A 71,631-nucleotide genomic window follows, 5' to 3' on the forward strand; every position below is an offset into this window, starting at 1 on the left:
CATTATCCTGACCCACATAAGACATGTTACTTTCTCCTGAGTTCTGAAGTGGAGTGAGAGTGGCTGGGTGGGCATCTGGGCCAACCTCAACCCACCTTACTATTCAAAAGTCTTCCACACAAACCAATGATTTGCTACTTAAACAGGCTCCTCTGGAAGATGAAAGCTTGGAGGCACTCAGCTCCTGGCTTCCCCTCCCCAGCTTCCAAAACCAGGAGCTTTTTAAAATAACTAGAAAAGGGGAAAATTACTTTTTCCTTCACATCAATTCCTCTGGATAAAAATCCAGAACTAACTACAACAATCTGAATACACAGAACACAAAAATACCTGTGTATCTGGAGAAACTCTGAGTGACAGGTGACAGTCAAGGCAATCCTAGCACAGCTAATAAAAGAATTTATTGTAAACATACGTATATTACACAATTATACAGTATAATACAGATAACATGAAGGATTTAAACACTCAGCATTACAAATAGGGGCAATATTCGTAAAGAGAACTTTTAACTCTTCAGAAAGCCAGAGAAATATACTGTAACATTCAAATACATCTCAGCTGTAGCATTCCACAAATACCTGAAGGGATGTGTGAAATTCCACAACCTCTATCTTATCTCCAAGCAATTCCCACAGGAACTTCTCACCAACAAATTTTTCTCCCACCACTATTCAAAAATGCAAAGAACTTGTTGCAAACATTTCCTACATCTGAAGAACTAAACAAATGTGTTGTTTTCTATCTGCTTTTAACAGTTTATTTTTCTTCAGCAAACTTTATATACTAATAATATAGCATCTCCTAGGAGAATAACCTGTGGTTGCTCAGAAATGTAGCAAGAGATCTCCACTACAGGAACCCCATTAAGAACAAGGGGTTCTGTACCTGCCTGCTTGAGGGCCAGGTTCAGGACTTTTTCTGAAACTCCATTCCTCACAGAAAAGCAGGACACAGGCAAAGAAGCCACAATTTGCAAACAGACGCCCGAAGATGAGCTCCTGCATCCTCAAAAGCTGCTCTGGGTGTTATCAGAATCCCAGAAACAAAGCCTGCAAGAGACAGGGGCTGGAAATGCATGTGTACAGAATCACAGAACAGGCTGAGTTGGAAGGGATCACTGCAAGGATCACTGAGTCCAACTCCTGGCCCTGCACAGGTCACCCCACGTGTCTGAGAGCGTTGTCCAAACGCTTCTTGAACTCAGACAGGTTTGGTGCTGTGCCCATTGCCCTGGGGAACCTGTTACAGTACCTAACCACCCTCTGGGTGAAGAATCTTTTCCTGATATTCAACCTAAACCTCCTCTAACTCAGCTTCATGCCATTTCCTTGGGTCCTGTCCCTGGTGACAAGTGAGGAGACTGCTACCTGCCCCTTGGGAGGATGCTGAAGACTACAATGAGGTCTCTGCTCAGTCTCCTCCAGGCTGAACAGACCAAGTGATGTTCCTCCCAGAGCTTCTCCCCAGGCCCTTCCCCATCCTTGTAGCCCTCCTTTGGATGCTCTCCAGTAGCTTAATGTCTTTTTTTATACTGTGGCACCCAAAACTGCACAGTACTTGAGGTCATTGCAGATCATAGCATGACTGAGTTTGCCCACAAGGCTGTTCTCACAGAACCTGCAGGCTGTCGTGATAGTGACAGGGATCCTGAAAATGCCCTTCTCTTTCATGAAGTGTACAGGGTTGCCTGAAAGCAGTACAGACCCCAAGTTCACTACAGCCTACAAAGCAGGGGGCCTGCAGTTCCCCAGCTACCTGGATTCCTCCCAACTCAACACTGAGCTGAAACATAATCACTGCTGCTCAACTCCATCACACTGACCTCCGCTGATAAAGTAATGTCAGGGCTAAGCTTGTGCCCTTTCCTTTCACAGGCAATCCTGTACTCACCCGAGCTCACCCGAGCAAGCCAGGATTAGCTTTTGAATCCAGAGCATCTGTAATGTCCTTCCTAGGGGGCATTTAAGTCCTTCTCTAAATGCTGTTTGGATTTCATCCATTGGTCCCATTTTCTAGATTCAGGGGTCAGATTCTGCCACTCTTAGTTCAATAGAACTACAGCTCCCTGTTAGCTGTGATGAACTGAGAGGGGCTTTCCTGCAGACTCCGCTTTTATTTAAGGTGGAGAAGACAGGTGGCATCCCATCTGACGTACACAGTGCTTTCTTCAGTTTAACCACTGCATCAAACTTCTGCTACTCTCCTTCCAAGTCTGAAACCTGTAACTGAAGCATTTTTCAGTGTGCAGTTCCTGCACGCTACTGTAGTTACCATTGTCTGTGTTCTAGCCCCAAAAAAGCACCAAAAGATAACATTCTGCTCCTACCCCAGGCCAAGTAAGATAACTGTAGTTTTTAATGTTTATAAAAGGCTTTGTATCGTCAAAGCACGGCACCAACAAGAGCGAGGCCTCAGTACACCCCTGTGAGGTAGGTATCCTGCTCCCCATGCTCAGAGATGGGGAAACTGAGGCACAGAGTGATTGAATCAAAGGCCATGCAGCAGATCAGAGACCCAGCTGAGATCAGCGCACTGGAGGTTCTGGCTGTTTGGCCCATGCTCCACCCATGACAGCACTGCCAGACAAAACAAGCATGCTGAAAGCACGACAGTTCCACAGGAGTCCCACCAACTTCACAATGGCTTGTTCGTACTACAAGCAAGCACCCATGGGGCAGGACAAAGGGGTGGTGGATATGGGGTGGTCAGGATGTTGTCAGCGAAGCTTTCTTCAGCAAGGTGTTGACAGTCAGGCTGCAGACATGTCTCCCTCACCAGTGGTGTTCCTGAGACAGGTATGTGCTGGGGTTAGTAGAAGAACTTCTCCCTCCAGTCAAGACATCAGAAGATCTCCCCACAAGCAGCAAATGTTTGATTTTTAGATCCCACCAGGCCTCTGTGTTGAACAGAACTGAGGCCAAAGCAGTGCCGTTCACAGTTCAGGCTGATACTTGGTGAATGGCTGCTACAACAATAAGACTTGTACAACACCGCTGGTCATCTGCCCTCCGGCACTCTTCAAACCTTCTGGCAGCCTGGGGAGGCACTCGCTGGGCAAGCGATGCGTTTCAGCCACCCCAAGCTCACAAACCCTGAACATCACCTTTGTTCCTCTCCTTTCTCACGCAGGACAACTGGTCAGTCAAATCTTTCCAAGCCTGATCGTGGTTTGTTCATCTTGCTTGAGGATCTGCCAGTCTACCCTTTCCAAGGTGACTAAGAAAGGTGGCATCTGACACCTCCTCTAGAGGCAAGGAATTTGGTTAGGTGACACTTAGCTGAGTAAGCTGCTGACAAACCTACCCAGCTGTTCTCAGTCACATACATCATGCTCAGGCAAGAAGGGCCAAATTTGCTGCTGCCCTCAGCCTTCTGCTCCCCCAAATCCACGCCTAATCTGCCCATCTACTCAGATGGCCCACCTTACACAGCTGCCTTTGACTTTTCCCATATTCAGAGTGCCAGAGCAAGTGCCCTGCTCGCTGCACGGGGACACCAACTCGTATGTAGACTGCATTAAAAATCATCATATCTCATCTTAAAAACCAGTTCAGTCTCACCAGCAGAGCTGTCTCAGAGGGACCAGGCCTGCAGAGACTCTCACAACTAGCAATTCGATGCAAACTGACAATGTTTGTTCAGCCACTGAACGTACACTTACCAAGTAAACACTGACATTTAACAACTTGATTTGGAACAGAGCATCATTTTGTTGCATTAAGGTGCATCTTTAATTGGAGGTAACAATCTAGTAGCCCAATGTTATAAGTGTAATAGTGTCCTACAGAAATACTGGATTTGTCAGCTCAACTTCAGTCATAAATCCACCTTTCCTGTAGCACCTTCTCTGCTCTATTTCATTGCTCCTCATTTAGTATCTTCATATGTTTGTTTGTGAGGAAGTCAAGAAAGGGAATATTACAGATGGCTTTGTGAATATTCATCACTGTGATCTCTCTTGGAGTCCTGCAGGGAATGCATCAGAGATGCTATTATAATACACAAAAAACCACATGTCCATAAAACAGCAAGTCAAAAATAACAATCAAAGCAAAAAAAAAAAAAAGGATATAAGAGCAGGTGTTAGAGCAATGCAGGGAAAGCATTAAAATATCATAGCACAAAAAAAAAGCCACTCAAATGACTGGGGGGGGGAACCTCTTGGGCACTGGGACAGGAAAATTAGGTACTAAAGTATGAATTCTTGAACTTGTATAGCATAATTTTTGTGTGAGTACTTCTACATATAGCATGTATACATACTTTTTAATATATTAGGTAAATATTTATATATTGCATACAAGAGAATATTTAAACTGAGTATTTTCTCATAGTGTTTGGGGTTTTTAAAATCAATTTAAGCTATCCCAAATAATGCTGCTGAACAGAAATCAAAATGTGGCTTAATCAATAGATACTAAAAAAAATTACTGTTGAGGGTGGTGAGGCACTGGACAGGTTGCACAGAGAAGCTGTGACTGCCCCATCCCTGCAAGTGTTCAAGGCCAGGTTGAACAGGGCCTGGAGCAACCTGAGATAGTGGAAGGTGTCCCTGCACATGGCAGGGGGTGGAACACAATGATCTTTAAAGTCCCTTCCAATACAAATAATTTTATGATTCTATAAAAATCACTCAGTATCTGAGGCACAAAAGTGTGCATCAGTAAAATAAAGAGATTATTTAGGTTAAGTTCTGGCAGGCCATGAGGACATTGCTGTCCACACAGCAATCTGAGATGGACAAGAGTGAGCGGGTCCTTCCAGTGCGGCCCTGCAGAAACAGCTCATCTGCCTCTGAGGCATGGCAACACCAAAGAACCCTGCCTCGGTTTTTAATGTTTATGTTCCCACTAGGGAGCCACGAAATGACAAACCCCTCTTAAGGCTTGGTTCTTCTCAGAGCAGAGTCCATAAATTCCCTCAGTCTCGTGGTCTCAGCCACACAAAGCCTGACTAAATTCCTGAAGCCATTCCACCCTCAGTGCTGGTGTGAGCGGTGGCAAAGCAGCCCCGTGCTGTACCTGTTGTGAGGAGCTGTCTGGTACGCCACAGCGAGCGCCTGCCGTAAGATATCACTCATCAGCTGTTCAGTAGCCTGAGACAAGAGACAGCATTAGGACAAAAAGAGCAAAGGAACTTGGTATTTGCTCAAGTATCAGTGTAGAAGCAGCTGAAATTTTGGCTGGCTTCAATCCTCAAATGATCAGCACAGGGCACTCCAAGACACCCGAGTGAGTTTTATTATTAAGACATGAGTTTATTTAACAGAAAGAGACCCAGAGGTGCACAGAGCTCAGGCTGCAACTGCCCAGCCTGCTTTCCCTCCAGACCTGCAGAGCTGTACGTGCCTGGCAGGGTGGATCAAGCATTCCAGAGCCTGAGCTTCCAAGAGCATTTCAGGACCCTTCCTCTCACACACCAGAGCTGGTTTTGTACATGGCAGACTGCAGATATTCTCCTGGGACCCAGTACTTCTCCCTGTGGTCAGCAGGCTTCTGTCAAAACACCCTCACAGGAACCTCCTAGCCTGGGCAGCCATATGCCCAACACTTGGCTTAACCAAGGTTCAGTCAAAAGCTAATTAAGGCTCTTGGCTTTCTGTGCTGTATTCAAGACCAGAGGAGGGATTTCTGCAACATTCAGTGAGGAAAGCTGGCATAACTCTTCAATTATAATGGAGCAACCTGATGGCTACAGTCTGTGTCTATAAATGGATGTACTGTGGCAAGTAACAGGGAACACAGCACCGGCACGCACATTAGTGCCTGTGCCACCTGGAATCAAATAGATTTTGTAAAACTCATCTTCTGATAAGCTGCAGTTTGTATAAACAACCCCAAAAATCACCTTTGGCATGAAATACACCAGAGTGCTGCTAGAAATAATCTCTATTAGCCTTCAGTCCAAACCCAAGAACTCCAGATCCCCGCTGTTCAAATCTTGGTACAAAATAATTTCTCTGTTTTTCCAGAAGTGATTATGATGGAGAAATAGTTTCTCACACATGGCACAACTGTTACTCTCCACAAGAATTCAGCAGTCTCCCAGCAGAGACGACCTGGGCAAAGTAACTGAGGAGTATTTAGGAAAATAGAGCTAACTTTGTATAAAACAACCAAATCTTACACAATCTGAAAGATCCTCCCCCACGTTCTGAAGGGAAGGACAAAGTAAGGGGTACTTTCAAAATCACAGAATGAGTCAGTATCTTCGTCGTGGGGAGAATTTGCAAATCACTATTCTGTGTCCAAGCCAACAGATCAGTTAGAAAACTGAAAACCCCCACACAAGTGTATAACCCTCTCTGGGCAGCTGTGTATCTATCTATTAATGCAGAAAGGCAGACTTTGATTTGATAAATGCACATTAATAAAGATATTTCATCTTCCTTTCTAATTGCTGAATTAATACAATTACAGACAAGCCCTTCCTGTGAAGTAATTTCTTACCTTTAAAATCATATCTTCTATTACAGATGCATAAACATTCTTTTGTACCTCAGCAGGTTGAAAAGAAATCCCTATCTGTAAAATACAAGAGAGAAAAAAGAATGAGTATATCAAAAAACACAATGCACATGTTACTAGAATTAGGTGAGATTAACAGAAAAAAACCCTATTACAAAGGGTGATTAAAAGAGAAGTAGACATACAGAGCTGTCAAGAAGCGTAATCTTAGGCTTTAAAAAAATCTGGGTAAAATTAATACAGCCTGTAGAAATGCCTCTAAAAGTCAGAAGAAACAAAAGCAGGTTTTAGTTTTTATTTCAGAAAGTCCACACAAAACCCAGGCTGCACTGGGTATCTTTGGGTTGAGAATGGAAGCTCCATTTTAAAACTGTACATATCTTCAATCCATCTACTCATCTTTCCTGCACCCAACTATGGCCACTGAAACCACTTTAAACAGTACTCCTGGCAGGAGAGTTCCACATCAAAAGAGTGTTTTATCCCTCAGTTCCACTCTCATCGTGCCCGTGCCTTTGTCACCTATATAGCAAGAGACCAGACACTGCAGAACCAAGGTTTTGTGCCTTGGTGTCAGCAGCTGAGGTCGGGACAGGGATTCTTTCTTTCTCCAACAACTGCTCCATGCAAATCCCTCCTGCTGCTCTGGTACAACAAAAAGCACTCTTTCCTACAAGCCAGGTCAGTCTCCTCTCTCCTGCTGCCGTGACAGAAAACCTCCCTCTTTCCTGCCCTAAACTGAACACGAGGAAGAAATCCGAGCAGCAGAGAAGTTGTGGAGTTTTACCACAACCCCTTTTCAGGAACTGCTATTACACAGCATTGGTCCAAGCAACAAGTCCACATCTTTTGCATGATGGATCAGGATGAATTCAATGCTAATGCTCCTCATCCCTTATTTATCCTTGCTTTTAGCGTTTCAAGATGATTTTTCTATACTAAGCCCTGCAAAACAGCTACTCTGAAGTGAGCTCCCAGCTGGCATTCTTCCTTTTCCCTGCCAGAACTGGCAGCTGTGTGCCTTGAGTCAGAAGGTCCAATTTTTCCAGGGCATGAATAAAAAATTTCATTTAAAAGTCCTGAAGCCTATACAGATGAAAGAAATGCAACTAAATAAATGTAAGAGCACAACTAGCTTAACAACAGTCCTGATCAGCTTTATGATTCACTTATTACCTTCTCAGCAGTGTCCCTCACAAACTCTGATGCAGGCAAGGAAGCCATGTAGAACTTCATCTCTTCTTGTTTCTCCTCCTGTTCTTTCTTAATGTTTATTTTTAATGGCTCACTGAAGTTGAGAATATCTACTTCCTCTTCATGTTCTGGCTCTTGTTTCAGAAACTGCTGTAGTTCCTCCAGTTTTCGGCACAGCTCCTCACCACTGCTGTAAGATGAAGGGCACTCTGAAATAGAAGCAATCAATTAAACACATGATAGGTTATGGAAAGCTGTTTATAAACAGATGCACACTCAAAATATGGTATGAAATTGAGGTAATTGCAAGTTATTTTTGTAGTGCCTACCAAATATAAGGATGAACAGAAATGCAAACAATCATTGAGAGCCTTCTAATTATATCCTCATGACACTCATGGTTCTCTCCCACATCTGCTCCTACACCAATCAAGAAGGCTGCATTTCATACAAAAGCAGGCTCATGTCAGTCTGCTGAACATTCTCACAGAAGCTTTTAAAGCTTTTTGGCAACTGGCAAATCAGTCTGATGCTCTTCAACTTGCTTAGAGAAGTGGAGCCTTTACATGTAGGCACCATGTAGTGCTAAATCATCTTTTACATTGTGACAAGCATTATCATGCTTCTTAAGAAAAAAATCAGAAGACAGGTTCACAGTGGAATGGCAAAAGGGAACCTCTTCTCTGCACGACTGACACAAGTCAGTAAAACTTCAGCGCAAAGCTATGCAGTAAATAGGTTCTACTCTTCAAAGACAAACACAAATACAGTGATTTAGACATAAATTATAAGGTGGATGTAGGCTTCCTTTCCACCTTCAACAACTGCAATGCAGGGCCAGACTTTACAACATACAATCAATTCCATACACTTCTGTGAAATACCTTAAATCCCTGTATGATCAGAACAGAAAAACATTCAGCTTTTGGAAAGGCATTATCTAAAGGTGAAACAAGAGAGCTCAACTGTAAAGAATGGATGAAATTAAAGATGTGATTTTAAAACATACTGAAATGAACTGAGGGGATCCTAGAGCTATGCTAATGGAATAATGTAGCAGCTGTAATACAAAGCCACCAGCCAATTCACCTCACTTTTGGCAGTAAATTAACCCCCACTGAGCTCTACACTGCCACTGCCAGGTTTGGGCTTTTTTGTTCTGTACCTGAACTCATTCATAGTATTTGCATGATAAGTCTTAACAGAGGCTAAGCATACCCAAGGGCAGAAATGTCGTTACTCCCTATGCCGACTTTGTGTCTCCACTTGTAAAGGATTTCATTGTGGAACAAGGATCATCTTTCATGAGATTCATCTACACTGAGCTTTCAAGGGCCCCAAAGCACAATAAAAACCAAGAGAAGCACCAGAAAAACATCAGGACTGATGGGGACAAGGGACAGCTCCACTTGTAGGCCTGCCCTTACCAGCTCCGAGTTCTGTTATTCCAGAGTGAAATAAGTGAAAACAAAGAAAGTAAGACTCTCTTTCTAAAGATGTGCTTGTACACAGGCATTTAATGAACAGTGTCTTTGGCAGAAAGGAGCTCCCTGTGCCTCCACACTCACCTGGCTCACTGTCTATCTGTGTCAGCACATCCTCAATGGAGTCCTCCTCGTTGCGCAGGGTCTCGGGGTCAGGGGGAGTGTAGCCATGGCACCGACACCAGTGCACCACGTGCTTGGTTTTCAGGGGGGTGATATTGTGAAACCTGGGATGCTTCTCTACAATTTCTTGGAGGATCTTTCTCATTGTCATTGCTCGTTGCCACTGTGACCAACCAAAGAGAAAGCTCATCACACTGGCTAGAACATTTATGGTTATCTTACAGCCCAGAACCATAATCCAAGTTGCAAGGAAAACAGAAAAGGAACATGATTTTGTCAGGTGTCAGAGTGACTTCTGACAGGTCACTTAAACTTTACTTTATCATCCAAAAAATCCCAAGATAAGGGACACACATTTACAGAGGCCTAGTCACATTCCCCAAGTAACACCAAAGATGGCACGGTGCAAGAATCCACTAGAGCAAAACATGTTCTTAAAATTTGGTTAAACTCTTTGAGCATTTAAGCTGGCAGCAGCAGAGGATCTAATTCAGTGTTAACATCTTCCCTGTAAAACTCCACAGCAGGACAGCAAAGTTATGAAGAAATAGAGGGAAACCACAATACAAAAGGTCCAGGTTAACTGAAGTATTTATCTTTGGTGAACTGACAATCTATTTCAGCAGTAGTACTGCTTATGTCAGATCCCTCAATTCTCATCCTACAGAAAGCAGACACAATCCCACAACAAGACAGATAAAGTAGTTGGGGAAAATTCCCTTGACTGTAACATGCCACAGAGGAGAGATGAGGATAAAGTACTACCAGTCTGAAAAAATTTATAGCTTTAAAATGCTTCAAAAACCATCTTACTACAAATTAACTGAAAAATGACCTTCAGCATCCTTTCTGCTTGAGAAAGCCTGTGAACAATAAACTGGATCACTGTCTGAACACAAGTCAGTGCACCTTGCAGTAAGGAATGCTGCCATTTAAAATAACAGATTTATTCAGAAAACAAATCAGAAAACAACAAGGAAAGTTCCACAATTCAGAAATCCTTGTTGTGTTCCTAGTGACTGCTTATGAAACATTGGACGAGAGAATTACCTCGGCTGCCCTCCTCTTCCCAATGTTCCAGCTGTAATACTGTTCCACTGAACCGGCACAAAAAGAGCTTACATCCTCACCTACAAAAACACAAAATCAAAAACTCCATTAAATTTTCAGTAAGTGAAGTAAGATGCATTCTGGGTTTGATGTTATTTATCAAAGAGGAAGAGGGAAATGCATTTCATGCTCACAGGCTCAATGACTGCAACCAACTCTTACAAATGCTGTGCTCTCCCCAAGAGAGACTGACGCTGGTTTTTGAATGCAAAACCAGCCTCTCTTTTGGTCATATACACAGAACCTGTAGCTATGGGCTGTTTTAAGCCTCTTGTCCCCCCCCCAAACTCTATTATGTAGAACTGTAATTCTGCCTTATTACTCCAAGTCTTTTCCTTTGGAAAACTGGATTTTTTTTTTCCAAACAAATTACAACATGAAAATGAAACAACAGTGAGAAGGTTTCCTGGCAAAAGCACGAGAGCTGTATGTGATGAAAGCTTCCCTGTGGCTCTCACTCCTTCTTTGCTGCCCCTGCTAGAGAGGGTCTGCTCTACCCAGACTCCAGGACCACTCCTTCAAAGTGCATTAGTTACCAGGGAAAGCTGATACATTTTCAGTTATATACATGAGTAAGAGGAATGAAGTAATAAAGTACCACACAAGATTAAAATATTTCTCTGCAAATTATCCCCTCACGTCCAAAAAATAAGGCAAAAACCCCAATAACAAACATGTTTCAGGGTTGAGCTATACTACTGTATTTGCCAGCTTAATGAAACCCTAGTTTTAATAAAAAAAAGAAAAAAAAAAGAAAAGAAAAAAAAAAAGAAAAAAGCAAATCCATTAAGGACAAATCAGGAAAAAGAAGACCTACTTGCAACCATTATGTGAAGAAATACAATCTATTTCTAATGAAAAAGAAAAAACCCAGATGGAAGATTTTAACTGTTAACAACATATTTGACTTTACTGGAAGAACCTAATTCTAAGCATCTTTAGAATAACCCCTGGGGTAACCTCTCTAGGAGAAGGGCTTCATTTCATTCCACTCTTCAGTAACTTCTGTGGCTACAGAGTATGCAAGGCATTCTGTTGATACACTGACAATACAGAGCAAAGCCTTTTCATTTACTGCTTACTTTTTTCAGCAATTAATGGAACCTTCTTCACTATTGCTGTTAAAAGCTGCTGGATGTTCTCCAAATATTCTATGCTGCAAGGGATAAAAAAAAATCACAGTGAAGACTGCTGTTGGAAGCAATGAATCAGATGCAAAAGGTTTCAAAATCAGAGCATGTTTTAAAGTCTTTAGCCCCAGGGCATTAAAAATAGCAATGTGAGGATAAACTGTTACACCCCAAACCAGAGAAGGTATTTCAAACAGCCTTTCCTCTTGCTGAAGTGTCCACATCTGAAGCTGCATTTGTCAGGCTGAAGAAACTGAAACCAGACTTGGAGAAAATCCCTGCATTGTTACTTTGAGGGATAACTAGTAGGCTGTCCCCCTAGAAAACATGGGAAACTTTGTATTTATGGGACTTGACCTAACCAGCCATAGGCTATTAAACTGGCAGGAACTGTATTTTCCAATAGTTATCTTGTAATTAAGATAATTTTCAGAGCGTAAGGACTGAAGATTTATTCCTGTCTCTTACACACACTCTCCCCATCAAGGTAGTGTCTGCAGGCATACACTGAGATAACAAAACTTTACAAAACACAGAGACAGGGAAGTTGGAGGAATCAAGAGCAGAAGAGACATCCTACAGACTGCAAGAAATATGCAGAGAAAATTCTGCAGTCTGAGTTCTGGTGAAAAAACACTAACAAGGTACTTGCAAAAGCATCACAAACAAGGCACTGGATTTCACAGCATCCAGTGACTGAACACTCATTATTATTTAATTCTAATTCTAAACCAAAGCAGCCCTCATACTAAGCAATTACACAAGTATATGAGCTTAACAAGACTTGAGGATCCAGAAGGTGGACAGTTCTACTTATTACAGATGCCCCTTTTCAGAGCTGCATTTCACTGGGCAGTGTGACCTGACTAAGGACACGCAATGGCAACGGGACTTACACAAGCAGAGGATGATAAACAGATTTTAGCAGCTTGTGATTTTAACAAAGCCCAAAACAACTGCAAATCTTCAAATAATTTTTTCCCTTTCATGAACTGTGCATACAAATCCATTCACAAATAAAACGTTGCAACACTGTCTGAACCACCCAACAGGATTAGTACAGATACAGCAGTGTATGGGACAGATTTTATAATGTATTTCTAGGTCAAAGTAACACTACTGCACGCATCCCTAGAATCATCTCCATTCCCCCAGCACTTCAAAGAAATCCATGTATCAGAAAACCTTATAGAGAAATGAACAATTACTTGATAACATAATTCCCAAGTTCAGAGCTCTCTTCTGCTTTAACTGCTGCTTGGCCTTCTTGGGTACCCACAGAACTGCAGTTTTGTCCTGTTGAATCAGGCTCCATCTTAACTTCAAAGAAACAGAACACATTTTAAGACAAAAAGTACAGCCAGCTTGATAAAAGTACCAGACAGTCTTGTGAGACTAGAGGTCTTACATAACATCTCTTCATTTATTGTTTGCAGTCTCATTGCTAAGCATGAACAAATCTGACTTTCAATTTTGCTGAAAGAGACCTACCAGAACATGCTCCCCATGCTCACATCTCATCCTTGTCAGAAACCTGCATAACCAATTGCTGCTCTTTTGCATATGATTGCCTGATCTAAACTGAACTGCCTGGCGAACCTGCAAGCAAAGAGCTGGATAGAAAGCTACCAAGTTTTAACATGAAGTGACATTTCAAAGTGACAACTTTTTTTAAGACATCACTGATTCTGACATGTGAACTTTCTCATGTCTAGGACAAACTCTGCTGAGACAGAAGCAGTGAGAGATGTGCCAAACCCAAATAACCAGGCAGCCTGGTCAGGCAGCTGGGATGGAGAAAGACATGACAGTTTTGCCAGAACTGGACTTCAAGTGTGTCAACTCTGCCCCATGCTTTATTCTGGGAAGGATTGTGTGTATCTCATTCCCTACACCAGGACACGAGCTGTCTGCATCTAGTGCTGCTGGAAAGCAACCTCAGTGCATCTGGCTGAGAACAGCAGGATCTGGGCCTGAATACTTGCTGCTCTATGCAGCTCTGCAAATATGGACTGAAACAATGAATGTTTAAGGTACTACTTGTAGCTTTCTAGAACATTCTCATTTTTCTCCATACTCCTTGTAGCTTTCTAGAACATTCTCATTTTTCTCCATACTCATCTACGCTGTGGGATCTGTTGAGGGGGAAGTCACTGTTAAATTTCTAGTCCCCAGGTGTCATTTTAACTTGATTCAAACTCTGTTAATAATGAAAATAAAAGAACCCACAGTCATGGAGTCTACTTTAATAGTCAGGGCACTTGCATAAAGCAGCACCAGTTTTTTTTTACTACTTGTCTTACTAAGAAATCCCTTTTTACCTTTGGCAATGGATGCCGTGGAGGGACTTGGGATAACTGTACTTGCTGCTGTGACTGCTGAAACTGCTGAAACTTTGCTGGCAGAAAGTGACTGTAGCACTGGAGATGAACAGAACAAAAAAAAAAAAAAAAAAAAAAAAAAGGGAGGGGGTAACAAAGAAAAAAAATCAAATTTCATACACTTTGACAAATTACCATTTTCAGAAGCAACACACTCCTTTTGCAGCACAAAGTTTAGGGATGAATTCCTTGCTACAATTTCTTCTAACTCTACTTCCATGGACCATGTATGCCAACAGTGACCAAGTGCTACCCTGTGTCAAAGGAGATTTTCAAACACCATCTGTCATCCTCCTCTGCCCTTTACCTTTGTTCATAGGCATGAGTATTGTCTGAACACCTCCAGAAGCTGTGTTTACACCGAGCTGTTTAAGCTGGCTGGGAACTGTCAGAACAGCCTGCTGTGGACTAGACTGATTTGAGTGGATTTTTAGCAACCCTGCAAGAAGAACGGAAGACAAAATGTTAAATAAAACACACCAGTTAGTTTATCTCCAGCTACTTCTCTCCCTTTCTGCTTGAAGCAGGATGGCATGTAAGCTAGCACTGCCACCCTCCTAACAAGCCACAGCTGGGTGAGCTGTCAGGACGAGTTTCCACTGACACAAGCGATGGCTCAAACGCCGTAGTGCTGCACCGCAGTGTGCACAAGCTTACATGCTGCACAGCACACTGAGAGTTGTAAAGCAAATCTCCTCATTACCTAAGGAAGCTTGAGCAAAAGTTGATGTAAGAAACCTTTCAAGTGAAGCAGGCTCAGGAGAGTATAACACTCTTGTGAGGACTGGACCTTGTGCTCAAGGCTGCAGTAAGCCAGTGAACTACAGCTCTGTTGTACTCACACAGCTGCTCTCAGGGAGGTGACCCAGTGCCACTCACACCTCTGCAGTTCAGCTTAGCAGCATCCACTGCAGTCAGCAGGGCACAATCAACCCTCTTCCAACTATGGGACAAGCCCAAGGCTGCTGTGCAGCAGGTCTGACAAAGGACACACCTGAACTGAGTGTTGTGATTCTATGTGCAACATGCATGGAAAACACCCGTAAGGACGGCTATTCAGGCTGGGAAGTACATTAAACTGAGACTGAACTAAATCCCTGATTTTAGTTGAGGCCAAAAGAACAAGCAGAACATTCAGACATTAACAGCATTATCAATGGCAGCACTCAGTAACTTCAGGAGAAATCAGCAGAACTCCAAGCTGTGCCACAGTCCCACAGGTGAGGAGTGCCCATCACCTGTCTGCCAGCTCTCTCCTCCACAAGACGTCATCTCCTTGTGATAATACCCCAAGGCACCACAGCCAGCACTCTAACGCTGTGGTTTGGGCCTATGTCCATCCTTTCTACTGGTAAACTGGCTATTTTCCATGTAATTGTATTCAATCTGTAGCTAAGTTTTCTTCAGATTGTAGAAATTTAGCAGGCTTCTATTTTAAAACATTGACAACAATAAACTTCTTAGTTTCACCATGACAATTTTATAACTATGATTTGTTTTGACATTATTATTATTAGTAGTAGTAGTAGTAGTGAAACACAGCTACCTTCCAAGTACTAAACATGCATGTTCTGGTGAAGATGTCTTGGTTTTTCTTGATTTTTAAGGATGCTCAGCACTGGTCAGTTAGGCTTTCACCTCCAGGCAAGAATGCTCACCTAGTGCTACCCACTCCTTTGTGTGGGACACTCTGATGTGTCAGGGTAGGACAGCAAGGGACCCAACAGCAAGGCTGTTAAAAAAGGGACCTTTTCAACAAACCCTATCAGCCTGGTGGGTGGGAGACACTGCTTGATACAAATCAAGGGGAAGTTTGAAATCCTTTTCAAGAAGTCACCTTTAAAAACACAAATGTTCAGAATTTTAACAGTTCTGAGTTTTTCTTTGTTATTACATTGAAATAACTGTTTTATAGCCACTGTTCCCTCTGAGATTCTTGAAGAAAGAGTTTTCCATCATGAAGTCAATGCCTTGGGTTATAGAAAAACCCCAAAACAAAATCTAGACAGCATTCTCACATGTAAATGGGAGTCTTAATCTGAAAACTATTTAGTATGGCTCATTTCCTCCAAAAAACCCACCTGGCTGCTTTCCTTGCAAAGAGAAAAATACTGAATTGCTTCCTGCAGGATTCTGTCAGTCTTAGCAGTCTATGCTGTTTATTTTCAAGCTCTGGGTGAAATATACCCATGAGAAAAGAGAAGTTTAAGTCTGAGTAGAGAGGAAACAAGAAGAGCTGCTTCAAAAAGACACTGTCAGATGAGCTCAGTGTCACTTATTTTCTCTTTTCTGTATTTTCACTCTGCCTTCACTTCATAAGAAACCACTTCAAGTGAACAGAACATGCCAGCAGGTAAATTAATGCAAACAAAAATTTCCAAATTTAACTCATAACCCTCAGACCTGCTGTGTTTGCCTTCCCTGACACGAAATATGATAGAAATACAAAAAAAACTAAATAAGGAGAACTCCCCTCCACACAAGGGCATCCCATTTTTATTAACTTGAATGATCCAGATCCAGCCTAGCTCACTGTACTTAATGAATTTTGACTTCAAAGGTTCTAGTTCTCTCTAATCAACATCTCTCCCATTTTCAATCCCAACAGAGCAGATGCAAAGCCTCAGAGACAAATTCTGCTCATTCTCTGCGTACAGTAGAGTTTCACTGTCACAAACTAATCAAGTCTGTAGTACTGCTGGTATCATGATAGTGACACACTCTGCTCCTGACGGGCAAAATCCATCTTCTAGTGAAAACCTGGCACGAAAACTAAAATCCCTCTCCACTACCAAAGGGCAACTTGTGCTGTTATTTGTATCAATACAGTCAATGCCAAAAGGATGCTGAATTATAGGAAATTTCCTTGGCTACAAAAGTTTTGCTAGTAAGGTGCTTTAGAAAGCATGACTTTGACTCACTCACATATACAGGTGACTAGATTCTTCCATTTACAGTGAAGATATGTACAGAACTCGGATTCTAACTTTCTCTGGGAAAGGTGTGAAGGGAGTTTAATACCTGATACTGTAGCTTTTCCTGTCACAGGTGTTGCTGTAGTCATCAAGGAAGCAACACTTACAACACTGGAAGTCGCAGTCTTATTCACTACTGATGAACTGGGCTGGCTCTGGCTTACACAGATTTGGTGCTGCTGTCCAGGTGTCTTTGCTGCAGGAGGTCCAGAAGATGATGAACTGGAAGCTGCATTATCTGTTTGCTGCAGAGTCAAATAAAAGGCAATAAGAGGCAGAGAGAGATAACAAATCCCTTTTCAGGTGTGATGTCGCAGGTGATTCAAAAATAAACACAACAAGGTGACATAAGAAAAAAAAGCAGCAAACCCAAATTTTTATCTATCAATTGTTAGGAAGCAAGAGATTCTAAAGCTCATATCCAAAAGCCCATACACAATGATGGGACATATAGAATGGAGGCTGTGGCAGCATGGCATCAACCCTGCACAGCCATTTGGGAGGCACAGATTAGGACACATAGAAAGAAACAGGCTCAGAGTGAAGTCCACACTCTTCATTGTGCTGCCTCCTCCCCTCTCCATGCACTGCAGCTCCACTCCAGTGGACAGCCTGCATCACTTGGATCCATGGCTGCATCCACTCACAAGGGCATTCACTTTAGGAATGCAAACGTTCTGTGCCCTGCCTCCCTCCATGCCAGAGCAGCTCCTTGCGGGGCTGGAGGGCAGTGACAGCCTCAGCACACAGCCAGGGCCAGCAGGCACTGCCAGCCCCCAGCACCTGCTGCCAGCAGCTTGGGCACCGAGCACTGGGCAGGGCCTGTGCCCTCAGCAGCACCCACAGGCTGCTTAGAGCTCTTGGTACAGGGAACAGCAGTCCCAGCAGCAAGCTGAGGGCACCTGCAGGGGACAAAAGCAGTACAAGTCCTTTCCTAGGGCTGTCGTGGCAAGAGTGCAAACACTGCATTACAGAACACTGGCAGTGCTGACTCTCACCTGGGCCAGCCCATTTGAGGGGAGGGCCACGGCAGGAGCAGCAGCTGTGGTGATGACACCTCCTGACACTCTCAGCACAGTGGTGCCAGGTTTGGAGAGCTGGGATGAGGCAGGCACTGATTTTATAGACCCATCTGATATTTTCACCAGTGATGTCTGTCCAGAGGATGTAGCCTTTGAGGAAGAATGCAGCATAAGGAAAACAGAATATTAGTTAAGGTTTTAAATTATTTTAAAAACCCAAATCAAAACAGAAAAACAACAGCAAAACAAACAAAAGAAATGCTTTTTATATTAGCAGAAAATATTTTCAAAATACTTTTGAAAAAATCAAATTCTGGCAATAAGTGCTGGAACAAAATTATCACCTCCGAAATCAATTTTGTAAATGTTGACTTTGCAAATATATGTGTACCAATCTTGAATTTTGGATAATCAGTTGCAAGTACTCTTAGGGCATTTGAATTTCATAGAGACTACTCAGTACTTTTTAAAAGAAGGATCTCTGAGAGGTACCAAACCCGAAGGTTTTTAAGAGCTTTAGCAGGTGACCCATTTCTAAAGTTCAAGTATTTAAGTACATTTTTGCACCTAACTCTATTCATGTTGCCAATTCCATTTCACTAAGAATCCCAGAGCCCATTTACAAAGCAGCAACCCCAAGCTTACAGACTGCAAGCTGACTCCCTCTGAGAAGAGAAAGCTGGAAATCTGTAGTCTTATGAAAGTAAGCCTTTGTGTGCTTTCCTCATTGAGGTACAGCCAGCACCACAATTGTACAAAACCTCATATCAACCCAACTGTGAAAGGAAATGCTCTCAATAATGTGTGGCTGTGGTTCCTGTACTTCATCTGACAAAACTAGTAAAAACAACCACATCAGTTGCACATTACCTGTGTAAACAGAGCTGTTTTCTGTCCAGTTATCACTTTTAGGGCTTGTCCTTGTGTGGAAGTTGCTCCAACTCCTACACTGCTCTGAACAACTGATGCTGGAGTCAGCTGCTTCCCAGAGCCCTGAGGTGAAGGCTGGCCAACCAGAAAGGTGCCCTGCTCCAGAAAGAAATCAGGGAGGTCAGCACTTTGAAACACAACAGAAATCTAGGAGTGTCAGTAACAGAAAAAAGCTTGTGGCTATACTGTAGCCGCAACAACATTTCATCTTCTGAGACAAGGCACTGCTAACTACGGCGGATGCCCCTGCACTAAGAACTGGGTGCAGCCTTCTTGCTGCAGAACACCTTCTGATGGAAGCAGAGCAGGAGAAAAGTCAAGTAAGATCCAGACACTGAGTCCCAGAACGTTTCACATTCCACAGAACCACAGGACATCCACCAAACACCCCTGCAGCCTGAAATGCCAATGTGCTTCCACTGAGATGTGCCACTGACCTGGGGTGTCTGCTTCAGGATGTAGGATGTGTAGGTGAGGTGCTGTGACAAGTTACTGCTTGTGCTTTGGGCTCCACCTCCTCCTCCTCCTCCTCCACTATTTGTAGAAGAACCAGACTGAAGACCTGTAACCAGAGGAAAAGACTTGACACTTTGGTAATCAGACAGTGCCAGCTGCTAAAGCATCTCTGTATATACAAGTACTTGAAAAGCCTTTGCCAGACAATTGGTGCCACGTGTTTCGCAGTCAAGTAATGTTATTATTTAGTAAAGAAGAGTCCAGCTGTGCTGCTGTGCTCTCTTACAGCTCAGCTAATGCCACAAACAAGAGGAGCTACTGGGGAGATAAGGAGGGCTGGTGGACAAGCAAAGCTCATTTCAGGCTGTTTTGAACTTTCTATGAAATGAAAATGCTGTCCAACAAAAGAACAATCTTTTCATCACTCTTTTGCAGGTTATGGATCTGCAGCAAAAGCTCTGGAAACACTCTGAATCTCACTGGCTTCTTAATTTTAATTTCACTGGCTGTCAATGCAATTTTGTTAGCATAATAACAAATCATGGATACCAAGCAGTGGTAATTAGCAGTGACACTTTGATATTGCTCTGTCTCCAGAAGGAACAGCCTGAACAGTGACTTTTTGCAGTCTCTCATCAAGAAACAAGGGTAAAAAAATACTCATGGCTCTATCATAAACATCACAAGTATCTGATCTTCTCTGGTGCCAATGAGCTGATGAAAGTTGGACTGCCCCAGCTGCAGGTATTACACTGGGAGTTCCATTAACAGGCCTATTAACCAAAAAACCATTTCTGCATTGAGAGCACAGCATGAAAAGCAGTTTCACTGAGAACAAAAGCCACTTGTGAGATCTCAGCCTTAAAAAGCACCACATATGGATTGTTGTGAACAAAGAAACCCTATGCCATTACTGATTTCCACAGCACTAGGATGCTTTCTAGCAAAAATGCCAAACATATTAATTATGCAGTGATTACATTATTTAACTCATTAGATTTCCCTGCAAGACTAACTAGCATTATTTGTGGCTCGCAGTATGGCTCCTTGGGGTATCAGCAGCAGTTTTCCTTTCCCAGAAGGGTTCTTGCTGTTGGTGGTGAGGTACAGCTTGGTGCCTGGTGGTAAGTTTGCCAGGTTTGCCAGGTTGGTGGCTGGTAACTGCAGTGTAGCCATCACTAGAAAGAGAGAATAAAAAGGAATAAACCAGCTGCTTGCAGAAAGTAGTATGCACTGAAATCTGCTCAGGATGCAAGTACTCAGTGACATGCAACCAGCCCTCAGTAATCCCTACTTAGCTGCTCTAACTGAGGATTAACTCCACCAGCAATGCACAGACAATATTTTAATCAGTCTGGAAAAAATCTCTCTGAGTGCAGTCCCACTTGTGGCTGCAGACCAAAGCAGCACAGCCGTGGGGTCTGCAGCCTTTCTGCAGCCCCAGGCACCACACAGCAGCTTTCCAACAGCCCAGAGCCTCAGCCTGGGCTCACCTAAAGCAGCTGTGCGCACATGCACACAGGGGGCTTCTGTCCATACTCCTGTACCTGCAAGCACTAGGGAAGATGTGGGGTTGAAATAGGGACACTTTGGCTCTGGCTGGCTGGATTCATGGGGAAAGGACCATAATGCCAGGCCAAAATGAGAGACCCGGCTCCATGGAAGTCTGCAAGCTCTCCTGCACATTCCCCAGCGCACCGATCTGGTCTCCACTCCCAGAACACTGCATCTTTTAAAGCCCTTGTGCTCCCTCTACCCCCTTACAGATAATGAATTAACATTTTCTTTATTATTAATCTCATCCTGAATTTTCCTACAGAGCTCTTTACTCACTTTCAAGTCTTTCAATCACACACAGTTATTTTGCAGCCGAATACATCGTTATAGACCCATCATTAGCTATTAACCAGGTATAAAATCACTCTACCTGAGCCTTGAGATGTACTTTTCAGAGCTCCTGTGGAAGAGACCTGCGCTTTGGTTATAGTCTGCACGGGCTGAGCCACAATTGTCCCTCCACCTCCACTGACAATGGCTTTGGCTACACCTTGAGTCACAACCTGCTTGGAGCCAACAGCCTTTGCCACCGAGGAGCTGGACTTTGCGACAAGGATCTGACCACCACTGATCGCCACCGCTTGTTTCACCGTCGACTGCAGCGCAGAACCAACGGGAACGCCAACAACCTGCAACAAACAGGGATGGGATGGGATGGGGCCCTGCTGGCCACAGCATCCTGGGAATCCTGGCTGGCACACCACCCCCATCTCCAGACATTTCAGGACGTGCCTGGTCACGAACAGAAGCTCTTCATTCAGGAACAAAATTAAATCGGCAAGAGGCCAATCCCAAGTAAAACGATAAACTGTTAAACCAGTCAGGATCTCAGTGCACCCACAAAAGATTAAGTTCATTCAAATCACAGGGCAATTCCTTTGTTTCTGATTTATAAGCAATGGCTTAATTCCAGCTGAAGATAAAGCTTGCCTTGGTGAATTAAAGACATGTAGAAATTCAGTTTCAACACATCTATGGGATGGGAACAGATTCCCTGGGAAAACTACGGCCTCAAAGCAGAACCCACAAAGTGCTTCAATTTTATGTGTTAATGGTAACTGCAGTGGAACATGAGTTTTTGGATACCTGCTCAAACAGGCAAGAAAGGCAGCAAAAAGAACAAGGAAATGTTGCAAATGCAAAAAAAGTATTTACTTATGCAAACGTGAAAGTTCTGTATGTAATCTCTAGTGCCTGGCACGTCATTTGACTCTGTCCACAATGGAAAGAGGCAAGAATGGAGACAATTTCTGACACATCTGTCATCTTGTCACTGCACTGTGCCTTCTCAGAAGCTGTGTCACTCCTGGAAAAGCAAAACTGCACTGGCATGACTCCTACAGTAAAATGCTCGAGTTGCCACTCAAGTAGGACTGCTTTCACCTAATCCTACCTCTGGCTCAGCCTCCACCTCACTCTCTGTTTGTGCTGCTCTCTTATGTTGCAGGCCTGCACCCAGAGAAAAGAATTCACCTTCCTATATGGAAAGACCTGGATGACTTTCAGCAAGAGCTGCAGATGGCAGATAGCATTCTGGGTGACAGCCCAAAAGCACCTGCATCCCCCGCTGCAACGGCTTGGACAGAAGTGGGTGACGTCCCTGTTCACAATAAAAGGCAACAGTGCCTGCTCAGCCTGCTCCCTTCCCAAGCACTACAGGGAAGCAGGACACGAGCCACTCTGCCCACAGGAACCCAGCTACCCATGGTGCTGGCACCTGGGAGCGAGGCACGAGCAACCCTGCTCCCCCAGAGAAGCACCAAGGGCTGGAGTAACACCACGAGACAGCTCCCAGCAGCCCAGAGATGCCCAGGTGCCCCTTACCTTAGACTGCACGGTCCCCTCACCGGTGCTCACGACAGGTTTCTGCGGGGACAGGGCCAGCATGTGGCTGCCCTTGACGGTGACGTACTGCTGCACCGAGGGCTGCGCCGCACCCGCCGCCGGCACTGCTGCCTGCTGCGGCAGCTCCCCGGGCTCCTGCTTGATTATCACCTGGGCAAGGGCAGCACACAGTCACAAGGACAGCAAACATCTTGGATGCCTTACGATTTTAGCTTTTATATTTTCAGACCCTGTACTGCATTAGTGCATAACTCCAAGCTCCATACAGAGTGTGAGTTACTGTCTTCACGTTTTGGTCAGACAAAGCAATCCCTCTGGGCCTGGAACCCAAGGACACCCTACAGCCTCAGGCCCCAAAAAGTATAAACAAAAGTGAATTGGGGGGAACAAACTGGGGATAAATGACTTCATAAGCTGAAGCTGTAACTGGAGGATTAATCCCTGGTATGTAAATGGACCAAACTTAAAACTGTCTGAAAAACTGGTGCCCATTGTCCATCTTGGGTGTAGCCTCTGGGAGGCTTCTGACTGCCCAAGGTGTACCTGTTTGAAGGCCTTTAATAAAGGCCCACTTTATTCTCTTAATCTTGTCCAGCCTCTGTTCTAGGTAGCCACTCCAAGGCATGCCCTTCAACCACTGAAGATTGCTGTGGAGCAGCCTGTCTCCAGGGAACAGGAGAACTCAGACGTAGTGCTCACCACCACAGGGACTCGAACTCGGCTCCAAGTGAGGGCTGCTCCCACACAGCAGTGGGGTGGTGCGACAAACTGACATAGTGACAATGCAGTCCTGGAAATTACAGTCACAACAACTGCTGGTAGTGTTACAAGTACCACTCATCCTGACAAGGGACTTGGCCAGACCTGACTTCTTCAGATCCTGCATCTCCACACAGAGCCATGACACTTCAAAGTTTCAAATTCATGTTCTGAACCTGTTTTTTATTTCTATCCTGGAACGTTACAACCAATAGCTATAGACACTGTAAATGATTATACCTGACATACACACATTCATGTTTCCCCTACATCTAACCTCTAAGGGCAGCGACACAGAAAAGCCTCTGTAGGGCTTTTTTTTCCCCTTTAAGATTGTTGTAGGTACTGTAACTGGTAGGAGGCATTCTTTCACCTTTTACTTGGATCATCTACCATTGGCAGAAACAATTTTATATTCCATGGAGTAGTATTTAAGGAAACACAGCCAGAAGCAGCAACATCTGAGTTTCAAAAATCACTGTTATAATTTTTAAGAAGCTCCTGACAGATCTATTGCAGTTTACTTCTACTGCATCCCATTAAAAATAGCTTTCAAAATATCAGCCTAAACACAACAGTGATTCAAAAAAGAACCCCAGAGAGGACAGACAAGGTGATAAAATGCAAGATCCCAGGTACAGCCGAGCCACAGGGAAAGAAAAGAAAACAAGACACATTTTTGAGAGATGCCACAGCGCTGAGCAGCAAGATACATTGCTTCCAGTAAGAGTTTTACAAGCACTGAAGTTTCATGGCTTGTGGCACAAGTCAGCAGGACATGGCACTACTGGGCTGCCTGTCCCAGCACAGAAGTCAGGAAGGAAGGATACCTTTGTAAAAGCTCCCAGTCCTCCAGTGACCGACTTGGGGCTTTGCACCTTGGAATGACTCCCAATGGGACAAAGGGGTGGCATGGTGGCAAAAAGAGGATCCTCCTGCTGCAAATAAAAAGACATGGTGCAAAAATCAGTGATATGTTCAATAAGAGAAATAAAACAGGTGACTGCTAATAAATGGCAGCACGGACCATCTGGGCAGGCCAAATTACCTGTTCAAATAGGACATTTTGAAAAATCAGTCAACACTTGAGTAAAAGGACACACAAAGCAAATTTCAGTTGGCAGGTTACATCTGCAACAGCAGTAACTGTTTCTTACCATGTCACACACAGGCAAAAATATTGACTCATGTTCTCTGATCAATTTTTTATATGAAAGTATTTCACTTAAAATTCAAATAGGCTGAGGGGCATCTTATCGATGCATACAAATACCTGCTAGGAAGGTGTAATGAAGGTCAAGCCAGACAACACTCAAGAGTATCCCACGCAAGGACAGAGTCAATGGGCACAAACTGAAATACGGGAAATGATAAGGAAAACCTTGTTGTTGATAGTGACCAAACAGAGTAACAGGTTGGTGGAGAGGCTGGGGACTCTTCAGCCTTGAAGATACTCAAAACCCAACTGGACACATTCCCAAGGAACCTACTCCATTTGACCTTGCTTTGAGTTGGAGTGGTTGATCTCCAGAGATCTCTGCCAATCTCAATCATTTTGTGATTGCATACACAATCTCAGAGAGAGAAGACAGTGTAAGAAGAAACAAGTTATGGAGGGGAAAATTCTTCTTTTAGAGGAGTTCATGCTCTCCTCTAACTGGAATGATGCAGTGGCACACAACCCTTCCAGACAGAACTCACCATTTGGCAGAAACAACAATCATCAGGTAAAAACCATTTTGTCATCTGCACCTGGCACTTGTGGGTCTGAGACCAGCAGAGAAGTCAAGTCAAGTGCATTTAAGGGAGTTTGTTACAGTGCAATTGCTCTCTTTTACAATCAGTGTGAACCCCAAAGGCATGGTTTTACAATCACTTGGCCTGTCCTTGGGGTGGATCATGAGCAGAAATCAGCCCCTGCAACTCCTGGCATCTTCCTGGTACTGACACACGTGGCTGCAAACATTAGTTTTCACACAGGTTGGCTGTCTGCTCTGGGTCACCACACAGCTGCACAACTGCTGGCAAACTGGAGGTGTGAAGACAAGGCTAGAGGCACAACGTGTCCTCTCCACTGCAGCTGCATTTGAGACTGGCTGCAGAAACACAGCCTGAAGTCATTAAAATAAATACAGAAAACTAGCACACAGTGAAGAGATGACAAGTGGCGAGTTATGCACAACCTGTGAGATCCCACTGAACTATAAGGCACACTCTTCTCTTTAAAGAAACCCTAAAATTACAGCTTTTCCACCAACCAGAAGACATAAATCAAATTACATTTCCGTTTACCGAAGTATGACTTCTGTGGGTTTTTAAAAATATCTTCAGTTTTTAACGTTGCCCTGGAAATACAGAATTCAGCTGTTACTAATGATGTGTGCCTACTCTGACTCACTGAAAACTTTTCAGAAAAAACCCGTCCCAAATCAGTGAAAAATAAAGAATAATGAACGATTTTCAACATAGTTAAGTGAAATCCATCTGAGCACACAGGTTTTTAAAATCTGACTGCCAGCTGCACACCTGACACTGAAAATGCCACTCCAAATGAACTGCTTCGGACAAGTCTGCTACACCTTTCCCCAGCAGACACAGGAAGCATCTCAGGTCCAAATGTGAAGTGATTTGCTCTCTGCAGGCTGATGGCAAGCCTTCCCCCAGCATTTCCTGCTTTAATACTGAGGCTTGGAGACAGGGAATGCTCCTGTTTCCAGCAGCACACCCACCAGCTGCTCTCAGAGCCTGGCTGACGCCACTTCCCTGCCAGAAATATCATCCCTAGCACAAGATGAGAGGAAGATTTTATGTGAGACAGTTCAGCTCTGTACCTTTTGGGCTTTGCAGATCAGAAGCATGAACTGTATTTACTGCTGTTTGTTTACACATCCAAATGTTACTCCACTGTTTACACAAACATTTTTCTAAATCCAGGCAGTTGTAAAAACACTACACGAGTTATTTTCAGGCTGCTTGGAACAGCTGCTGTACAAAAATAATGAACAGAGTGATGGTTTTGAGGTAGGCATCTCTGGTTTAATCATGCTCTGTGACTAACAAAGTGAAGAAGATCAAAGGCAGCTACAGAAGAGCTTTTTCTGAAAGATAAAATATTTGGGGAACTATGCCCTCCATGGATTTCCTTGCAGAGAAGTAGAAGTACCTTTAACAGATATGCAGACAAGCCTAGTCAGAGCTGCATGAAGTGACACTACCATCTTGTATAACCACCATGTTCACTATGGCTCCATCTGTTACACAGTAAACCTTCACATGAAATGACAATCCAAGAATTTGCCTGAAGTGCAGAATTTTTAATGCTAAAAAGTCCCATTTAATAGAAAGCTGGACTTCAAAAAGGAAGTACACACCTAATGAGAACATTACCTTGACAGCTGAGGTGCCAAAACTGCTCCCATGGGTCTTTGACACAGGAGATCCAGTCCTGTGAGAGGCCTGGCAGACACTGCTCAGTTTGCTGGTCGGGCTCCCTGCAGAGCAGGAAACAAAACAGATGCTGGGTGAGGGCTGGGAGCAGAGCCACTGCGCACATGAAACCTCTTCTAATAAGGAACAGGGCATTTCATTTCATCTGCATTCTGCATCAGGTACACCAGCAGGAAGCACCATGGGCACAAAACAGATCCACCACTGAATTTCCACCTGCAGGAACCAGGCCCCAGAGAAGGTGCTCTCCACTCACTGCTCTGTGTGCTGCAAGCAGAACCTTCCTGGCTGGCTGAGGATATCAGCTACGTGTGCAACTATGAAATCAGGACAGATGCAAAGTCCTCTGCTGCCCAGAAGCCCCCTGAACCCACTAGCCTTGGACACTGGCATGGAGGAAGGCTTGGAGAGGGAAGGAAAATAAAGGCCACAAAAGGAGTGAGACAAAGGAGTAACAAGAGCAAAGGACAGAGTGAGGAAGATAAAAGAAGAAACAGAAACAAGGAGTGAAGGCATAGAGTCACCCGAGGCAGATGCTCTTGCAAAATTATCAGACTGACACATGTGCCACAGCACTCTCCTGGCCCCAAGATGGACAGGGGTCCACTGGTAAACTTACCCTGCATTATCAGCATGTGCACAAGAGTGCTCCTCAGCAGCCCTGTGACTGCTGCTGTTGGGCTGGTTTGGCAGTTTTGTTTGTTCAAGAGACACCAAAGCCACGGATTACACACATGAAAACAAAAAACCAGTGTCTCATACAGTTGTACTACAATCCACACTTGAGTTTAGAAGTAAATGAGCAGCCATTTCTGAGAATAAGGGCTTTGGGAAGGCTGGCTTCCACAGAGTATGAAGATCTCACCCCTTTTCTTAAATACAATCTGCAGCCCTATCAAAAGTGCCCCAGTGACTTTTTCTGTAATACACATTATGCTCAGTCCAGCCTGGCAGCTGTTGCCAAAAAGTCAGTTCCACAGACCCTGCTGCACCCTCACACAGGGTCTATGATGAGGATCTCACACCAAAGTTGTTTGGGGAGAGTATCAACCTTCTGCTCTGCCACTGATGTGATCTGACTCGTGCGGGATACAGGGGAGGCCCAGCAGTGCAGGGAGGGAGAGGCAGCAAGCAGTCTCTGCCAGGCCACTCTGTCTATCTCCCCTGTGGTGGGAAACTGCAGCTTTAACAATACCTGCACTAACACCAGTACATCCCAACAATCTGCTGCATCTGCACATCCTGTCCTCCAGGTACAAACCTCTGTTAGAAGAACCCAAAAATTACCCAAACCATGATAAACCACTTAGGCAGAGGAGACAGGCTGGAGGTGAAGAAACAGAAAAAAAGAGGCAGAAATCCCCCAACCAATAAAAAAAACCCCAATTAATCAAACCCTATTGGTGAAACAGCATCAGTGTTACCAAGAAAGCCCAAAACATACTTCAAAAAGTTCAGATACAGCTACACAGCTCCTACCAATGACCCTACCAATTCCCTCTGTGATGAAGTTAAAATGAACGTGACAGCTGTGTTCCCTCAGATAAAGGGAGGAAGCATCAGTAAAAATAATTTTTGTGTTTTCCAACCATGCCCAGCAAACATTTGTGTTCCACGGATGCTGCACTCCCTCACTTGGCCCTGGGCATGCTGCTGAGACACTGGGAAGCACACACATACACAAACAAGTGTGTTTTAAAATAGACAGCAGTGCTTGGCCATTTATCACAACAAATAAATGACTTCTGAGGGACCTTTCCTCCACCCCAACACAAAGATTACTGACTGACTCCCCTATCCATCACCTGGGTCCTGCAGTTCAGCCCTCCCTGCGACCCCAGGCTTTTGTCACCATTGAGGGAAACCAGTAAAGAGGAATCCAAACCAGCTGGATTGGACCAGGCAGAAGCTGAGAGCAGTAACAAAATCCAGGATGGCTTTTCTCCTGGTAACCAGGATCTCTGTATTTTACCACATCTACTGTGCCCCACACTGTGACCTAAGACTGATCTGCCAGTCACGGTGACCTCTCCATGCTCTTTGCCGCATCCACACCAGCATGTCACCCAACCACCTGTGCACTCTGTCTAAAGCTGTGCAACATGGTCTACATCACTCTCTCCCCTTCCCTTTTCACCTGAAAAGAACAAGCTCTCTTCGAAGAGGTGTTGGTGCATTCAGTTTGGCTTCACACTGTGCTGCTTCCTACAGGGAGCAATGCTCAAGCCTGAGATACCCCCAGCCATGCACACAGGCCAGCTGTGCAAACCAACACCTTCCCTTTTCTCTGCCGAGCGCTTTTCCATCTCCACGAGCTCAAACGCTGCAGTTGTACTGATCATTCTGAAGGGAGAACAAACCTGAACAGGTGAGGCTAAGCCTTCTGTGGTCACACTACACACCTGTGCTTGAGGCTGCTGCTCCAACCGTCTGTCCAGGCTTGTCCACAATAAGATAGGGGTTATTGAGGACTGAGCTGGCAGAGCCTTGCTTCATGTGCACCGGAGTGGACGTTGGGGTACGAGGTAGCGGAGATGGACTAGGGGTCGATATTGGAGAACCTTAAGAAAAAAAGTCCAATGCTTCTAGCTTGTAAATGTTGTCAGAACATAAAAACATGGCAATTGTAGTACTTTTGAAAATGGCTATAGTAAAAGGAGTTTTTTGAAGATGCATTTCCCAGCGTGAGTGAGGTCACAGGACTTGGAGAAGGAAAGAGAAGACAGAAGGAAAGGAAAAGGCACATAAAGCACTATGGCTCATAGCTACCCTGGACATGCTCTGCCTACCAGGACAAGCAGGGCTCAAAGGGAACTTGAGAAGGCATCTGGTCCACTCCTAAATCCTGAGTGATATTACCTACATCACTCTCACTGCCAAGACCAGTGCACCCAAGGAGATGGAGAAAGAGAGCTGAGCTGTCTTGCCCTTGTGCAGCCCAAGGTGCAGGCACTGAAGAGTGGGAACCAAGGAGTACCCCTAAAAAGGCTGTGTGGAACAGCCACAGGCAGCAGGAACACCCAGGCCCCTCACTGCTCTGGTCCCTTCACTGCTCTCACTACAGCAGAAACCCTGGAAATCAATCTGTAAAATGGGCAGCTTCTGGGTAACGCGGCCAGGAGAGAGAGAAACTAGAGAAGGAAAAACTGCATGAAGAGGTAAACAAAAAATTCAGAGAAAAGGACCGGCAAGGAAGTGATCAGAGAAAAGAGACAGCAGCAAACATCAAGATTCCCCTGTCTTTTAATCTACTTTCTTAGCAATTATTGACAGTTAAAACAGAATATAAATGGCCATCAAATAAAATCCCCATGTCTTATGAACTGCTTTGAAATCTCAAAGGGGTAACCCTTCTCAGCAGATAGCAGAACTTTAGAAAAATGTTTAGCAGAGAAACATTCAAACAGCAAAGACCAACAAAGAACAGTCCAAGGACTTTAGAAAAGATAGGATGGCCCCTAATTCCTGCTTTCTAGGAAGCTTTGGGAAAAGATCAAGAGAACAGCTTATAACGAAAGAATAAAGCACTTGACATAGGTTCAAGTGTAAATCAACCTGAGTAAAGTTTTAGGATGTCAAGGAACAATATTCACATTTAATTAAAAAAAAACCCAAAAAACATATCAAAACAAAACAACAAACCAGACACACTTTAAGAAAATTATCTGGGAGCTGATCACCAGAAATCACATGTACTGATAGCTGGTGCTTCATCCTCTCTACCCTGAACACCAGAAAATGAAGAGCTGCAATAGGTCACCTTGCAGCTTCCCAGCATGTGCCATGGTGAGCTGCACATTAACACTTTCTGATGTAAAACATCATCCAGTGACTGGCATCACACCCAGGCAGGGAAGGGACCAAAAGTGAAATAAGCAAAGCAGCACTTTGGCCATGTTTGGTTCAGAAACTGTCACACTGCCCACTGCAGCCAGCTGGCAATTTAATCCAACACAAGGTGCACTTCTGAAAGACAGAGACCAAAGCCTCTCTGTCTGATGCAATATGGCAAGTACAAGAGGGTCTATTTGAGTCTATAAGGTTAAAACTAATTATTTGCCCAGTAATCAAGGAAAAAACTCTTCTTCATCCATCCCAGCTGTATGAAAGCAATAGGGAGAAGAATGGACTCTTCCCACATACAAAACATTCCACATGGAAGATGTGTACTGGCCTGGGCCTTTCTGTGGGTAGCAGTTCATTTCAAGACTATCTATTTCATACTTAAAAGCGTTTAAGAATAGGGAGAGAACAGCTCTCATCCTGCTTTTCATCCCTTGCGAACCATTTCACACCTGTATTTTTTTCACTGAAAATTAAGAAGTGTGCTTCGCTCCTTATTCTAGAGTTTCCTACTGTCTGATGCTCAAAGACTGGCAGAAAACCAAGGGAAGGACACAGAACAAGTCAGACTGGTTCACTCTCTTGTTTTCCAGGGGAAAGCACTCGGGTAAGTAAACTAACATTCACCTGATACAATCTTGCAACTCATGGTGATAGGCTGGAAGGATTTTCCTGGTGACTCTGCAGGGCTTGGACTCTGACCTTGAGGCACTATTTTACAGCTAGCTGCAATGGGTTGAAAGGCTGAATTTCCATGAGAGCCAAAGGCAACTTTCTGTGTGGCTAACTTGGTGGGAGTCCGTTCTATGGCGGATGGCAGGGAATAAAACGCGGCATGTCTTTCGGTTTCAGCATTCCCAGAGAATCCTGATCAAAACAGGGAAAAGAACAGAAATACTGCTTAGGCTGACATCTGATTCCTTACTGTGCTCCTCTACACAAGCACAACTCAGGTACGACAATCACATTCTTGAAGGAAGGAAGGAAAATGCAACTGGTGGGAAGCGTTGAACAGGGAGAGAGTGAGGGAGGGGATTGCTCCTGCACAGGCCTGTTGGATCTGCTGCACAAGAAGAATAAAATGATGCCATGCACAGCCTGTCCAGCTGTGGCAGGTGATCAGCCACTTCTTACAAATTTCCTTGGAATGCCCTTCCACTGACCAAAAGCTGCTGCTAGTCCCAAGTGTCCTCGGTTAGGGCTCCACAGGACCAAGGCTGGATCTCCTTTGCAGAGAATCTTGCAGTGCATTTTTTGGAGTAAGAGCTCAAGAGAGCTCTTACTCAAAGACCAGAGACTGCCTTTTGAGGTGGGCTATGGAATCCACCCTATTTGGTGTTCAAGGAGATCAGTTAACCTGGAGCTGCTGAGAGAAGCCACTGCCTGTCAGTGTAAAAAGGAGGTAGGTTTACTTCCTTCCTGTTGGCTGTACACTGCTCAGCTAAAGATGCTACACATCTTCCTGTTTGAATAAAAAAACTGTGTGTTTAAAATGTGGTTGTGTTTGTCCTTTTTGGGCCACAAGAAAAGACCACATTTAAACAGCAGACGCTCTTCTTGCTGAGCCTGAACACCACCAGTGGCACCATAGAGCCTATGAGGAAGTACAACCGTGCACAGCAGCAGCTTACAGCCACTCCTTGAACACAGGAATGTGGGAATAGATCAAGAAAAGCATCAGCCCATGCAGCATCTGACACTATTTTGAAATACAGACATAAACATATACCTTCTGGCTGTGCCCAGGCTTTTCACACCAGAGTGTAACACACACCTCTGTATCTCAGCCCAGTTAACCAAGTGTTCCAGAAAACAAAGCCAAATGCCAACAGAGGCACAGCTCTTCCTATGTGACACAAACTACAAATCCTACAGTGGATTCATGGGGCCAGCACTGCCTGTTCCAGGCAATCCAAGTGATCCTAAGGCCTCAGCTGCTGCCCCACTGTAATGGATCCTGACTTTCCTGAAGGGGAGAATAAGACCCCAATGTGCAGAGATGCCATTGTCCCTCATACAAACACACACCAAATTTTCAGTCTCTATTCTCCACAGTACAGGAATTACAGATACCTAGGGATTTTTGTTTCCTCACAGTCAGCTCATGTTAGGCACTAACATATATAACTGAACACACCACTAGACCAATTCCTTAAATGTATACACAGCCCCCTAAACATTCAGAAACCTAAAATCCCCTCTGAAAATAGTCTGCCAAAGCCAAAATTACAAATGCTACTCAACCACCTTTTTTCCAACTGCATCTGCTTTTCCTTATTCACTATGTTTTAGCAAAACAGAGCCTGTCCAACAAACTTCAGATTAAAAAACCCAAACCAAACCACAACAAAGCCCAAACCAAAATAATCCGTAACAATTTCTGAACAACATTTCAGAGCACATTAAGGAAAATATGATCTCGGGTGAGCAACAAGAAGGTAGCACCAGCAACCTTTAAGGCATAAGAGCAAATAAGAGGAGGTATCCAGCAGAGCCAAAGTTCCAAGAACTTGCATTTCACTGACACCCATTTGCTTTACCTTTGTCCACAGAACCATCTGGGCTGGAGTCCCTCAACTGTTTAATTGGTGAAGAAGCTTTGACTGGCGCTGGGATACTCAGTGGCAGTGATAAAGATGTAGGAACATCAGAAAGGTCAGACTCTGAAGACTGGGAGAAGAGATACTCCTCACCAAGGGAATGCCTGTGTAGTTCCACATCCACTACCTTCCAAAAACAGGAGAAAAGACATTAGTATTTGGTAGCTTGGCAAAGATATAAAACCCAAAACCAACTATGCCTTTTTATTTTAATGACTAAAAACCTCTCTCTGTGTTTCCCCCAGCTCTACATAACATTTCCATTCATTTCAGGGACAGTTCCCAAAGGTCCAGCAGTACTTGAGCTACAACAAAAATCTTGCAACATTGAACCCCCACAGTAAAACAGCTCATCTTGGTCCATGGGGAACTCCGAACCGTAAACACTGGAAGGATTTTGGAGCCCAGCTCTAAGCAACTCACTAAGAAAGGACTGCACACCCCTGTAGGGACAGGCACCAAACTGAAGCCTGCCTTTTCTGGTAAGGCCTTGAGAAACACACCACATGATTTACTCTTCAAAAGTGTTCTTTAATAACAGTAGACATTTCACATTGATGTTTTCTCCACAAACTGAAAAGCTGAAGTAATGTGATTTAACCATAAAAATTCACTACAGTACAAGGGGAAAAACAATATCAAGAAAACTTTAGAAATTTAGCAAATTATGCATTATTAATTAATTTATTTATTTCAAGAGTTCATTTTCCATTAAAGTCCTGAATCTTGACAGATACAGAAACTTAGAAGTACTTAATATACTGCAAAATTTCAACAGAATAGTTGGGTGATCCCTTGAACTTAAATTCTTTATGTGTAAGCTCTGCAGCAGATCAGAATGCAAATCAGAACATTTTGTACCAAAAGCTTCACACAGCAATAAAATTTAAAGCTCCAGTACAAGCCAAGTTCTCTCTGAAGGAAGAGCTGGAAACAGTCTCCCCCGAAACAAGAAGGAGAAGAAATGACTGTTGTCATGAAGTGACAAGGGGTCATAATCCTTTCATTCAACAAGAGAGCAAAATCGACATTCTAGAAATTGTGAAATCAAATGGGTCTGACTCTGTGCTTAGTCCCGTGCATCTTTTCTTTTTAAACATCTTTAAGGGAATCAAATCCATCCCACAACCCCCTGACTCACCGTTTCAGCACCGAGTGTCTGCAGGCCTGTGTAGGTCCTGTCCAGCTGGAAAAGACAATACAATACATTAGCCAGGGCAAAGAACTGTATTAGCCAGAATTTACAAGACAAATTGTTTGAAAGAAGTCTCAAACTATGTGAGTTGAGCAGCAGAGCATCCAATATTTTGAGGCCGTAAGGTCAGAAATCTGTGTGCTCTGATAAGTGCCCTCCCTCTCTTCTGCAAAAAAATCAGCGATGACCCAAGGCCCATGCTAAAGAGAAAAGGAGCAAAAAAGTTGAAGGAATTGAGATTGTTGAGGGAATATTTCCATCTAAGAGGAGTCCTCAAGCAGTGTCCTTTTTTGTTCCTGATGGAATAAGGAAATAATAATGAGAAAAACTGAGTTTTCAATTAACCAGCACAAAGGCTGTGTTCACACTGTAGTTTTTGTTTAAGTAAGTGTTCACACCAAACCAGCAGCTGATAAAGAGGCATAACATCCCAGAAGCACCTGTTAAGACACTGTAGAAGCATCTGGGTTTGACAGGTGTAGGATGTGCCAGAGCTCAGGGGCACACGGGGTGCCAGGCACAGAGGAGGGCTCAGCTCACTCTACATCCTCACAGCAGCCACAGGCTCAGTGTGAGAACAGCAAGATTTGCTGATCTGAGCTCCTGTGTGCCATGGACTGGCTCACTTTTCTTCTGTAGGCTGAGTTTCCCTTACTGTCCATCATAGTATTAATAACTTCTCCCCAAGTCACATCTCCCCTGATATATTTTACTCACCATCTGCATTAAATGTCCCTAAGCTGCAGGGGAATATTTTCAACCTCCTCTATGGGCTATATTTAGGGTTGCAATGAGGTACCTTATTTAGCAGGAAATTCATCAATGCAGGCAGAGTTCAAATAAAATTAATGCTGCTCAAAGAAAGAGGAGACTAACCCAGCTCAGGACTTAAGTCCACTAATGCCAGGGACCACTAATTAAAAGGAAAAGGAGCAATGGCCTAGTTTTCCAGGACTGCTGCATACTAGAAATCCCAAGTGCTGCAGGGGTGAATGAGTTGGAAAAGGGAGCTCTCTTCAAAGGGAATAGGGAATCTCAGCCCTCCCTGCCCTCTCTAACAACAAAGATAATCATTAGCTGATGCATGCCTCTGCTGAAGGAACAGAACAGACATGGCAGCAACTTTTCCAGCAGAAAGACAGACCTGAAGCACCCTGTTAGGGTAAAGGCAGTGAAAACATGATAAAAATCTCAAATTTTAGGGAAAAAACAGGTAAGCACTGCTGCTCTGAGCACATTCAGGTCCAGCTGCTGCAAGGCTGGGCTCCCTCCTACTGCATCAACTCCATAACAGCATGAGAGCTCATTTAAACACCTTTCTCTTAAGTATTTTGTTCAAATACCTTCAAATTGTGTATGATATCAATCCTTTTGTTCTGGCTATCCTTGAAGTGTATCTGCACTCTCACTGGGAATTCACCCCAGCCTCTCCTGGTCAGGTGAAATGGAGGTTCTCTGGAAAGAAATGGTGATTACATTTTGATGCAGAAGTGGTACAGCTTTCACCTCCCTCCTTTTCAGAAAGACAAAGACTGTTTTTCTAGCTGACAAATACAGCTATCATCAGGTCTGCTATTCACCACAGAGAGAGTGTAATCATAGCAATAAGAATTTTATGGCTTTGGACAGCTGAAAACACACTTTAACTTTACACAAGGGGACAGGGAAGAAAATGGTAAAGCACTGTTGGATGAGACATGTGGGAAACAAGTCTGGTATTTTTAAAAAGAAGACAAAAAAAAGGGCTGTGCTATGTCAAATGAAAAACACTTGATTAAGAAAAACCCAAGTCAGCTCACTTCAAGATAAGCTTCCAATGCAGCATTTTGCAATCCCTACCTGCTGCTCCCTATCTAGTAGCAAAAAGGCACAGGCTTTATATAACACCAAGAGAACAACACAGGGACAACAAGGAAAAGTTAATCGCTGTCATTCTCCAAGCTGGAAAAGAAGGATCTGTAACATTTACTTTTACTCTGTATTTCAGCTTATTATTGTAGAGGCAAATATGGTTTTTTTCACCAGAAAAAAAAATGCTGGAGGTTTAAGGGCGATTTTTAGTCCGGAACATTAACGGCCACTACAATGAATGGGACTGCAACACCAGGAATCTATTAACTAGATGGGATTACAACAGAAGATCACCAGCACTGACAACTAAGAAAGGCACAAAAAGACAGTAATCACATGTAATTTGATTTTGAGTTTGCTTTTGTCCTGCTCAGGGTTGTCTTCCCAGAAACATTACTGAGCTGTACCAACACTTTTTATCTCAGGAAAGTCTTCCTGGAGTTGCTTTCAGTAGTTTAATTTTGCCAGAATTAAGTTGCCATTCTGTATCTAAGCAGCTCTTCCCACACTTCTCCCTCCAGGAGGCAGCTGACCATCCTGTGGAGAATAATTTCTTTGGGAAGACACCAACTACTTTGAAGGCATCCTGCCTCAGTCTTGTCCAAGGAAGAAGGATGAAAGACTGACAGGGCACTTCCCAAGAGAGAACATACCCCCACCAGGGTCACAGCTGGGAAAACAGGTGTGGGGTACAGGTTTGGGAGAGCATAGGGAAGCTGCCTTGTTCCTGCAGCACCAGCCCCATTACACTGATGGGGAAGCCCTCAGAGCACAAAGCCAGTGCCACTGATCTCACACCATGGAGAAATATTTTGGAGATGGATATTTATGCCCAAATACACATGTAGTATTAAAAATATGGGCAAATCAGATTTTGGAGATTCCTCTTTCTTTTCCACACTGAAATAGAGGGGTGATAGAAAACACTTTGTTTAGCACCATAAGCCTAACCTGAGCAGCAGACAATGTATGTAACACATACAGGAGAGACACAACCCACATGAACAGCAAGAAATGCAACACCTGAATGCTTTTTCTCAGAAGGAAATTTAAAAATAACACCAAGCCAACAAACCTGTTTGGCACATTTGCTACATAAAAAACCTCATTTATTTTTACTACTATATTGGAGTAAGCCAAGTTAAGCTAGAGGTTAAATACACACATGGAGAATTAAACCAGGAAAAGAAGTTGTTAATTGGCACTGTAAGACTGGCAAGCAAGACTGGAATAATTCCTTATTACCTCACTTCTACCAGGTCATTAGGTTTGTAACTGGGGTGGAGGAAGAACCAAACTTTCTTGACAAAATGATTTATGCTGGGTTCTCTCCGAGAGCCTCGGACGTACACCATCCATTTATGGGTTGACTGATCATTTTCTTCTCTCTTGTCAGGGGGAATGTACCTGGCAAAGAAATTAAATAACAAACACGAGATAAAAATCCCAAATAGACAAATACTGCAAAAAGTATTTCGGGAAAGATTAGGCAAAAAAATTTGGGATGTTAAAATGCCTGTGGGAACCTTGCCCCCTGTACATTTCTGCTCATTTGTCCTTACTCTGACAGTTCATCCAGGAACAGATACAGGTCCCACAATCTACTCTAAATTTCTAACACATCTTCATCTTTTTAATGCACAACTGCCATATGACATTCACCCATTTAAACATTTGACTCTTAATTAAGAAGGCTTAATTTGAACATTCTACTACTGTCAAATTCTTTATCCTGTCCTATTCTGAGCTATCAGGAAGCAAAACCACACCAGAACACAACATCAACAACTCTGCTACCATAAATACAAAAAAATTACAATTATTCTTATAATTTTTTAAGCAACTTCAGTCAATACTTAGTTCTGGGTCCAGCCCTAGGCAGATTTTCAAGGAGCAATTCTGACTCTGTGTTTTGTCAGCAAATGTTTGATATATTCTGTGCAAAAGATGGACTTGAGTAGAGCAAGGATGGAGACTTAAAACCTGCAATCGTCCAGTTTCCCAAAACTAATGCCTTTCTTCACTAATTTCCTTGAAGATGAAAAATTATACATATTTACCTGTCGTCTTCTTTTAAATATAAGTAAAAACTGTATGAAATAATTTATTTAGACTACTGTGAACTTGCACAATTTTCCTCATTGTGGTTGGTGGTGCATTGTTCCCTTGGGGTTTTTCTTGTTTAAGAGACCCCCACATTGTACCCATGTTAGCCAACTAATTCAATTAGCCAACACACTCAATCAGGATAACTTGCTTTTCCAAATTTTCAGGGGAAAACTTTTGACTTCTACCACATCAAAAAAGGCTGAAAGACTTGCCTTGAGGGAAAGAGATCTTAAAACCTCTGCACACATAAACTTATAAATAAAATAACTACTAAAACACCAGTTCCTTCCACAAAAAATCTTATGCTGAGACCAGAGGAGAGCTGCCTTGGGTACAGTGATTATTCAAGGGTAACAGCTCATATTGTGACAGCCTAGCAACTTCATTTGTCTCCTAATTGGAACTTTCTATTCAATTTAATCCTGAAATAAAGGACCATCCCTCAGGCTCTGGATACTAACTTGGAGACGTTGCCAACCACAATCGTTTTCTTCACATAAAGTCGTGAAGTTTCATCATTTGACAGTCCAGCATTTCGTTGTCCTGGTTTTTGAGAGCTTGAAACACCCGAACTGTCCTGAGGGTAGGGGAAGAAGAAAAAGGCAAACAAAAACCCAAACATTCCTCTTAAACATCATTTTGTTTGGTGCTAGAAAAGCAAGGTGTTGTTAAAAAAAACAAAAACCAAAACACCAAAAACCAACAACAACAAAAAAACCCTGCTAAAATGAAAGACCAACAAGGAATCCTTCCTAAAAATACTTAAATTGCTCTCTAGGCACATTTAAGCAATTCAGGCATGTAACAACGCTATCCTGCCTGGCCAAGAACACACTGCATGGCTTAATTGAGCAGACATGGTGTGACATGCCGTGGAGCTGAGCCACAATGTCAGCCTGGGTTTCAAAAGCACTGCCCCTCCACTATCTGAAATAAAACCAGCCATGGCTAGAATGGCATCATGATGGTCACTAACCAGGAACAAAGCTCAATCACCCATGAGTGGGGGCTGAAAATCTAAGTATTTCCCATTCCCAGCATCTGCTTCTCTGAGGGACTCTGGTGCTGCCTCACAGTGAAGAATCGAGGCTGGGTTTGAGACGGGGAGAGCAGCCATAACCTGTCACTGCCATCCAGGTAAACCCACAGACCCACAGCCATACCCTGGCATAATAAACCCAGCCTCCCTGTAACACAACCCCAGCTAGCAAGCAGTGGCCAAGACTCCCAGCACAATGATCCTACCACCCACTATGCCAACACAGGTAGAAGTGTTGTTTGCATGTTACTGAGAAACTTCTCTACAACCCTGCTGGATGAAGTGTCTGGCTGGAGAGTAAGGGACTGCCATCCTCGAGTGACCACAGAGCAGCCCAGAGGATGCACTCCTCTGAGCACTTGCCAGAAGCTCAGAGTGGGAAGCACTGGATTCACTGAGGAACCATTTCCCCTCCTCTGCTAAGTGAGGGATGCCTCAAAGTGGAGCAAGGAGTCACAGAATGCTGGGATGGCTTCTGCTCCTCCTCACTCCTTCAGACTCCTCTGCATTGGTCAAAGATGCACCAAGGTGCTATCCCCAAGCAATACAACTGCTCCATCCATCTATGCCTCCAGCACAGAAACAAGTTCTATTGGTCTGGTGGTTTACAACACAGGTGGGTCCACATTCTGTATGGCTCATCTGCCTTCTGCTACAGACCCAAGGCAGAGTTTCAGTGAACTGCAGCCCTGCTGTCAAGGGTGTCACACTGCTTAATGGAGGCAGAATCACTCCTCTTTCTGCCATGGATTAGTGCAAATTATTCAGCTGCAGATGGCAGCCATATTCACTGAGATATACCCACCCCTGGCTGTACTCCTCTGGCAGGCCTGACCACGTAAAGGAACTGAAAGGAAACTGAAGAGTTTCACCTCATTTCACATTTCACCTGCAGACACTGAGTGAGCCTCCCCAGTGGAGCTACCTGCAGGCAACAGGTGAAGCATTTGTGTGGCTGCACAGAGAGCCACAAAGGGAGGGACTGGATCCAGGTCAAAAATAACCCCCACAAAAAGCATGAAGGGACACTGACAGAATATATTTTTACTTCGGTCAGACTGGTTCAGTTAAGGACATGGTGGTAATGCACAGCAGCAAGCAGCACCATCAAGAGGAAAAACAATTCTCTCCTGTATGGTCCCAAGTTGTGCACCCAGGCTCTACCAACTCAGGCTGCCAGGGCGAGTTAATCCTCCAGTGCTACTGTTTGCACTACAGGCTGCTGGGGAGGCCGAAGCCCTCCAGCGGATCCCCTGTTCTGAGCAACGCAGTCCCCATGGGCACCCAGAGCCAGGCAGCAGCAACACTGCCTGGAAGTACTGCTGGGAATGACACACACTGCTCTCCTCTGCAGGCTCTACCCTTCTGACCTGACTTCCATCCATACAGCAAAGCCCAAGCCCAGGCTGTGAAGCACCTCCTTCCCCAGAGGCTATGGCCGAGGCTGGCAGAGCTGTGTGAGCCCACGGCTCTCCCCGGCCTGCTGAGCTCACTTTGGGCAGGACTGAGGTAAGAGGAGGTACCCACGTCACAGACACTTCAGGTGGCCTCCCAGCAAAGCCAGGCTGAGGGAGTGGGAGCAAGCAGTTGGAGAGGGTAAGAAACACATCTTCAGCAAGGTGGGTGAAAACATGAAGAGCTCCTGGTGCCAGCACCGAGTCCTCAGAGCACACACCTCCAACAACTTGATCACCACTCGAGTTTTACTTTACCCGGCCAGCATTTCTGCTCTGTCTCTGGTCCAGGCTGTTTGTCAGCCGCTCGTCAGCGTCCAAGTTGCCATTGTCCTTGTCCAGGAGAAAGTCATTGTGCTGAGAGAGCGAGTCGCTCTCAGAGTGGTTGGCAGAGGGGGTGTCCGAGCCCTGGTTAGCTGGAGACGAAGATCTTGAGGGAGATTCCAAGAACTTCTTGATTGAAGGGTGATTAAGAATTGTTGCGTCACACGACCTGGTCCCCTGCAACGAAGAGGTCAGGAAGATCTGGTCACCATTCCCCCCAGGAAGATCTGCTCACTATTTACCCCGGGAAGATCTGCTCACTATTTCCCCACAGCCCAGATAAAAACAAAGCTGCGCCAGAAGAGAAAAAGTCAATGAATGAAGAAAGAGCAAATATTTAATCAGCTCCCCTGCAGGAAAAACAGATGCTGCAGAAGATAAAAGCTTAGAAGGGTTCTACAGAAACAGTACCCCAAATTCAATCTGTTCCTTCACACCTTTTGATCTCAGAAACACATTTTGGAAGGGAGGACTGCAGCCTACTCAACCACCTAAAACATCCCTTTGAAAATAGCCTCTTCCTGTGCAGCCACCTCCAGTCTCACCACACACAGGAAGGCCACAGCTGCCCGGCTCCTGCAGGCAAGCAGGGTAGGGAAGTGCATCAGGTTCTTCAGCTTTGATACTCATTGGCAGCTTTGTCAACACCTATGAGGCAAGCTACACCCTGTCTGCTCCCAAAGCTTAACAGGGGATAAGTAATAATGTGCTTAGGCATGCTTGCAAACTTTCTTGAAAACAGAAATCTTAGAGTTAATCTTAGATCCTCCTAAACCTGCAAGGGGGAGGACAGGGCAGGCAAGTGTTCAAATCTCTCTTGGTTTTTTTCATTACCATGACAAAGGTCCTTCTTTTTCTCTTGCATTTGCTATTTACCTCTGAAGTAGAAGGAAAATATCCAACAACTCAGAACAAGTGTCCCCTGGCCACTTCTTGACTCAGGCACCAGACCTCCCTCTCACTTGAGTGAGGATGAACCAAGTTAGAAGGAACCCCTGTGCAGCAGCAGAGCTCTGCCAGCCTCCCTTCAGCTCCTGCAGCCACAGCTCAAAGAGGCTTCTTCCCGGCCCAAACCACCCGCATCAGTCAGGCTGGAACAGTTATTCATGGGGCATGTCACAAAGGAAAACAAATCAAGAAACCGACTTGGGATTGATTTGTTGCTTTGTTTGTTTTGTTTGGTTTTTTCCCTTTGCAGTTTTATTTTTAATTCACATTAAATTCCCCGATTCAGAATTCTGCCAACGTGATTGAGGGGGAGGCAGACACCAGATCACTACAGAGCAGAACTGCCCTCAAGAGCTGGTAGCAAGAGTGGAGTTATGAACATTGTCCCACCTCAGCCTCTGAAGGACCATTCCAGAACTGCCTTTCCAACTGTCTGTTACATGCACAAGCAGAGCAATCACCAACTCTCATTACTAGCTTGGGAGAGTTAAAGCCATTTATCCAAAGGCAGGGACACACACACAGCCTGTTCAAAAAGCCCCAGAGCCCAAACCAAACATGACTCCTTTTGTGTTACCTCTAGTCAAGTAAAATGGCCAACACCTTGTCCAATAACTTGTGGGAAAACATAATAAAGCACAATCATGAGGAATCCCAAGCCTCAAAACTCAGTAGCATTGAGTTTGAGAACTGTTTATATTTATGAGAACAGGTCAGGAACTTGCAAATCATCTTCCCAGAAGTTCTGAATTAAACTACAAAGACTCCTATTCTACCAGAAGCAGAAACAAGGCAGTATTTCACTGCCTGGTCAAACATACACGAGCCCAAATTAAAAACAGACAACAAAGAAAATTGAAATCAGCAACAATTTCAAAATAAAGGAAAAACTGATTTAACCTTGTGTGCAAATCAGGATTTCAGAAAAAAAAATTAAAACGTAATCAAAGATACAACCATAAACTCATAAAAACAGTGGAAAACTAAATAAAGCAAGGAGGCACCAGTAAGTTTTGTCAATACCTCAAAACAATTACAAAATATAGTATTTCTGGAAAGTGTGAAAATCACCAGGGCAAAAAACATCCTGCATGGCAGAACAAGAAGAACAAGGAACAGCACAGCTCCTGCAGACACATGATGACAATGGACAAAGGCACTTACAAAGACGAGAACTTAGGTCACATTCTTCAGCTGCCTACACAAAAATCAAAGGGGGGCAGAGAGATCTCCAAGCCTCCCAAGGCTACCACAACCTTTCCCAACACCAGCTGCTCAAGTTCAGAGAGGGAAAAAGAAGCTGAACCCTTCTGTTTCTACCTCACTCAAAGTCCACTGAAAAGCATAATAGGAAAACCAGGAGCAGCACTGAGAGCAAGTGCTTGGAAAAGAAATTCTTACGGAATTAGAGTGAAACCCATGTTTGCAGCACCCATCTTCCAGCTTCCAAAAATCACTGGAAATCAGATCAACTTTAATGGAAAAGATGGTAACAAAATGCCTACACTGGTATTGAACTACATGTCTTTTGGGAGTCTGTACAATCATGAATACCCTACAATTAGCAGTCATTAAGGGCAGAGTGCTCAGAACTCAGGTTTAATTAACAGGGTTTGAGGTTTTTTAATCTTATAAATTTTTAATCACTCTGTGATATCTCCTTGATTTATCTCCTGCTTTACTGCTGCCATCAGTCTGTTCACCAAGCCATTAACAGACTGCCTGCCAGGGCAAAGGGAAGATGGTTTCACAGCACTGCCTGAGACTCAAGCAATCTTGAAATCTTTATTATTTTTCTTTTTTCCTGAAAAGTGCCCAAATGCATCTATTGCCACTCTCCTCCTGAGAAATGGGAAAACATATCCCACACTTTTCACAGCTTTGCAAGGACAAACTGTGCAGTGTCTGAGAAACAGGGTGCTCTCAGGGAAAAACTGAGGCTGAGAAAAAATGCAGAGTATTTCAGAAACCAGAACCGGGGGTTGCTGAACAACTTCACAACTGCTTCTTGAAGACTCCTCTTTGCAAGATACCTGAGGCCCAGCAGATGCTGCAAAGGTCTCCTCTCCCACTGCCACCCCACTTGCAGTTTGTATTCCACTATGTCATCAAATCACATCTAAACAACAAACACTGCTGAACAGCCACTGAACTCCACACCTTCCTTTGCAAAGACTCCCTGTTATTCCCAAAGTAGTTTTTTACCTCTCCAGCTTTGAGGAGACCAGCAGAGGCATAATAGTTAGCTACAATGCAGGCACGCAGCTTGTCCATCATCCTCCTGGCTTCAATCAGGCGCTGCAGAAAGGAATCACAGAGTAATGGTCAGCACTGCGGAAATCCCCCACACCCCAAACACCAAGATCTTAGGTATTTATAAGAACAAAACCTTTATACCTGATCTATAACTTCAATTTCATGTTCTTTACTCTTCATTTCCACGGCAAACTGTTCCTTTATAATGGTCTCAATCTTCTGTACAGTAACATCTCGAGCTGTACAAGGCCACACAAGGAAAATAAAGGAGGAAGTATTTATATTTCTATTTCTGAGGCTCCATTTGAAAACAGAAAGATCAGAAATCACTACAGAAGCGAAGGGATAATAAGTTCAGCATACACACACACATAAAAGGAAGGATCATTTTCTTCCAAAAAAAAGTTATGTCTTAACAAAAAACACATGTATCTTTAAAAGCCGGCTTATGTGGAGAGCTATTTTTCCCTTTTTAGGTCTGAGATGGCAAATAACAGAAAATGGGAAGAACAGGGCCAGTTTGTTTACTTCTGCCCAAGTAAAGCTGTACACAGCAAAAGGAAAACTCCACGGTGCTGGCCCAGCCACGCTGCGCCGCAGCGAGCTGGAACACCACGGACGCTCTTCTGCTCTCCTTGGCACATCCACATCCAGGAAATTTACACCACCTCACACAGCAAGAATAAAGCAAACTCATATTTATACAGCCCCAGCACCAAGTGCAGCCTGCTCTGGAGTGCCTACAAGCTGTTTATCACTCACAAAGGAAACACGTTATCAAAAGCTGGTCTACCTGTTGCAAAATCCTCTTCCAGCCCAGCAGACAAAAAAATGTAGCTGCTTTCAGCAGGAGTTTACTGACCTTGGTGGAAAGTATGTAGTTCAGGATTTCAAACTGTGCAAATGCCTTACAGCAAATTAGTGGCTAAGAATGGAATTGGCATATTATTATATTTTTCTTATGTATAAACATAAGACCTATTCTTTTTGCTCTACACCTACTGTAGACTTGAATACCACCCTTCATTTAGGGCACCTCCATTAGATCAAGGCATTTCAAACAACTTCTGTTTTTATCAAATTCTAAGTCAGAGTGTGGCAAAGCAGGAATTACACTTCTAGAAGAAAGCCTGGAAAAGGAGCTCCAGCCTGTGTAAGTCATGGAGTGACCCCACTATAAAGCAGATCAGCAAAAGAGTCTCCCTTGGTTTTCCCTGGAAAAATCTCACATTGTTTCTACATGAAACAGGAGGCAACCTGGCTTGAGCTTCAGAGAAAGCATTTGTCCTCCTAAAATGTACATATCTGTTTGAAGAGGTTTCTAATATCACCAGAGAGAAAGAAAAGAAAAGCAAGTCAAAGCTTTGCTGGCATCTTCCAGATAGCACAGACAATTTTACTGTGTGATCAGGTACCTACAACAGGAGTGAGGCAACTGATGCCTCTATATGCAACAGGAGTGTCCTGAATAAATTTCCTCCTTTCCACATACATATATACACACAGGCACATATATATTTGTGTATATATATATATATATATATATATATATGTGTGTGTGTGTGTATATATATATATGTATATATATATATATATTTTTTTTAGGACCAGAAATAGTTCAAGCCTACATTAAAACACACAATTATGCTTGAATCTGTATGAGTAAGGCAAAATTTAAAACCAGAGGGATATAATTTACCTCCAGCCATGAACACCATGATGAGGAAATTCTCATGTAAGGCTATACACTTAAAATAAACCTAAACAGATTAAGGCATCAGAGGTGTGGTTCAGAAAGGGACAATTGCATCTCTTTCCAAGGCTGATGCCATGCCACAGCAGCATCATGATGATTCAAGCACTTTAGCATTTGTGGTTATATTACAGAGGCTTTTAAGAACACTTTATATTCATTTTTTCACAGCTTAGTGTCAACCACAGTACCTCATTAAGATCATGTTAGTGAAATTTGTGTAGTTAAGGAACTCCAGTATTGAAAGCTGGAGATCTTCCATGAAAAGAAGAAAGAAGCCAATTTGGAGGAATCTCCTGAAAGCAAAGTTCACTTCGGCAAGGACAGTTTTCTAATGCCCTGAGACTCTCTCTGCCTGCTCACCATCAAGACCTTCTGAAAAGTTGCTTCAGAAGCAGATAAAAAACCTGCCTGAAGTCCCCGGGACACGCCAGAACGGAGGGTGGTGGCTTCTGGCAGCCAGGCAGGGCAGGCAGCTGGGAGTGGCGACACGGCCAGCTCCAGCACAGCCGCACCAGGCCCCCACTGGCAGGGCCCCTGTCCCACGTGGCAGACAGGAACTGCACAGCAACACATTCAGCCCAGAGCTCAGCCTCCTCAGACCTGTCCAGCTGTACAGCATCCTCCAGAACATCACCCACTAAGCCATCCTCTGGCCCTCTCCAACTGGCAGCTCCGGCTCTACTCCTGGATCTTTTTCAGAGCCCACAGCCAGGCTCAGTTTTCTCACCTCCCTGTTTGTCAGCTCTTCCCATCACGATCCTCTCTCACTAGCTGTGCTATGCCAGAAATCACTAGCCTACTCCCTGCCCCCGGGGCAAGCAGCTCGACTCTCATTTGCCCAGAGAGACTGCAACCTGTCCCAGGCACTCTGCCAACAGGCTGCTTCCCAAAGCAAGCACACCCAAGCGTGCCAAATGCAAACCTACTCATCCAGCTACCTGCTTCACTACACTTCTTTATCCACCTTTCCTTCAGTCATGCTCCTCTTCCTCCTCTCTTGCATGTTTCAAAGCCCCTTCCTTCTCCCTAAATTATCCTTTCTACACTCCATCAAAGAAGCTTCTTTCTGCTTCATCTGCCAGCTCTTGCAAACACTTGTCATCTTCCAACAGCCAGTGCACGTACTGCAGAGTTGTGCATCTCTTTTACCCTGCAGGGTCATGGATTTTTTTTCTCCTCCTCATGCTGTACTGTGACCTCTATCCCCCCAAATGTAAACAACCTGCCAATCTTTCCCAGAGCAGACTTCAGCCACAGAGCAAATGCACAGGCTGGAGAAGGGGAAGATGGACTGTAAATACTTTAGGAAGCAATAGGAACCAAAGTGCTAGGGCCATGGACAGCTTGTGCTCCATCTCCTATCATGCACCAAAGGCTGCATCCTCACACCTTACTTCTGGTCCAGATAGCAGGAAGGGATGACTCCACATAAGATACATCTTCATTTGGCTACACAGAGGTATCACTACCTGCCTTGCTCAACACCTGCCCTTTGCCCCTAACTCCTACCCCAGTCTTTTCCTGACTGGTTTACAGACAGCATCCACATCCACAGAATTTCCAATTCCACAGCTCCTACCTGACTGTTCAGCTGCTTTGTGCCGCTTGTTGGGATGTGTGATTGTGATGTCCTCATAATCAGGGTCCTTCTCTGCGATCACTCTCTTGATCCCAGACATGTTCTCTACTCCACTAGCGGGAAAAATAAAAGCATTAACCTTTCCCACAGTGACCATCAGGGCAGGCTTCAACCTCTCACCATGTGGAGGCCAGCGGTGCACCCCCAAAAGAGAAGGGGCACCTCTCTAGTGGAGGCAGGGATCATCGCACAGGTTCACAGTTGGGAGCTGCTTCTGTTCCGCACAGCCCAGGAGCTTCCAATGCCTCCTGACGCCTGTGGCTCACAAGAGCCCGGGTGCCCACAGCCCCAGCGGAGCCGCAGTGGCAAAGTCCCCTGTCCCCCTGGCAAAGAGCTGCCAAAGAGGCCGGTGAGCCATGCTCGGGACAGCACCCGTGGTCGGGCAGGTGACCCCAGGAGAGCGAGGCTCCCCCCACAGAGGCACCACCGCCCGTGGAAGGGGAATGCTGGGCACCCCAGGAGCGTGGAGCCAGCGGACGGGCCCAGCTGCCTCGCACTAGCCGGGGCTCCCCGCTGCGGGGTCACACACCGGCTGTCCTTCGCCCAGAACCGCTCAACCCGAGCCACGACCCAGCCCGTGAGGGGGCAGCGAGCCCCCCGGAGGCGAGAGCACCGCGGGACTCGACCCGCAGGCGCGGGGCGGCGCGGAGGCCGCCGCGGGGGGCGGCGTCGGCGGTGCCGGTGCCGGTGCCGCCCCGGGCGCGGAGGGCGGAGCGCTGCCCGCGGCCGGTCCCACGTGCGGCGGCGCCGCTCCCCTCCCCCGCCGCGCACACAAAGCCGCCGCCACGGCCGCGCTCCTTCCCCGCGCTCCGCCCGCCCCGCCGCTCACCGCGCTGCGCCGCCCGGCCCGGCCCGGCCCGGCCCCCGCCGCCTGCACCGGCCGCCCCCGCCCGCCGCGCCGCCCGGGGCGCTCAGCGCCGGCCCCCGCCGGGCCGTCCCGCCGCCGCCGCCGCCATGAGCGCAGGGCCGAGGGCCGCCCGTCACGGCCGGGGCGGGCCCGCGCAGGCGGGCAGCGCGCGGGGGGCGGGGCGGGCGCGGGCAGGTGCCGCCTCACGGCCCGCACCGCCGGGGGGCGGGCGCCGCGGGGCGGAGGGCCGGGCCCGGGCCGGGGCGAGCGCGGGCTGTGGGCAGAGCGGGCCGGGCCCGGGCCGGGGCGAGCGCCGGCTGTGGGCAGAGCGGGCCGGGCCCGGGCCGGGGCGAGCGCGGGCTGTGGGCAGAGCGGGCCGGGCCCGGGCCGGGGCGAGCGCGGGCTGTGGGCAGAGCGGGCCGGGCCCGGGCCGGGGCGAGCGCCGGCTGTGGGCAGAGCGGGCGCTCGCCCGCGGCCGCGGACGAACCGAGATGGGCGACGCGGTCGAGTTCCTGTACGGAGAGACGAATGCAGTGATTTGATCCTGACTCGCTGCTTGGAACAACCGTGTTTTAACGTGTTAAAAGATCTGAGGGAGACTTTTTAACGTGGAAGATATTTCACGAAAGGATGATAGCTGTGCTGCAGTGTGTTCAGAGAATGGCGGCGTTGTTTGGGAAGGGGCTGGAGCACAAATCCCGTGAGGAGCAGCCGAGGGAGCTGGGGGTGTTTAGCCTGGAGAAAAGGAGGCTCGGGGACGTTATGGCTCTGCACAGCTTCCTGACCAGGAGGTTGTAGCCAGGTGGGGACCGGCCTTGCTCTCAGGGAACAAGGGGTAGGATAAGAGGACATCGCCTTAAGCTGCGCCAGGGGAGGGTCAGGTTCGATTTAAAAAGGAAATTCTTCACAGAAAGGTTGATTAGGTTGATTACAATGGGCTGCCCGGGGAGCTGGTGGAGTCACCTTCCCTGGAGGTACTTAAGGAAAGACTGAATGTGGCACTTAGTGCTGCGGTCTAGTTGTCAAGGTGATGTTCAGTCATAGGTTGGACTAATCTCTGAGGTCTTTTCAGCCTAATGGATTCTGTGATTCTATGATTAGCAAAAGGAAAGACTCAAGAAAGGAATCTTGGGGTGACTGAGGTGCAGGATGGCATGGCAGGAGCTCACAGCATGGGCCAGGATGGGAGCCCTGGCTTACCCTTAGATAGGCTTCAAAAAACCCTTATACCATACTTAGTGCTCATCATACTTCACATTCTCAAATCAGAGCTAAACCAGTGCAATGAGTGCAGTTAATGCCACGGTTTGTGTTTGGTTCTGGCCAGGCTGCAATACCTCTGTGAGGTGCAGCTAATGGCATCAATGCTATGGTCTGTGGTAGTCTCATGCTTCATGCAGTGAGCCCTGAACCAGGACAAATTAACATCCTGTTCACTCGTGGATGGGCAAACTTATTTATGAGGCCACTGATTAGCAAGTCTATGCTGAATGTTCAAAGCTTAGCCCCTAAGGTCCTCTTCTCATTTCAGGATCACTACTGTCCTTTCTGACACTGCTAGCTTTTCTTTCTGCCAAGCAACAGATGTGAAGTATGGCAGATGGATGGAGACTGTTCTTAAACTCAAACTGATATCCTGTCACCAGGAATGACCAATGTAGTTCAATTTTATTTTCTTCCTTATTTCTGCTTAATGGAAAGAGGAAGAAGCTGTTCTTAGAATACTGCCACCAGTTGACTGTGTTTAAGACTTAAAATATCTTAAGGTGGGCTTTCCAGCTCTCAAATATATTTCTGTTGTTTTGTAGTCTGGAGGGATTCTTTTTCTTTCAGATTACTTCTTTTTGCAGTAAGCTGAGCTTCTGCAAGCACTGAACTTGACTGGAAGTTGCTTTTGGCACTGCACCAAGAGCCAGTCTGTGGCTGTACCTGAGCCTGGCCACACTAGAGCTGCAGCAGTCACTGCTGGCCTGCCACGTTTTCAGTTGGGCTCTACCAGGCCTTGCCCCTGCCCTGCCACGTGTGTGTAGCATCTTGAGACAGCTGAGCCTCTGATGTTAGGAGAATAAACTTACAGGATTATTTTCAAGCCATGTTTTGTTAGTGACCTTCCCAATGTTTTGTTACATTTTCCCAGTTTCCTGTGCTGGTTTTGCCTTCTGAGTCCATTCACATTTTCTTCTCATCACAATACCCAGGACTAACCAATACTTCACATCCCAGCCCCTTCTTTTTACTTTTTTCAGTTTTCTTTCAAGTTTACTGTTCTGTGCAGCCTCCAGCTTGCCTTTATTCCCCTTGGTAGGACAGGAAGATGAGCAGGGAAAACACCCAGACTGGGAGGCAGGAGAACAGATCAAAGGCTGCACAAGGGGCAGAATCCAACAAGTTACATGGCCCAAAAAAGCAGGAGGGAGTTTCCTCCTTGTACCACCAAGCCCCACCCTGGAACTTTCATAAACTAAATAAACCACAGTGAACTATTCAAAAGGCAAATGTTTATTAGATACACTGAACTTTAAAAAACTTTCAAAGAATTATGCAATAAGTATATTTAAATATAACAGGTGTTACTGCAATTGTGCTACATTACAAAATCACTTTTCTACTGTCAGCACAATCTGAAGACCTTAATGTTATATGTGAGATCCGTTACACTGACTCTGGCACACAGTAAGTGGTCTGAGCTTTCCTGTTCAAATGTCATTTGTGCTGCACCAGGCTGTTCTTGAGGGCAAGATCAGCTCTCCGTGGAACTACAGCTTTTATGTTTCAGTAAATAAAGGAACTGGCAAGGAATAACAAGAACTGCTGTTTTCCTCAGCAAAAAATGGAAAATGAAAATATGACTTCAGGCGAAAATATCATATGAGTAACAGTTCAGGAGGTAAACTCTCTTTCCATGGCCAAGCAGTTCCTATTAATCCAACTCCACAGTGCTACAGGTGCACCAAAAGGAGAATGACTCATAGGTCCAGCATTTACACAGATGAAATTACTAACAGTACATTACATTCAAGTCTCTTGATTTGCTTATTGCCATGCTGCACCATATTATTGCTTCATATTTTGTATCTTGAACAAGAGGTTGATGACTTTGGAGAGTTCAGAAATATCACAGAGGCTACTAATACAAGAAACTGTACATTATAAGGACAGGAAGTCAAAGACTAAACTCAGTCCTTTGTCACTGAGGCATTGTTGGAAACAAAAAAACAGCAAAAAAACAAATACTGAGTTCCCTAGATTAAATCTGCCATAGAACTGTAATAATGGAAGCATTATAGGCATGTTCTAAACAAGAAGTTTAACTGTGCTAATTAATGAATGGCAAGATTTATTTCTCCCAGGAGGATATTAACAGTCTGGATAGTAAGACCAATCATAATAAAGGTAACAAACTAGAAGGAGTAATCCAAGCTCTTCTTCACAACAGATAAAAACATAGGTGAATTCAAGGCACAGTTATTTTCAAAATTAACACACATTATTTTCTTTGGAGCTAATCTTACAAACTAAGCCCTAATTACACTATTAACAAGTTGTACACAGGGCCTTTATGTGCATCACTTGTAACAGCACTATCAGAGAATGATCACAAAATAATTCACATACAGATGTGCACACATAAACATACTAGCATTGACTGGATCTCTACAGTAGAAAAAAAGGAATATTCCTGCAAATAGCTTACAGCTCTCAGACAGTAACATTATCATGAACTTGTGTGTGACACAAAGGCAGCGAGCAGGGAACAGAGAGTCACAGCTGGTTTGGGCCTGGTGGGAGGCTGCTGGTTACACAATTGTGATCCATTTTAATTAACGCCATCTGAAATCACTCCATACTGAGGAAACTTGTGTGCTAAACATATTTTACAAAACCCAAAGCACTGCTTGGCCCCCAACCAGGTAGCAGGTTTCTGCTTAGAAATTTCATCTTACCTTGTAGGCTCCTTTTCTGAGTATATGGTGCTCAGATTTTCTTAACCAGGCACAACATTTCATTTGTAATTTATTGTGTACATGAGACTACATTCAGATGAAAATATTTGCTGTGCCTCACAATGATCAAGTCTTGTGAGATTCTTAATACTCTTGAATTGGGTTTTGCCATCTTCAGTGGTAAAAAAGAACCCCACAGCTACTTGCTTATTTGGGCAATTCAGAAAAATGAACCCCTGGCTTTCCTGAGCATTACCACTAGCACACCAGAAGCATATCTGCATCTTTATTGCTCCAGCTGAGTTCAGAGAATTGACAACTGTGAAACATTTTTACCACCTGAGTTTCAGCATCTGGAATTGCAAACTTATGAGCATCCTGAACACCCTGGTTTCAGCAAGCCCAGCCAAACTGCAACTCCCAAACACACTGGGTCTCCTCCTGCCACCTCTGAGCTTGCTCCAATGCTTTTCTCCTGTCTCTGCTCTTCAGAGCCGGACTCAGCTCGGGCTCTGCTGACCAGCACGCGCCCTGTGCCTCGGGCAGGGGGAAACATCGAGTCGCAGGCAGTGAGTGGGCCTGCTCCTTGTTCTGTCCTTGCAGCAAGTCAAACACAAACAGGATAAACAAAGTGTTTACCTAAGGGAATGAGGTGAACTCAACTGTTCTGAGGAAGAAACTGAACAGGCAGTAGCATCCTTGCTCTCGCACACAGGTGACCAAAGCTTCCTCTGAATCTCTGTCCAGGTGAGCATTTCCTCTTCCTCCACTATCAGCCTCTCTCAAAACTCTGCCATATTAAAAATACTATTTAAAAAGCTTCACTAAATTACGATAAGGGTCCATATCAACATAATCTGCATGAACATCTCTGCTTCAGCAGAGTACAAACAAAGCTACCTTTGATGAAAACTGCATTGGTGCCAGTCAAAAGAAAAAAGTAACAGTACAGTGTGGACCCCTTGGTGCTGGAGGGGAAAGCACAAGCCTAATCCCCCAAATGCCTACTAGACACACAGTATAAAATGGAAGAGATTCCACAAATTGTGCCTACTTAACCACTCCCAAGGAAGGAGTCTACAGCTACAACTACAAGATTACCAGGCAATGCTTGCAGCTGATGGTTGTGAAAGGGGAATGCTTCAGCCACAAGCCTAGGGCTAGAGGCTGCACGTGCTGCACTGATCAGTAAGCGATTCAGAACCTTCCAGAAGCCTGGCTGCAAGAAAGCATCAACTGTCTTTTCAATTAACATCACACTGCTAAGAACAGAAGTGGACATCAAACTAGATAAAAATATTTACTCATTTCTGTTTAGCAGAGCAAAGACAATTCTTAGAATTTATTTTTAGGTGTGACTTGGAGATGCTTGAGCCCTCATATGTATGGCTGAAGTTACATCTTCGTGCAGGTGCTCTAGAGCTACCAAACCTACTACCACTTATGATGGAAATAATTTGATTATAGTAGGTGACATTAATAACTTTCTCTCCTAGCTGAGACAAAGGAAAAAACCAAAACCAACTTGCTGCTCAAGCCCATAAACTGAAATCATCTAGATATGTTTAAGAGTGAGAGGTTGAATCTTTGAATCCATCTATACCTAAGTGAAATGCACTGGAGAAGGAGTGGCTCAGGAATGCAACTTCCAAATTAATGCATCCTTCTAGAAAAATTGTACATTTTCATTAAATCAAGGTCAAATTGTTCTTTTTTAGTATATCTAAAAGTAATTGTTGTAACAGAGAAGGCCACAAGTGCAAATTATTTAGAGAGTAAACAAGCAAGAAGAAAAACTCACTGCCTGTTTTAAAGAAATCATTGCTTAAGTAACTGCCATTTAGCAGTGCTCCACACCTGTAACTGTTCAGCTTTGATACAGATTCTGAAGAACTGTAAGCAGAAGTTTTCTGCATCTACATTTCTGCATTTACTGGTTCATTAAACACTGTTATTTTCAAAAACAGGTAACAGTAACAGTACATAAATTGGTAAGAAAAGACAACTAAACTATAAAATTAGTCTTAAAAACCTTGGAAAGCAGTATCTTGTTATTTACACAGTAGTGCAGTATTATAAACACAGATTAAATGACACTGTTCTATACCTACAGAATAAGCACTGTTTAAAAACAGTATAGCATGACAACATTACAAGTCTGAATACAAACAAGAGGAAATCAAAGGAAAGGATGATATTTTTCAAATTGCATCTGTAATGAAGTGCTCCTACAGCCTTTGTAATTTTTATTTACAATGATGGCACAAGCTATATACACTGTTAATACATAAAATCAGTTACAGGGCAATTACTATTGCAATCAACAGACCTTTTTCATAGGTACTGAAATCGCCATTTCAAAGTAAAATTTGGTGAGCAAAACAGATGAAATTTAGAAAAGGATTAATTTATCTGATTAATTTGTCTTATATCAAGGGATTTTCTTTTTAGGGCAATGTGAATGCTCAGGGATTGACCTCCTGATTACATCACTGATATGCAATTATTTGTATTTTATCAGTATACTTATCATAGCAAAAGCAGTGTTTGGTATTCAGCCAGAAACTGAAATTTGTGTCCTTTCCTGAGGTTACAAGTTAATGCATCCCAAAGTGCAGCTCCCAGTGCTCTTTAAAACTCATTACCATGTTACTGAAAATGGTGACTCCCAGTTTGGCATAGCTTCACTGAGGGTCAGAATTTCCATCTCATGAAGAAATACTCTGGGAAAACAGATGAGGAAAGTCCAGTGGAACAAACAACGTTCCAGAGATGGTGCTTGTTTTCACCCTCCTGAGCAAGCACAGAGACCAGAACCCTGAGGCCAGGGCTGGCTCTGCAGGGGTTTTATGGGGTTTTTCTGCCCTGGCACTGACCAATTTCCTTACTGGCTGCTGTTCTCAGAATTCCTTTGAAAGGCAGTTCCTGAGGTTTTTGGTGATTTACAGGAAATTGGTACACAAACAATCCTATTCATTTTCCAACTCCCAAGTGCTATTTCATTTTTTATGAACTTTGTGCCTCAACTGTACAACTGTGTACTGGAATTAAGGAATCCTAGTACAGAAATCTAGGGAGGACTTAAAAAAATACCTTTACTGAAAAAACCCAAACCCAATAATGGTGGTTCATCAAAATACGGGTGCTTCATAAGCTTCAATTATCCAAAACACGTCATATGGCTACATGGACAGGTCCACAGATATTTTTCTGGTGAAAGGAGGAACCCTTCCAGAACTTCCTTATCTCTGGCCAAACAGCTTATTCAGTAGTTTAACTGCGCTACAGTAAGTGATTGTCTGAAGAAAGGCCAAGAAATACTTGCTGGATATTCTGCCATTTCTGCAGATGAGACATCCAAAAGACCAATTTACAAGCTGTAGGGCACAAACTGAAGTCCCCACCTCTACCATCAGGTAATTTATAATGTGATTCAGAAAACTGAAAAAATCCAGAATTCAACATCCTTTTATTTCCTAAATCGTTTAGACATTGCAGTGAGCAAAGAGTGAACCCAGCGACTCTCAGCCTTCACCCATACCATTCAAAAAGGTAAAAACTGTGATTCAAACTTTGCCTCACAGGTGCATGCCTGAACACACTGGTTTTCCAAGTCATGTAGCCTTGTACTTCTTTGCTGGACATTTATGAGCACTATGAATAAGTTCCACAGGCTTAATGTACAGAAGCATCACTGCAGTGTGTTGTAGTGGCTCACCAAACAACCAGTCTGTCCTTCAGAAGAAAGCATTTCTCAGAGAGTTTCATATTTGTCCAATGTAGCTTGTTTTGTTGGTGTTTTGGTTATGCTTTGGCTTTTTGTGTTGTTGTTTTTCTTTGTTTTTTTTAAATTTCAACCCATGCATGATCTGACAAAAAAAAAATCTACTTGGTTAAGCCAAGTAATCTGCTTTTAAGAATGATGCATATGAATTATAATTGAGCTCTTTAAATTGCAGATAATGATCCAGGATGATTCTTTGGGATTTACTTGCCTATGCATTTTTCCCATTAACAGAACCAGAAACACCTTGGAGATATTGCTTTTAAAGACACAGGCACAAATGCTGAAGGCACTTTCCCCACAAAGCTTTCAAGGTTTTAATTACTAATCACACATAGGGCAAACTTGCTGACCACTGTACAATGTCCTGCTCTCATATCAGAGCCCACAGCAGATATAACTGAACTCTGGTTACTGAATAGGTTTGTAGACTTGTTTGGTAAGTTAAATTAACCCTTTTTCTAAAGGCACAGGATATAATTTTCATATGACACTTAGGCAAAGAATTCCCACTTCAGGAATCTTTAAAAATCCTGACTTGCAGCAGACCACTGGATTCATTCTTCTTCTTTTTTCAAGAAAAGAAAAGTTACAGTTTAAAGCCTTTTTCATTATATCTATGAATGGTCACACAGCCATGATACGAGACTGGCCTGGGCATGGCTGCTACTCCTGTGATAATGCCCGTTGCAGGGTCATAACAAAGAATAGTGTCTGTGGCTTCACCATTTTCCCGTCTTCCACCAAGGATATAGATTTTTCCATTACACACAGACATGCCACAATTCTCCTGTTGCAAGAAAACACAAGGGAACACACAGTTATTTAAAAAGCAAGACTTGATTCGTGCGTGTCTGCCCCAGTGCAGGAGGGCAGCACTGTGACTGCCTTTTGTGAACAGCCTGGCCTATAATGTTCCCTCCTCAAAGGGCCAGTGCAGAAAGCACAAAAATTAGGGAAAGCAGCAGCACAAGACTGTTTCAGGTCCAAGCCTTTGCTACATATAGCTCAGTCAAAGGGAACACGGGAATACAACTGAACACTATACTTACCAGTGAAAGATCTGAGATAGGGAAAGGAGGAGAGAACAAAGGTTTTCAGAAGAGGGGCCACTGTAGGTACTATTAATGCAAAAAATGGGAAAAAGGAGAAGCAACTTAGAGGAGCAACAGATAATGAAGAGGGATGTAAATGTGGAGAGGAAAAAAGGTGTGACTAAAATAAGTGCACAAGAAAAGACGGTGCAATGTCTTACTTGAAACAGAGATAGGATTTTATTTCTTCCTCAAAAGCAGGCATGGAAAAAATACTCAGTTAAATAGAGAACAGATTAAAACAGAGGAACAGACGGAAGGCTGGAGAAAAAAGAACAAACTTCTCTTAAGGTAATACTATAGAATATGTGATTGCTGTTTTTAAAAATGGGGAAATGTAACTGCTGCACACACACTTCACTACTGAGTGGACTCGTTCAAATCCTGCTCAGTGTCCCACATGTCGAAATGAGAGCTGTCACTGCAAGTCAGACACTTTCTGTGCTATACAGTGGGGCTTTTTCACACTGTAAAAACAGCCTTCAGTATTTCCTGTTACACTGAAAGGCTTTAATCAATTACAAGGAAATTACTCCCTTCAGTCTAAATGACAACATGCAACAGAATGTAACATCTATACAATGAAATCATCATCCACTATACTGTTCTTCAACAGTAACAGCTCTCAAGCAAAGTCTGAACTGCCTAAGTGACACCCAGCTGAAAGCTACTGGTTTAGAAACTTCCTCTTCTGTGATGTTTTGAGTTACACAGACGAAGAGGTAAATCAAGAATGGAATCAGAGATGTGATTCTAGTATGGTTAAGCAAATGTATGCTTATTTAATGCCAAGATAACAATGTCAAAAAGCACCTTTCAGCTGTCTTTGGGTTTTTGACTGGTAATTACCTGTCTGCTGAATGTATTCTGTACATGCATCCAGTAGTCCTCAATGGGGTCATAGCAGTAAATGGCTTTGGTGAGCCCGCCAGCAACGTAGATCAGGTTGTTCAGGGACACGGCCGTGATACATCTCTTGGCAATGGGGATGGTGGCACGGAGCAGCCAGGAATTGGTATCAGGATCGTAAGACTGAACCTGGAAACAAGCACAGGCCTTTCAGACTGAGAGCCCAGCTGAAGGAACAGCCTGGCTTGCCCACACAGGTTACACAAGGAGAGACAAGGCAGCAGTTCCTCTCCAAAATAATCAAAGTCAATGTACAAACAGATCAATTTATCAATAATTTATACATATGTGCAATGTTTTACAGTGTTTTCCAAGCACTCCCATTAAAGAATTCACACAACTTATGAAGCCAATGATATATTCAATGTATCCATGAGAAAGACCACAGGAACAGTGTATTCCTCGATTAACATTTTCTACTCTGTATTCTTTGTATTAGAATAACGCCACACTCCATCCAGCAAAAAACAGCTCAAACAGATCTCCTGCAGGAACTTGGTTTTAAACCAGCAATCCAGTTTGCTGTGGACAGAAGATGCAACACAACAGAGCTAACTGACCTTGTCGGAACAGGTGTTGTCATCAGGGCCACCCCCAATGACAAAGAGTTTGCCAACACAGCTGGTCACAGCTGGGGAGCTCACAGCCTCCTTCAGGGGAGCCACCTCAGTCCAACGGTTGGAGAAGGAGTCGTAGCACTCCACACTGCTCAGGCGGTTCTGCCCATCGTATCCTCCCACCACATACACCTGCACAAAGTGGTGGAAACTACCATCATGTCGTGTTTGCAGCAGCTATTCCATTTAAATATCAAGTTAAATTAATTTAAAGCTGATTTGCTGGGTTTGTCAAGGGATACATTCCTCACATTTTTTATTTATACACAGGAGGAGAAGAATATGGTGTGAAAATAACAGGTAAAGACTCCCTGGAGAGTTCCATTCAGTCACATGTGGAATGACACTGCACACACATGCCAAAGCATAGTATTATTAATACTGCAGTAGAAACTTCTTATTTGAATAGCTTTTGTTAGAAAAGGCATTCCTCTCTATTTCTCTTTTTTTTAGACAACAGTCAACAACAGCAGCAGCAGCAAACGCCCATCTGAGTTTACCTTTGCATTTCTGGCATTTTGCTTTTTCCCTATTTGCTTACTGAAGTATTTCCTCCTCTCGGTTTGTAAACTCTACTTTCTTGTCACTTCTTTCATATTTAGGAAGCAGAGCTCCTCATTATTTGTGATTACCTTGTTCCCTCTGCTCGCTTAGCTGCATGTTTGACCTCTAAGAAGATCAAGTGACACCACATGCATATCTTGTCTGATTTTTAGTAAGGGAGTCCCAGCTAGTGGTTTTATGGTCAGGCATATTTGCCTTCAAAATATAGCAAAACCTCCCATTTCCACATGACATGTGTTTGCTTAATTTAAATGCAAAACATTAAATAACACTGCTGACATTCAGAGTAGTATCAGTTTCTGTTAACTACATAAATTGTTAGACAGCACTTTGAAGCACAGGCAAATCCAGATGCTTCTTTGCTTCCCAAAAATTTGTTGCTGGGAAATATGCCACTTCAATGATGAAAAAGCAAAACCCCAAAAAATAAATGAGCAGTAAGATGATTTTCATGGCCATGGGTAGTGTCTGACTGATGAAGAGCCTAATTGTTTTGAGTATTTTACTTGAACATATAAACATATTTTTAAATTATTTGATATGAAATACAAAGTAATACCTAAGTATTTTCTTCTCTGTTTCCTTATATACAGCAAACATTCCCAGTATAAAAAAATTAAGATATACTTCTCTTACTTTACCCAGAAGAACAGCCATTTTATGTCTCCATCTGCCTTTATTTAAGGAGGCAACTCTGATCCAAATGTTAAGTTGAGAGTTATAAATCCAGACATCCCGGCTATTGATTCTTCCACCTTTAAAGTGAAACATATGCCAATCTGAATAATTATTGAATGTTAACATGCCTCCCTAGAATGGGCAATGAAAGCTTAATATCCCCTTTTGGGATGTAATAAGGATCTACCAGCATTTATACATAATACTGAATAAGTAATTTGCAGTGGATTTCAAAGATAAAATCACACAAGTTGTTTTCCTCATGCTTTCCTTTCCCATAATGCTGAGATCACACCAGATTTTTTCTTGAAGTTGGAATGCATTTTAATGGCCTTTGCCCAAGCTCAGATTTCCTGTAGTGTCACTACCCAGATGAGACCCTCAAAATGCCCTGCCCGTGGCACATCCCTCCCACCCCTCTCCTCTGCTCTGTGAGCATCTCCTTGGCTTCTCACTTTGTTCCAATGACACAGGCACACACACCTGAGGAGACCGCTGCTTTGCTTAAACCAACACACACAGCCTGCTGTCTGAACCATCAGCTGCACCCTGTAATTTTCCCCTGCTAAAGGACTGAATGTGCTGCTGGGAGAAGCCTGCTTGGGATTTTTTGTCTGTAGTTTTCCCAGCTGTTGCTGCACACAGGCTCCTGCTGTATTTCAAAGCAGCCGTTAGCTGGTCTCTTTAAATACAATTGATGTCCTGGAATCAGCTGTAAAAAACTGCGGATTCATGCCAAACAAGAACTCCAGAAAACACTTTTGTTTACAGGAAGATTGTGCTGGGGCTGGTGTTCACAGCAGCAAGTGACTTTCAGCTGAGCTTCTGGAAGTTCACAGTACAAAGATCTGCCACACTATTTACAAAGCAAACCAAAACAAACACACCCCACGAACAGGACACACGGAAAACCAACCAAAGAAAGAAAGAAGTCTCGAATTGTTTAGGATTATTCACCTGAAACAAGAATGTCATTCCGCAGAGCACAGACAGCATACTCAGACTTGGTAAACTCTGGAAGTTTAGCCAGTGATTTCCACTCTCCTGTCACAGGATCATAGCACTCCGTGTATGGCAAATTAAACCCTCCAACTCGTTCACAGCCTCCAACAACAACTATCACCTCAGAATAACCAGTTGATCTAAAAAAGTGAACACAGAAAATTAAGATGTAGGGGATACTTATTAGTACATGGAGGCCAAACAACACTGTCTTCAAAACTCTGTGAAAATAAAAAAAATACTATTTAGCTTTCACTTCATAACAACAATGAAGAGAGAAAGTAGAAGAAAGAGTCATTTAGCAAACAGGTTTTCACTGTTTCCAGCTGTCTCATTACACAGCAGGTTACCACACTGACAGGACTTCTGTGTAACTGGTGGAGTTGCACTGCACAATGTTCTATGTAAAAACCATGTCATTAAATAACATAGAAAGCCCTTACTATAATAATATTTTTCCTTTGACTGTACACATAGATCAGAAACAGAGCTCAAGCCAGGCCAGAGACAATGAGATGAACAATTTGTTTCACAATGAAACCAGTCTTCATTCCCCCACCTGAGCTTTATAAAATTAATAATATTTTACATCACCTTTACATTTCAAGTGTTTAAAAGCAGAAGGAATTTAGTCACCAAAATAAGGAAAACCAAAAACACCTTAGAGCCAATGCACAGTAAAATGGAAAACAGCAGTGACAGGAGGAAACATGAAGAAATACTAAAATAAAAATTCAAACATGAAACCAAAAACTAGAACTCAGTGGGAATTAATCAGGCATTAGACAGATTGCAATGTACCCAAATAGACGTTTAAGTTCTATTCCACACACTGATTATCATTCTACTAACCAGATGTTTCTGCATTATACATATTCTATATTCACAGCAGTAACAAAACTTATCTAACAAAAATAAATGCACATTTGCATGTAGAGAATCAACCAACTATCTTTGACGTGCAAATCAAACTGTGACCACCTTTATTCCTCCTCTTAGACTTATGATTTCTTGTCAGCATTTGTCGAGCTCCTTTCCTTTCAGAGCATTTTAAAATTAAAGCACTTTGCACTGACATAGTTATTTCGAGGACTGCTGTCAGTTAAGCAAAACTGAATGTAAGATTGATTTTATTTCTGATGAGCCTTTTTGTTGTGTTGTGCTTTGTACTATGATCCCACTGTGAATAGGCATCTCATAGAGCAGACATTCATGCCACTGCTGAGTACCACAGTGTTCTCCCAAAAATAAGGAAGAAAAGACTTATGACTGGATTTGAGGTGAAAGTTACATGATCTGTCCCTCAAGTTCCTAACACGAACTTATGCACATACTCACCTACAAATCCTGATGAGGCTTTCCCTGTATTGAGGCATCATGAATAAAACTCGTGAGCCCTTCTAGCACCTTGTCACCACCCACCAAACTGAAATATTCCATAGATGTTTCTACCCAGAATACTGTAAACAGGCAAAGGCAATGCTAAATGCTAACATCCTACAGGATGAGATAAATAAATGAGATGTGTCTGAGGAATGGCACTTACACACCTGAACTTGTCAGAAGAAACTCCTGTCAGCTCTCAGCTTTGAAGTCATGCTCCTTCCTGGTTTCTATGTATTTACTGTTTACCGGTTTTTGCTTTTTTGAGGAACAACTCTGAAAAGAATCTCTCAAAGGGTAAGAGAGGGGAAGTTCCTGTGCCAACAAAACATTACCCAGGAAAAGAACTTCCATAAAAGCAAGACACTCATCTCATAATTTGCCTTAGAAGCAAGCCCAAAGACACCAGCTAATCGTGTACAAAGAGGTTTGTCTGTTTGCCTGTGCGTTACTTTCTAGATTAGAATTAAGGCCTCCATTCACTCACTGAAAGGACGACCGTGACAGATTATCAATCTTAGGCTTACAACTAAATGAAGCAAAAAACTTTGCCCAGAGAGAGCTTTTCATGAAATGGAGTTTTTCAAGAAAATATTCCTTTAGCACAGCATTTCAAATTCAAAGAGAACAAAAAATTTTCCTAACATTTCAGTACCATATTCTTTCTTCAGAAAAGAAAAATTTTCTCCATTGTATTTTCATGAACGAGTCTTGCTTTGTGCAGGTTTTATGGTTAGTTCCAAATTGGTTTTATTTTCTCAAATGACAGAGCACACACCCATTTTTAAAAAAAAAGTAAAATGTGGTAGGAATACACAAAAAGAACATTCAAGCAAAGGCTAATTCCAGAGAAAAACTAAGGATATATTTAAATGAAGGTTAGAAAAAGCTGTGACCTCAACCAATGGTACAGGAAGCCCTTGTAGCCCTCAAGAAACAGTGAGCAAAGTAACACAGTGTTAAAACAGGCTGTAAAGATTCCAGGAGACACCATCCCACCAAGAACGAGTGCATTAAATACAAAAGAAGGAGTAGAAGACAATCAACATTGTCATACAATTCCATGCATTCCCAAGAGCAGGCTTTCCAGGGGTCCTGAGCTCCACACACACCTCTTAATGAGGTGAAAGCACCAACCAGCACAGCATGAGCAGGACAGAAGAACTTGTGGTAGCTCAAACAGATCACACTCAAAACCATGGTAATTTCAGAAAACAAATTACAGAAATCCAAACAAACTACAGAAATTCTGGTAAATCACTACTTTTTTCTTCCTCGCTGTTAAATCAATTTTGGGTAGTAAATGAGGTAGCAGATAAAATGCAAAGTGAAACAGAAAACCATCTCCAAGTGGGAAAAGTAAGGGACTACATTAAAGCTTTCCAAAGGCAACCAAAAAGGACACGTTAAAATGTGTAAACATCCTAACTTCTGGTTAAAGAGCACACTCAGGTACTGGTACCAGACAGCTCAACAGCAGCCGTGAAGACAGTCTGAAGATAACTCAAAGCACACAGCAGTTCTGGGTATGGAAGTGTGTCACTGCTCACTGCCTGGTCTCAGCTTGCAGATTTGGTGTGCAACACAACAGGAGGGACAGGAGGGACAGGACAGGCTCACAGGGAGCAGGAGGGACAGCCTCAAGATGTCACTGTTGCAAGTCCATAACTGAAAGGCTGCCTCAGGAAGACCTGCATTTGGCAAGGATGCCTTAGTGGCAAAGAGAACAGTTATGCCACACTTGAAACTTTTATTTAACTCTTAACTTGCCAGGTAACTCTTCACCGGCTTCAAAAAGAAAAAAAAAATCAAACTGAATTGCAATGTAGTCTGTTCTTTGAAAAAACTAGAACACATTTCACCCACGGGTGCATCCACCCACGGGTGCATCCATATCCATACAACTGATCACAATTTATATCCCAAAGTTTCACTAAAAGCACTGGTGTAGGAATTTTTTTATCCTGCAGCCTGTCTCCTTTTAGAATCAGTTTATATAGAAAAGATATTGGAAGAAGACAAGAAAAAAGGAAAAGAGCTCTCTCCATTGCCCTCCTCTCCCCAAAGCCCCCACAAAATGTCCAGAAAAGGTTGATGAAAACCTGGGAGAAGGGGGACCTGGCAACTATTTCAAAATGTGATCCCTTTTTGCTATAGGCAACGGAAACAAACAGACAATAGAAACAAATGACAAAGAACTATTCCATGAATGTAATGTAGAAAAGGGGAAAAAATTCCTGCTGGGACGCCAGCCAGTTTTTCTCTTTGTAAATGACTTCTCTTGTTCCTACCTACTCAAACTCCCACTGCAGTTTAATAAACTCAGCAGTAAAACCAACAAACCCTCTGGCTTCAGAAATCACCTGTATTAGGCAAGGTACTTCATCAGAGCCCCACTCTGGGGATGTTCAGAATTTCAAGCACATACATCCCCCACGCTGACAGAACTCCTGAGTGTATTTGCCTTCCTCAGCCAATTGAGTAAGAAAAGCAGAACAAACACCAAGCCCAACACTGCAGCTTGCAGCCCCTTCCAACTGTCTGAATTCCCGTGGTTCCTCCCTCCAGCCCAGAGAGAACCACTGCAGCAATTCCCAGACTGCTGTGATCCAAATGCCTGCTAAGACCTGCCACGGCAGTGCACAGCTTAGAAAGCCTGGGTGGGAGCAGGGCTGCAGGGACTTCAGGATGAATTTCTTCTCTCATGGCAGGACTGACGACTGGAAAGCCACTAATGGGGCAAACACTGCCAAGTGGGTTTTTTTCCCCTTAAGCAAGCCTTTAACACCTGCCAAAAAAATAAAGGTTCCCTGCAGAGTCACTGTAGAGCAACCACATATGAGTAAGAGTAAACAAAGAGGAGTAACTCCTAATACAATCTGTCTAGACCGTCATTGCATCACCTTAATGTAACATACAATTTTATAAAAAACAGCTCAAATCAGCTGCAGTTAACAATGAACTATCATCTCTACTATCACTGACATGAGGCAGGGAAAATATTTTTCAAGAAAAAAAGAATCATAATAGCCATTGCTCATAAATGCCACTAATGGATTCTTCCTCATTTCTTCTTGCAACCTCAGTCACCTATTTGTGTAACACATTATTAAGCAGCAGCAATTGTGAATTATTAAAATGTCACCAAATGAGCACAAAATACTTCAGGAACTGTTTCATTATTTTTTAAAAAGACAATATTTGGTTTATTTACAGTTAACAACCTGTTCTTCTGCTGTCTATTACAAATACATGTGCTACTCCATCTGTAAAATATTTGTGATGTAGCAAGGAAATGCTCTGAAAACATAATACCCCCATCCACATCCTTTGTGGTGTGCTGTACGTTTACATGGCTTTGTTACAAAAAGAAAGCTAGGGAAATGGAGTGGTTTTCCTGGCACAGCACAGTAAGCTCTCTTCAAGACAATGCTATTGTATGAAGTAACTTAAGATCTCCCCTAGCAAACATTAACCTTAAGAAAGTATTTTACTTGCAAGGTAATATAACTTCACTTACCTTTTTTTAGAGCAATGAAGTGCTCTGTGTAATAAGACTCATTTATGCACATTCTCAGACATGTGAGCTTCATGCATGTGGGGAAGTACAGAAGCGCAACTGCAGCAGCTCCAGAGTTTAGCAAAGTAAAATAATCTGCAAGACACTTTTCTCCAGGCATGCATATATCAAACATCTGTACATCAAACGATGCCCTTCAGCAGAAAAAAAGGTTAGAAGAATTTCCTCACCTGCGAGGCCTAGTTCTGGGAGACATCATCTCGTTTCCGAGGATGTGGTATCGCCTGGCTTCGTGCAGCAGCTGATAGCACTCCGGGGAATTCTGAATCAGCTGGTCCACTTCCACAGTCTGAACAAAGTAGTTGGGGTGCAGGAGCGGGAGCCTGACGTGCGTCAGGAGCTCGTGGAGCACGGGCCGGCGCAGCTCGACGGCGCGGTACACCCAGCGCATGACGGCCTCGAACACCATCTCCTCCTTACTGATCACCAGCTCGTCGCTGCAAATGTAATCGATCAGCTCGTCCTTCCCCAGCTCCAGGAACTCTTCGTGCTGGGACACGTCCTCAAACGTCTGCAGCGCAAAGTTCCTGCACTTGGTGAACAGCGTCTTGAGCGAGTGCGTGTCTGCGAAGCGCTGGATGCCCAGGCAATTGCAGGGATCCAGCTGCTCCTCCAGGAACTTGGCGCAGGCGTCGCGCAGGACGCTGATCTGGAACAGACTCGACGTTTCGAACAGATACTGCACGTTCTCCGTCGTGATTTTCACCTTGCCCGTGTACACGTACTGCAAAAAGCAATCCATGGCTTCGGCAAAAATGCCGTTGATCTCCACCAGCATCTCCCTGCTCTCCCTGTGGTCGTTGCAGAACATGGCTCTGAAGTAGCTGCTGCAGGCCGAGAGGACGGCGCGGTGGCACGGGAACTCCCGGCCCTCCACGCAGATGATGACGTCCGTGAACAGCCGGCTGTCTCGGAATTCATTGAAGATCTGGAGAATGCTTTCTGCGTGGGATGATCCCGAGGAGAAGTCGAAAAACTCAGGGCCTGACAACGATTTTGGGTCCATTTCAAAAACTTTCCGCTTGGTTGCAGGGGAATCTCGTATCCCGCTATCCTCTCTATTCAGTCTGCGTCCCAATATTAGTACCATTGTTACATCAGTTGGCTATAGAGTCATTGAGAAAAACTTGCAGAGGTTCTCCTTCTCAGTGCAACGGTCTGAAAAATTAAAACACCTCAGTATTCAGTCTGACACACTCTTAGCTGCATCACAGGAATTAGACAAGATACTTGTTTGCTCACTCTAAGAATTGGTGACACTGTTGACCTTTCTTGGAGGTGGCACAGGGCAAATCAGTGTGCACCTTGCCCAGGGCAGTGCAGCACTGCCAAATGTCAAATGCAAAACATACCCAGAAAACAGCTGTTGTGGATGGCAGTTTCTGCATGTCCCAGAATCACTGGTACTGCATTAGTGTGCAAGATAAAAAATCTCAAGGTTTTGGCTCCAGCAAATCACCTGGCTGACAGAAGCCAAAATTCTTCTACTAATAATGATCAAGAGCTTCGACTTCTCCCTTTTTTCAGTGTGATCCTCATTTCAGCTGGAGCCTCCAAAGTACTAATATAACAGCACTAGTGAAAAAGGGGGGGTGGGGGGGAAGCCTGAAATTTTAAAAGCAAAAATTTAATTGAGTAACCACTCCATTTTCATTATAAAGTCTATGATAATGAAGTCTTGTAACACTAGAGTTAAATAACAATCTGATCTCAACAAGTAACCTTGACAGTAAGTTTTCACCTGCTCATTCCTAACGTCTCAAAATTAGTTCACTGATAATCTATTATTCAATTAAAAATTAATGTAAACTGCTAGCACACAAAAGAGAATGAACGATGAACTACATTTTTTGTGTAAAATTACTGGAAGTATGAACGAAGGGCAACTTGCTGAGGACAGCGAAATTTTCTGTTTCCAAACCACTACTGGCAAAAAATTATTAGCAGAAGTTTTTGCTTGAACACCTTCCAGTTTCAAGTACAAGTGTAAAGGTTCCTCCCAGCATGCAAACACACTCTCATTATCAGAACACTGAAGTTGCAAAAATCAAATACTCAAACGTTTGGCATGTGCCAATATTAAGGTGTGTAGGGGAATAAAATGCAGCTGACTTTGCAAATAATGCATGTAAGAGTTAGTAAGAGCAACCAATCTACCACAACAGGGCTTTTTGCCTCTCCTGACCTTAAAAATGACCTGGATGAATGTACACCAAGACATACTGAGGTAGCAAAAGGCTGGCAAAGCACCCTCTTGGGCCTGGCATTGGCACAATTCCAAATGCTTGCAATATTTATTTGTATGCCTAAAAGGCCACAAACTGAATTATTTTTAAGTTTATGGAAATTTTTTTCATGCCTCCCAAGGTTTTATTCAGTTTCCCTGAATCCACAGTCAGGAAACACCAACTCCTCACGGCAACTCCATTTCCTGATGAGCTCCCGTCCTCAGGGCTGCAATTACCCAGTCCCAGACTGGCCATGTCACCACTTAATATAGAACACAATGAACGTGCTTTTTTTAAACAGCCTTTTTACACAGCACCTTTAAAAGGCACCATCTGAACAAACAGCAAGGAAAGAATGCAGGCTGTCCCTTCACTCATTCAGAAAAGAGGTTCTAAAACTATCCGGATCTCAATAAATTTTTTCACACAAATTTACAAGGTAGATTCTTGGTCTGGGGCTCATTTACCCTACAACATACTTCGTTTTAATTTGACTTAAAATAGGACTAGTTGTCACACTGATGCCTGAAAAACGCTGTTGCAATGAGCCTATCTAATAACTGGTTGCTTCAGAGAGACTAACGAGGCACAAATGGACAATCTGATCTGTAGCTGACATTCTATCCCACTATTGCACAATCACTTCACCCTGCAGTGACACAGCCCCGATACAAAACAACACCAACAACCACCCCCGGCACCTCAGCAGCTCTGCTGCCAAAATCTTACCCCTGCACTGAATTTCAACTGCAACTAACTAGGTGCTACTCGCATGAGGAAGTGGGCAGAAACAAAGCAGAAGCAGCAAAGGAAATATAACAATGTAAATATAAATATAAACACAAAAGGCTCAATTCCAGCATCACAGATTTAAATCAGATGAATTTCACAAAAGCTAATGGATCTTTTCCAAAGACAGCCTGAAATGAAAAGCAAGACCCTGATGCTGCAGGAAAGGGCAAAACACAGCAACTAAGTAGAAATTCTTCAAGATGACAGCTTTCTCATTATGTGAGAAGTTAAGACAGCATTGTATTATGCAATCATTAATAACCAGAAACAAGGGCTCTGGGCTGCAACTGCTCAGTGAAGGAAGCAATGTCTTCTCTGTGCTTGGAACATCACAAAATTAGTGGTCAGCAAACGATTTTTATTTTTAATGTCCTAATGGTTTAAAGAAATGGGAGAATGAGAAAAAAATCCACAGAGTTAAAAACTACTCAAGGGGATAAATATTTTAAAATCACAAATAAGATACTAAAAAGGAGAAAGAACTCCACTTCATAGCAGAACATTTTTTAAATGTATTTTCCTTCAATTTCTGTCCAGTTAATTACTTCTGCAGGTTTGCTTCAGCAAAACAATTTCACAAGCCTATCAGTAACCGTGTCACATGTTCAGCTCTATCACATTTACTGTTGCCTTCCTGCAAATCTTGCTCTAGCAGTTTTGAAATGTCACCTTCCAGCTGCCAAAGTGGGAAAGGCAGAGGGGAATCTGTGCCTGAGGCTGAGCTGGAAGTTGTGCAAAGGGGGGAAACAGAGCAGGATAGACCTGTCTGCACCCTTCCTGTATGCAGAGGTACTTTTATGCCTTATCTGCCTACAGACCCTGCACTGTAAAACACCAGTCATTCAGAGAATTAACACTCTCATCTCTTCAACAAGTTTAAACAAAGCAAAAGGAAAATATAATTTCTCCAGCCCCCCCCCCCCCCCCCCCCTCCCCAAAGACAAGTACTGGGAATTACTTGATCAAAGAGAAAAAATCTACTGGATTGCTTGTCTGAGCAAGGGTCAACAAGGACCTTAAGCATTCAGAATCTGCCCATCTGAAAAACTAGAAAGGAAAAACAAATCACACTTATAATCAACAGGTTTTACAAATGCTTTCCAAACACAGAGACATGGCTCTGACATGGATGTTACCTCACACACACGTATTTCTGAGCTAAGCTGGGTTCACCACGAGTTCAGGTTCCTCTATTTCCTTCACCTACACCATCCGTAAGCTTGTCTACACAAGCTGCTCCTCAGAAATACCCCAAAGCCCAATTCAGAGGCTGCCAGAAATCTATAAAACGTTTGCCCTGACACCTTTTATCAGTATATCCCCTTACATAAAATAGTGTTATGTTCCACTGAACTCCTCCCTCCTCTACTGCAGCCCCTCGATGTGCGTTTCCCCTCTCCCCTCACCCACAGCAGTGCCAGCCGCCGGGTTCCCCTGCCCTGCGTGTCCCTGAGCTCCGGGCCAGGCCCTCCAGCGACACCCTGGCCCCAGGTGCGCCCGAGCTCCAGAGCTCGCCCTCGGGGTGTGCTTTCCGGGTACCTGAGGCTGCGCTGGGCTTCTGCAGCTGCCAGGGAGGCGACGTCCAGCCCGTGCCCGCCGCTGCCAGCACCTGGCGAGGCCTGGAGCGCTGACCGCCTGTGAGGGGAGACAAGGAGGCGTCGGGAAGGGCGGGGAGGGCCGGGCCAGCAGCACCGCACGGGTCCCGGCTGCCGTCACCGTGAGCAGCAGCACCCCCGCAGATACCCCGAGCACGCCCCAGAACCGAAACCCAGTACGGGAACGGTGTTTTCGTGCCGAGGCCTGGGAACTGCAGCTGAGGTTGGTTTTGTGATGGGAGATAAGGCGGTGGCGGCACCGCAGGTGCGCGGCTACCGAGAGGCAGAGAGAGCGAACCCCCCGGGCCCGCAGCCTCACACGTGCTCTTGTTTGGAAAGGAAGAGGGCGTGGGGAAAACAGCATAACCTTTCCCTCTGACAAAAAAACAAAAACAAAAAACAAACGCAACATTTCCCCTTCCTTCATCTTTGTGATATGAAAAAGACCAAAAATGTTGGTTTTAAAGATTTTTTTTTTAAATAAAAATTGATATTCAGGATTGGAACGTCTAAGATGAAGTCTTTAAGAATACCGATTAACTAGTAAACAAGAATTGACTGTGATCGAACTGATTGATAAGAGTGAGCTGAACTGCAGAAGTTTTTTATTCTAATGAAGGACACTATCTTGATTTTAAAAAAAGAATGTCAAAATTCAACAGTAATCCAAGCTAGTGACACACACACAAATAAGCCTTAAGTGCCCTCAAAAGTCAC

The 71,631-nt window shown here is 44.0% G+C and overlaps 2 protein-coding genes across 14 annotated transcripts in view; both read right to left on the bottom strand.

Moving 5' to 3' along the window:
* Window positions 1–379: 379 nt before the first annotated feature.
* Window positions 380–48,781, bottom strand: YEATS2 (YEATS domain containing 2). 10 transcript variants are annotated; one of them, XM_038145792.1, is made up of 31 exons: window positions 48,727–48,781; window positions 47,838–47,950; window positions 44,644–44,741; window positions 44,452–44,544; window positions 41,233–41,475; window positions 38,943–39,058; window positions 37,618–37,779; window positions 35,865–35,976; window positions 34,468–34,512; window positions 33,267–33,453; window positions 31,354–31,593; window positions 29,286–29,444; window positions 26,824–26,927; window positions 24,267–24,374; window positions 22,657–22,827; window positions 21,203–21,461; window positions 20,292–20,453; window positions 19,257–19,381; window positions 18,760–18,915; window positions 17,866–18,039; window positions 16,914–17,112; window positions 14,200–14,331; window positions 13,833–13,931; window positions 12,720–12,831; window positions 11,464–11,537; window positions 10,322–10,401; window positions 9,233–9,434; window positions 7,647–7,873; window positions 6,453–6,527; window positions 5,025–5,098; window positions 380–3,969 (listed from the first exon to the last, which is right to left on the bottom strand). In XM_038145792.1, the coding sequence occupies exons 2-31, from the start codon at window positions 47,935–47,937 to the stop codon at window positions 3,861–3,863; spliced, it is 4,197 nt and encodes a 1,398-aa protein (XP_038001720.1). In that variant the 5' UTR covers window positions 47,938–47,950; window positions 48,727–48,781; the 3' UTR covers window positions 380–3,860. The 10 variants fall into 10 exon arrangements, with proteins under 10 accessions (XP_038001720.1, XP_038001721.1, XP_038001719.1 ...); XM_038145793.1 differs by lacking the exon at window positions 48,727–48,781 and adding an exon at window positions 48,427–48,606; XM_038145791.1 differs by lacking the exon at window positions 48,727–48,781 and having other exon boundaries at window positions 24,267–24,371; window positions 47,838–48,607.
* Window positions 48,782–51,222: 2,441 nt separating this feature from the next.
* KLHL24 (kelch like family member 24) overlaps window positions 51,223–71,631 on the bottom strand; it is a 23,027-nt gene continuing 2,618 nt past the window's right edge. For 3 of the 4 annotated variants that reach the window (XM_038145655.1, XM_038145657.1, XM_038145654.1), the window contains 7 exons: window positions 70,859–70,954; window positions 66,470–67,457; window positions 61,292–61,476; window positions 60,293–60,411; window positions 59,036–59,224; window positions 58,416–58,604; window positions 51,223–57,262 (listed from right to left, as the gene is read on the bottom strand). In XM_038145655.1, the coding sequence (XP_038001583.1) occupies window positions 57,062–57,262; window positions 58,416–58,604; window positions 59,036–59,224; window positions 60,293–60,411; window positions 61,292–61,476; window positions 66,470–67,389 (1,803 nt within the window). In that variant the 5' untranslated portion in view covers window positions 67,390–67,457; window positions 70,859–70,954 and the 3' untranslated portion in view covers window positions 51,223–57,061. The remainder of the gene's footprint in view (window positions 57,263–58,415; window positions 58,605–59,035; window positions 59,225–60,292; window positions 60,412–61,291; window positions 61,477–66,469; window positions 67,458–70,858; window positions 70,955–71,631) is intronic. The other variant, XM_038145658.1, reaches the window with a different exon arrangement.

This window comes from Motacilla alba, chromosome 9, assembly GCF_015832195.1.
Source record: "Motacilla alba alba isolate MOTALB_02 chromosome 9, Motacilla_alba_V1.0_pri, whole genome shotgun sequence".
NCBI classification, from domain to species: domain Eukaryota; kingdom Metazoa; phylum Chordata; class Aves; order Passeriformes; family Motacillidae; genus Motacilla; species Motacilla alba.

Excerpts from the sequence above, each read along its gene's own strand:
- YEATS2 (XM_038145790.1), bottom strand. The coding sequence starts at position 47,994 with ATGGTCACTGTGGGAAAGGTTAATGCTTTTATTTTTCCCGCTAGTGGA. Across the intron at positions 44,545-44,643 it reads AAATTGAAGTTATAGATCAG|CGCCTGATTGAAGCCAGGAG; the intron begins GTATAAAGGTTT and ends TCCTTTCTGCAG. Across the intron at positions 33,454-34,467 it reads AGACACTCGGTGCTGAAACG|GTAGTGGATGTGGAACTACA; the intron begins GTGAGTCAGGGG and ends TGTTTTTGGAAG.